The sequence below is a fragment of the Phyllobates terribilis genome, unplaced genomic scaffold (genome assembly GCF_046119375.1).
Source record: "Phyllobates terribilis strain yellow unplaced genomic scaffold, ASM4611937v1 Scaffold_1198__1_contigs__length_366261, whole genome shotgun sequence".
In the NCBI taxonomy this organism is placed as follows: Eukaryota; Metazoa; Chordata; class Amphibia; order Anura; family Dendrobatidae; genus Phyllobates; species Phyllobates terribilis.
In genome coordinates, this window is record NW_027363958.1 from 43324 (window position 1) to 115412 (window position 72089).

The 72089-nt window shown below is 52.9% G+C and overlaps 1 protein-coding gene across 1 annotated transcript; it reads right to left on the minus strand.

Annotated features, from left to right (window-relative positions):
* Positions 1 to 3873: 3873 nt before the first annotated feature.
* Positions 3874 to 43940, minus strand: LOC141243149 (histone H2B 1.1-like). Its single transcript, XM_073668899.1, has 3 exons — positions 43838 to 43940; positions 35095 to 35139; positions 3874 to 4301 (listed from the first exon to the last, which is right to left on the minus strand). Exons 1-3 carry the CDS (start codon positions 43938 to 43940, stop codon positions 3874 to 3876), a joined length of 576 nt encoding a protein of 191 aa, XP_073525000.1.
* Between the last annotated feature and the right edge of the window lie 28149 nt (positions 43941 to 72089).

The following is a 72089-nucleotide window of genomic DNA, read 5'->3' on the forward strand; positions in this document are numbered from 1 at the left end:
TATATCTCTCTGCTCCTACTATATACTAATGGTACGTGACCCAAGTTACACTACCCACCCCCCACTTTCATTTATGACCCTGCTTACTGAACCTTTGAGTATCCTACATCTGGTTCAGCCTTAATCAGCTGATCAAGATGAGCACAGACCACTCCCCTCTGGTTCACAGCTGAATGCATTCTGTTACAAATATATTGAGAGCCAGGAGTTTGTGTCAGACTTCAGTCTGTGTCCCTCAGCTTAAATGTCCATTAGCTGAAGTGTCTGAAATTTGAATTAATTCTGAATTGAATCTGAAGTGAACTGAAGGTAACTGGATACTAAGTCACAGTAAACAATGTTTGTCTTTGTTCTCACTCTCACCCCCTTAATGCTTCACTTCTTTCAACCACCCCTAATCCCTACACCTGGAAAGGAACTCTTCATCTCTCCCTCCATTCTCCCCACCCATCTCACCTCCTCCTTAGAGCTATTCCACAACATACAATCCTTTGTCTTCAAACACAGACAGCCACCTCATGCCCTCTCCTGCTCCCACCTAATAACACTTTCTCTACTCCTCCTTACTGCTGGCGACATCTCTCCAAATCCTGGCCCTCCTCACCACATCCTTACATTCACTTCCACCTCCTACCCCCGATCTATCCCAAACTCTCATAACCCTTATACCCATCCGCCCAGCCCCCGCTTCCCCAGTTCCACTAACAGGAGCTCTATGGAACGCTCGCTCTGTCTGCAATAAACTTTCCTACATTCACGATCTCTTCATCACTAACAAGCTTTCCTTCCTCGGCATCACTGAAACCTGGCTCACCCCCTCCGACACAGCCTCTCCTGCTGCACTTTCGTATGGCGGATTACACCTCTCCCATACCCCCCGCCCCACCAGCAAGCACGGTGGAGGAATAGGTTTCCTCCTCTCAGAAAACTGCCCCTTCACCCAGATCCCACTGCCGCCCGCAATTACTCTCCCGTCTTTTGAAGTGCACTGCGTGCGCGTCTACTCCCCATCCAACCTCCAACTGGCTGTCATCTACCGCCCCCCCAGGATCAACCACCACTTTCTTTGAACACTTCACTTGGCTGCTTCATTTCCTCTCCGTTGACATCCCCACTATCCTCATGGGCGACTTTAACATCCCCATTGACACTTCCCTCTCAGCTGCCTCTAAGCTTCTATCCCTCACTTCCTCCTTTGGTCTTACTCAGTGGTCTTCCACACCCACCCACAAAGATAGCCACACACTGGACCTCATCTTCACCCGCCTCTGTTCCCTATCTAACCTCTCTAACTCACCTCTCCCTCTTTCTGACCACAACCTACTCACGTTCTCTTCTCTCTCCTCCCCGGGGCAACAATCCCCACTCCACAAACTTGCATACCCTCGCAGAAATCTCTAACACCTTGACCTACACTCACTCTCTGAATCCCTCCTCCCTCTTACAGACATTAGTTCCTTACATGATGCAGATGCTGCTGCCACTTTATACAACACCACAACAGCTGCAGCTCTCGATTCGGTCGCCCCCCTCACGCATACCAAAGCTCGCACAATCAACAGACAACCCTGGCACACCAGCCTAACTAAAGAACTGCGACGGGCCTCCAGGGTTGCTGAACGTAGATGGAAAAGATCCCACTCCCATGAGCACTTCATCGCATTCAAACTGTCCCTCACTACCTTCAAGTCCACACTCACTGCAGCAAAACAAACATACTTTGCATCTCTCATATCCTCCCTGTCTCACAACCCTAAACAACTATTCAACACCTTAAATTCTCTCCTCCGTCCCCTAGTGTCTCCTTCCTTTCCTCTCCTCTCATCTCAGTCGAAGACTTTGCCTCATTCTTCAAGCAGAAGATTGACACCATCAGACAAAGCTTTTGCCTAAAGCTCCCACAGCCCCTCCCCACACCTACTCAACCCTCTTCCTCCAAAACCACCTTCTCCACCATTTCTGAAGATCAACTTTCCTCTTTACTCTCCAAATCACACCTCACCACCTGTAAACTTGACCCAATCCCGTCCCACCTCATCCCAAACCTTACCACTATCTTCATCCCAGCTCTAGCCCACCTCTTCAACCTGTCATCAACAACTGGTGTTTTCCCCTCATGCTTCAAACATGCCTCAATCACACCCATCCTCAAAAAGCCCTCCCTTGACCCATCCTCTGTGTCTAGCTATCGCCCCATATCACTTCTCCCCTATGCCTCAAAACTACTGGAACAACATGTCCATTCTGAGCTGTCCTCCCACCTCTCCTCCTGCTCCCTCTTTGACCGCCTACAATCTGGTTTCCGACCGCACCATTCTACTGAAACTGCACTGACTAAAGTCACAAACGACCTACTAGCCGCCAAATCTAAGCGGCACTACTCTGTCCTCCTCCTCCTAGACCTGTCATCTGCCTTTGACACAGTGGACCATTCCCTCTTACTACAGACTCTCTCATCTGTTGGCATCACAGACTTGGCCCTATCCTGGATCTCCTCATACCTAACAGAACGGACATTGTGTCTCCCACTCACACACCACCTCCTCATCTCACCCCCTATCTGTCGGTGTCCCCCAAGGTTCAGTTCTAGGACCCCTGCTCTTCTCCATCTACACCTTAGGCCTGGGACAGCTCATAGTCTCATGGCTTTCATTATCACCTCTATGCTGATGACACACAGATCTACCTCTCTGGACCCGATATCACCTCCTTATTAACCAAAATCCCACAATGTCTGTCCGCTATTTCATCCTTCTTCTCTGCCAGATTTCTAAAACTTAACATGGACAAAACAGAATTCATCATCTTTCCGCCATCTCATTCAACTCTCCCAACTGACCTATCTATCAACGTCAATGGCTGCCCACCCTCCCCAGTCCCTCAAGCTCGCTGCCTTGGGGTAACCCTGGACTCGGAACTCTCCTTCAAACCACATAGCCAAGCCCTTTCCACTTCCTGCCGACTCCAACTCAAAAATATCTCCCGGATCCGCACATTCCTAAACCATGAATCTGCAAAAACACTAGTCCATGCCCTCATCATCTCCCGCCTTGACTACTGCAACCTCCTGCTCTGTGGCCTCCCCTCTAACACTCTTGCACCCCTCCAATCTATCATAAACTCTGCTGCTCGACTAATCAACCTGTCCCCCCGCTATTCCCCAGACTCTCCTCTCTGTCAATCTCTTCACTGGCTCCCCATTGCTCAGAGACCCCAGTTCAAAACCCTAACCATGACATACAAAGCCATTCACAACCTGTCTCCTCCATATATCTCCAACCTAGTCTCCCGTTACATACCTGCACGCAACCTCCGATCCTCACAAGATCTCCTGCTCTACTCCCCTCTTATCTCCTCCTCCCACAACCGTATACAAGATTTCTCTCGTGCTTCCGCCCTACTCTGGAACTCTCTACCCCAACGTATCAGACTCTCGCCTACCGTGGAAACCTTCAAAAGGAACCTGAAGACCCACCTCTTCCGACAAGCCTACACCCTGCAGTAACCACCGCTCCATCATACCGCTGCACGACCAGCTCTACCCTCACCTACTATATCCTCACCCATCCCTCGTAGATTGTGAGCCCTCGCGGGCAGGGTCCTCGCTCCTCCTGTACCAGTCGCTGTCACATTGTGTTCAAGATTATTGTAATTGTTCTTGTATTATACCCCTTTTTCACAAGTAAAGCGCCATGGAATAAATGGCGCTATAATAATAAATAATAACCAATCTGTTAACACGTTATCTGTCAGTGCAGCCACATATTTCCTGGAGAGAACAGTGGAATACAGAAGCAGCCACAGCTCTGATATAGACGGGGTGGGTGGCTCTTAGAAGAGCCTTTGGGTTGTGGGTGTAGAGCTTGGAGCAGATCACTTGGCGCTGGTGTACTTGGTGACGGCCTTGGTGCCCTCGGACACGGCGTGCTTGGCCAGCTCTCCGGGCAGCAGCAGGCGCACAGCGGTCTGGATCTCCCGGGAGGTGATGGTGGAGCGCTTGTTGTAGTGAGCCAGGCGGGAGGCTTCCCCTGCAATGCGCTCAAAGATGTCATTGACAAAGGAGTTCATGATGCCCTTGGCCTTGGAGGAGATGCCAGTGTCAGGGTGGACCCGCTTCAGCACCTTGTACACATAGATGGCATAGCTCTCCTTCCTGGTCTTCCTCCTCTTCTTGCCATCCTTCTTCTGAGTCTTGGTCACAGCTTTCTTGGAGCCATTCTTTGCCGCTGGTGCAGACTTGGCAGTGAACTGCGTGCGGCCGTGTCTGGTGAAATGCCGGCAATCAATCTGCACCGGTGGTCCTGTACAGATGTCGGGTAAGCTACCCCGGGCCCCGACAGTGAGTGGGCCCCTCTAATGGTCCAGGGCCCCGGCACTTGCCCGGGTGCACCGAGTGCTGACGCCGGCCCTGCCTGCAATGCAGGGCTGCCAACAGGAATTTCAGGGCCCAATAGTGGCAAAATTTTCAGGCCCCCTTGACACTCCGCCTCCATCCCTCAAACCTGTCACAGTCACACCGCCCACTCTAGGAAAAACTCCACTTCTGCACCACCTCCTCACCAATCACACATTAACAGTTCCTATCGAACACCATCTATCTATATATATAATTGTCTTATCCCGTCTGTCCAGGAAATCCCGCGTCGCTCATTGGTCTGGCAGCGGCCAATCAGCGCCGTGGGATTTCTGAAAAAAAGATGGCGGCTGTTAGCGGCTCATCTGCCGGACGGAGGTTTACGGCGATGCAGCGGGAAGATGAGCGGCGCAAGCAGCACAACTACCCCGACTGGCGCCGCTGACTTCCATGCGGCTAACGTCGGAAGATCAGCGGCTTGGCCCGCTGATCTCCCGACAGCAAGTGTGAACGGAGGACCGGGGAGCGGCGCCGCCGGTCGGGATGCTTCTGCTGCGAGTAGCCGCTCATCTCCCGGCTTCTCGCAGCAGAAGGAGCCGCACAGGCAGCGCCGCTCCCCGGTCCTCGCTAATACGGAGCCGCACAAGTAGCGCCGCTCCCGGGCCCACACTAATACGACGCTGGTTGGTCGCGGTGGCCGGCCGCGACCAATCAGCGAGATGTCCGGCAAATTTAAACGCCGCTCTGCTGATTAATCGCGGCCGGCCACCGCGACCAATGAGCGAGATGGGCGGCAAATTTAAACGCCGCTGTGCTGATTGGTCGCGCCCAGCGTCGGCAGCCAATCATCGATTTTGGCGCCACATTTAAATAGCCTCCGCGACCAATCAGTACAGCGGTGTTTAAATGTGGAGCCAAGATCGGTGATTGGTCGCGGCCGATATTTAAATTTGGCGCCTAAATCGGTGATTGGTCGCGGGCCAAGACCGCGACCAATCACCGATTTGTGCGGCACATTTATATAGCGGCCGCGACGAATTGGATGTCAGCGCCGCTCCCCGGTCCTCCCTTCACACCCTAGCCGCATGGATGTCAGCGGCGCTGCCTGTGCGGATACTTCCGCTGCGAGAACCCGGGACATGAGCGGGCGCTCGCAGCAGAAGTATCCCGACCTGCAGCGCGCGCTCCCCGGTCCTCCCTTGACACCCTAGCCGCTGATGTCCCCACAGTATCCGCATGGTGTTAATAAGGTCCGGACATTTGTGTTAAAAATCGCTGATTGGTCGCCGACACTATTTAAATGTGGCGCCAAAATCGGTGATTGGTCGTGCCCAGCGTCGGCGACCAATCAGCGATTTTTAACACAAATGTTCGGACCTTAGTAACACTATGCGGATACTGTGGGGACATCTGCGGCTAGGGTGTGAAGGGAGGACCGGGGAGCGGCGCTGACATCCATGCGGCTAGGGTGTGAAGGGAGGACCGGGGAGCGGCGCTGCGGGTCTGTATACTTCTGCTGCGAGCAGTCGCTCATCTCCCGGCTTCTCGCAGCGGAAGTAGCCGCACAGGCAGCTGCGCTCCCCGGTCCTCACTAATACGATTCCGCTCCCCGGTCCTCACCAATACGATTCGCTGATTGGTCGCGCTCTCCGCACGCGTCCAATCAGCGAGATTGGCGCCAAATTTAAACAATGCTCTGCTGATTGGTCGCGGCTGGAGTCCACGACCAATCAGCAGTATTGGCGCCAAATTTAAACCCCGCTCTGCTGATTGGTCGCAGTTGCCGGCCGAGATCAATCAGCAGTATTCGCGACAAATTTAAACACCGCTCTGCTGATTAGTCGCCGTCCGCGACCAATCAGCAATATTGGCGCAAAATTTAAACACCGCTCTGCTAATTGGTCGCGGCTGGAGTCCGCAACCAATCAGCAGTATTGGCGCCTAATTTAAACCCCGCTCTGCTGATTGATCACGGACGGCAACCGCGACCAATCAGCAGTGTTGGCGCCAAATTTAAACAATGCTCTGCTGATTGGTCGCGGCTGGAGTCCACGACCAATCAGCAGTATTGGCACCAAATTTAAACCCCGCTCTGCTGATTGGTCACGGACGGCAACCGCGACCAATCAGCAGTATTGGCGCCAAATTTAAACCCCGCTCTGCTGATTGGTTGCGACCGCCGGCCGCCACCAAAATTTAAACACCGCTCTGCTGAATGGTCGCGGCCGTGACCAATCAGCGATTTTGGCGCCAAATTTAAACACCGCTCTGCTGATTGGTCGCGACCGCCGGCCGTGACCAATCTGCGATATTGGCGCCAAATATAAACCCCGCTCTGCTGATGGGTCGCGTTCGCTGGCCGTGACCAATCAGCATTATTGGTGCCAAAGTTAAACCCCGCTCTGCTGATTAGTCGCGGTTACCAGTCGCAAATTATCAGCGATTTTGGCGCCAAATTTAAACCCCGCTCTGCTAATTGGTCGCGGATGCCGGCCGTGACTAATCAGCATTATTGGCGCCAAATTTAAACACCGCTCTGCTGATTGGTTGCGGCCGGCAACCGTGACCAATCAGCAGTATTGGCGCCAAATTTAAACCCCGCTCTGCTGATTGGTCGCGGTTGCCGGCCAAGATCAATCAGCAGTAATGGCGCCAAATTTAAACACCGCTCTGCTGATTAGTCGCGGTCGCCGTCCGCGACCAATCAGCAATATTAGCGCAAAATTTAAACACCGCTCTGCTTATTGGTCGCGGTCGCCGTCCGCAACCAATCAGCATTTGTGGCGCCAAATTTAAACCCTGCTCTGCTGATTGGTCGCGGTTGCTGGCCGACATCAATCAGCAGTATTGGCGCCAAATTTAAACCCCGTTCTGCTGATTGGTCGCGGTTGACGGCCATGACCAATCAGCAGTATTGGCGCCAAATTTAAACCCCGCTCTGCTGATTGGTCGCGACCGCCGGCCGCCACCAATCAGCGATTTTGGCGCCAAATTTAAACCCCGCTCTGCTGATTGGTCGTGGTTGCCGGCCGCGACTAATCAGAATTATTGGCGCCAAATTGCCGGCCGCGACTAATCAACATTATTGCCGCAAAATTTAAACACCGCTCTGCTGAATGGCCGTGACCAATCACCATTATTGCCGCAAAATTTAAACCCCGCTCCGCTGATTGGTCACGTTCGCTGACCAGCATTAGGCGCAAAATTGAAACCCCGCTCTGCTGATTAGTCGCGGTTACCAGTCGCAAATAATCAGCATTATTGGCGCCAAATTTAAACACCGCTCTGCTGATTGGTCCCAGCCGTGACCAACCACCATTATTGGCGCCAAATTTAAATAGCGCTCTGCTGATTGGTCGCGACCGCTGGCCGCAACCAATCAGCATTATTGGCGCCAAATTTAAACCCCGCTCTGCTGATTAGTCGCGACCGCCGGCCGTGACCAATCTGCGATATAGCCGCCAAATTTTAACACCGCTTTTGTGATTGGTCACTTTTGCCGGCATCAACCAATCAGCGATTTTGGTGCCAAATTTAAACACCGCTCTGCTGATTGGTCGCAGTTGCCGGCCGAGATCAATCAGCAGTATTCGCGACAAATTTAAACACCGCTCTGCTGATTAGTCGCCGTCCGCGACCAATCAGCAATATTGGCGCAAAATTTAAACACCGCTCTGCTAATTGGTCGCGGCTGGAGTCCGCAACCAATCAGCAGTATTGGCGCCTAATTTAAACCCCGCTCTGCTGATTGGTCACGGACGGCAACCGCGACCAATCAGCAGTGTTGGCGCCAAATTTAAACAATGCTCTGCTGATTGGTCGCGGCTGGAGTCCACGACCAATCAGCAGTATTGGCACCAAATTTAAACCCCGCTCTGCTGATTGGTCACGGACGGCAACCGCGACCAATCAGCAGTATTGGCGCCAAATTTAAACCCCGCTCTGCTGATTGGTTGCGACCGCCGGCCGCCACCAAAATTTAAACACCGCTCTGCTGAATGGTCGCGGCCGTGACCAATCAGCGATTTTGGCGCCAAATTTAAACACCGCTCTGCTGATTGGTCGCGACCGCCGGCCGTGACCAATCTGCGATATTGGCGCCAAATATAAACCCCGCTCTGCTGATGGGTCGCGTTCGCTGGCCGTGACCAATCAGCATTATTGGTGCCAAAGTTAAACCCCGCTCTGCTGATTAGTCGCGGTTACCAGTCGCAAATTATCAGCGATTTTGGCGCCAAATTTAAACCCCGCTCTGCTAATTGGTCGCGGATGCCGGCCGTGACTAATCAGCATTATTGGCGCCAAATTTAAACACCGCTCTGCTGATTGGTTGCGGCCGGCAACCGTGACCAATCAGCAGTATTGGCGCCAAATTTAAACCCCGCTCTGCTGATTGGTCGCGGTTGCCGGCCGAGATCAATCAGCAGTAATGGCGCCAAACTTAAACACCGCTCTGCTGATTAGTCGCGGTCGCCGTCCGCGACCAATCAGCAATATTAGCGCAAAATTTAAACACCGCTCTGCTTATTGGTCGCGGTCGCCGTCCGCAACCAATCAGCATTTGTGGCGCCAAATTTAAACCCTGCTCTGCTGATTGGTCGCGGTTGCTGGCCGACATCAATCAGCAGTATTGGCGCCAAATTTAAACCCCGCTCTGCTGATTGGTCGCGGTTGACGGCCATGACCAATCAGCAGTATTGGCGCCAAATTTAAACCCCGCTCTGCTGATTGGTCGCGACCGCCGGCCGCCACCAATCAGCGATTTTGGCGCCAAATTTAAACCCCGCTCTGCTGATTGGTCGTGGTTGCCGGCCGCGACTAATCAGAATTATTGGCGCCAAATTGCCGGCCGCGACTAATCAGCATTATTGCCGCAAAATTTAAACACCGCTCTGCTGAATGGCCGTGACCAATCACCATTATTGCCGCAAAATTTAAACCCCGCTCCGCTGATTGGTCACGTTCGCTGACCAGCATTAGGCGCAAAATTGAAACCCCGCTCTGCTGATTAGTCGCGGTTACCAGTCGCAAATAATCAGCATTATTGGCGCCAAATTTAAACACCGCTCTGCTGATTGGTCCCAGCCGTGACCAACCACCATTATTGGCGCCAAATTTAAATAGCGCTCTGCTGATTGGTCGCGACCGCTGGCCGCAACCAATCAGCATTATTGGCGCCAAATTTAAACCCCGCTCTGCTGACTAGTCGCGACCGCCGGCCGTGACCAATCTGCGATATAGCCGCCAAATTTTAACACCGCTTTTGTGATTGGTCACTTTTGCCGGCATCAACCAATCAGCGATTTTGGCGCCAAATTTAAACACCGCTCTGCTGATTGCGCCCTGTCGGCCGCATACATATTCTAGAATACCCGATGCATTAGAATCGGGCCATCATCTAGTCTATATATATATATATATATATATATATATATATATAAATATATATATATATATAATCGTCTTATCCCGTCTGTCTGTCTTTCTTTCTGTCTGTCCAGGAAATCCCGTGTCGCTCATTGGTCCGGCAGCGGCCAATCAGCGCCGTGGGATTTCTGAAAAAAGATGGCCGTTAGCGGCTCATCTGCGGGACGGAGCTCAGCGGCGCTGCAGCCGGGAGATGACCGGCGCGAGGCGCTCATCTCCCGGCCGGTACCAGCAGCAGGACCTCGACCGCCAGACCCATCTGAGGGACGGAGATGCAGCCGGGAGATGACCGGCACGAGGCGCTCATCTCCCGGCCGGTAGAAGCGGAAGGACCGCCAGCGTCGCTGACCTCCATGCGGAAGGGAGGACTGGGGAGCGGCGCTGCGGGTCGGGATACTTCTACTGCGAGCGCCCGCTCATGTCCCGGGTTCTCGCTGCGGAAGTAACCGCACAGGGAGTGCCGCTCCCCGGTCCTCACCAAGACGATTCGATGATTGGTCGTGCTCTTCGGACCCGACCAGTCTCTGATCTTACCGCAAAAGTTAAACACTACTGTGCTGATTGGTCGCGGACGCTGCCCGCGACAAATCACTGATTTGTGTGGCACATTTAAATAGCGTCGGCGACCAATCAGCGATTTTTAACACAAATGTCCGGACCTTTGTAACACCATGCGGATACTGTGGGGACATCAGCGGCTAGGGTCAAGGGAGGACCGGGGAGCGGCCCTGACATCCAATTGGTCGCGGCCGCTTTTAAATTTGGCGCCCAAATAGGTGATTGGTCGCGGGCAGCGTCCGCGACCAGTCAGCACAGTAGTGTTTAACTTTTGCGGCAAGATCAGTGATTGGTCGCGGGCAAAGACCGCGACCAATCACTGATTTGTGCGGCACATTTAAATAGCGGCCGCGACCAATTGGATGTCAGCGCCGCTCCCCGGTCCTCCCTTCACACCCTAGCCGCATGGATGTCTGAGGCGCTGCCTGTGCGGATACTTCCGCTGCGAGAACCCGGGACATGAGCGGGCGCTCGCAGCAGAAGTATCCCGACCCGCAGCGCCGCTCCCCGGTCCTCCCTTCACACCCTAGCCGCTGATGTCCCCACAGTATCCGCATGGTGTTACAAAGGTCCGGACATTTGTGTTAAAAATCGCTGATTGGTTGCCGACGCTGGGCGCGACCAATCACCGATTTTAGCGCCACATTTAAACACCGCTCTGCTGCTTGCGCCCGGTCGGCCGCATACCTATTCTAGAATACCCAATGCATTAGAATCGGGCCACCATCTAGTCTATATATATCCCGTCTGTCTGTCTGTCCAGGAAATCCCGTGTCGCTCATTGGTCCGGCCACGGACAATTAGCGACGCGGGATTTGAGAAAAAGATGGCGGCCATTAGCGGCTCATCTGCAGGACGACGGTCAGCGGCGATGCAGCCAGGAGATGACCGGCGCGAGGCGATCATCTCCCGGCCGCTAGCAGCAGAAGGACCCCGACCGGCGGCGCTGCTGACCTCCATGCGGTTAGGGTGTCAAGGGAGGAGCGGGGCGCGGCGCTGCCAGTCGGGATACTTCTGCTGTGAGCAGCCGCTCATCTCCCGGCTTCTCGCAGCGGAAGTAGCCGTTCAGGCACCGCCGCTCCCCAGTCCTCACCAATACGACTCCGCTCCCCGGTCCTCATCAATACTATACGCTGATTAGTCGCGGCCGGAGACCGCGACCAATCAGTGATCTTGGCGCAAAATTTAAAGACCGCTGTGCTGATTGGTCGCGGCCGCTGCCCACGACCAATCAGCGATTATGGCGCCACATTTAAACACTGCTGTGCTGATTGGTCACGGATGCTGCCCGCGACCAAACAGCGATTTTGGCAGAAAATTTAAACAGCGGCCGCGACCAATCAGCGATCTTGGCGCCAAATTTAAACCCCGCTAGGCTGATTGGTCGCGGCCGCTGCCCGCGACCAATCAGCTATTTTGGAGACAAATGTCCGGTCCTTAGTAACACCATGCGGCTACTGTCGGGAGATCAGCGGCTAGGATGTCAAGGGAGGACCGGGGAGCGGCGCCGCCGGTCGGGATACTTCTGCTGCGAGCAGCCGCTCATCTCCCGGCTTCTAGCAGCGGAAGTAGCCGCACAGGCAGCGCCGCTCCCCGGTCCTCACTAATACAATTCGCTGATTGGTCGCGGCAGGAAGACGAGACCAATCAGTGATCTTGGCGCAAAATTTAAACACCGCTGTGCTGATTGGTCGCGGCCGCTGCCCGCGACCAATCAGCGATTTTGGCGCCACATTTAAACACTGCTGTGCTGATTGGTCGCAGTCGCTGCCCGCGACCAATCAGCGATTTGACCGCAAAATTTAAACAGCGGCCGCGACCAATTAGTGATCTTGGCGCAAAATTTAAACACCGCTGTGCTGATTGGTCGCGGCCGCTGCCCGCGACAAATCAGCGATTTTACCGCAAAATTTAAACATGCTGTCCGGTCCTTAGTAACACGGCTCGCTGATTGGACGCGGCCCCAGGCCGCGACCAATCAGCGATATTTGCGCGAGATTTAAAACCCACTTCCATGATTGGTCGCGGACGCCGCCCGCGAGCAATCACCGATTGGCCCCAAATTTAAACATGGCTCTGCTGATTGGTCGCGGACGCCAGACGCGACCAATCAGCGAGATTGGCCCCAAATTTAAACATGGCTCTGCTGATTGGTCGCGGACGCCAGCCGCGACCAATCAGCGACATTGGCGCCAAATTTAAACGCCGCTCTGCCGATTGGTCCCGGTCGCTGGCCGCGACCAATCAGCATTATTGGCGCCAAATTTAAACACAGCTTTGCTAATTGGTCGCGGTCTCCGGCCACGACCAATCAGCGATATTGGCGCCAAATTTAAACACCGTTTTGCTGATTGGTCGCGGTCGCGACTAATCAGCAATTCTATCGCCAAATTTAAACACGCTCTCCGGTCCTCACTAACACAGTTCGCTGATTGGTCGCGGCCGCCACCCGCGACCAATCACCCATATTGCCGCCAAATTTAAACAACGTTTTGCTGCTTGGTCGTGTTTGCCGGCCAAAATATTTTAGGTTGATATTGTTTAGAAATATATTCTAGGGTCGTACTTCTTTTGTCTGATGATTTTATTAAAAATATTGATAGATATTCATGGAATAGTTTATATATTTCGATCATCTGTTTAATAATTTTGTTCAGTTGTATTAAGTTCTACAAGCAATAATCTATATATATAATAGTCTTATCCCGTCTGTCTGTCTTTCTGTCTGTCTTTCTGTCTGTCTGTCTGTCCAGGAAATCCCGCGTCGCTCATTGGTTCGGCAGCGGTCAATCAGCGTCGCGGGATTTCAGAAAAAAGATGGCGGCCTTTAGCGGCTCATCTGCGGGACGGAGCTCAGCGGCGATGCAGCCGGGAGATGACCGGCGCGAGGAGCTCATCTCCCGACCGCCGGCGCCGCTGACCTCCATGCGACTAGGGTGTGAAGGGAGGACCGGGGAGCGGCGCTGCGGGTCGGGATACTTGAGCTGCGAGCGCCCGCTCATGTCCCGGGTTCTCGCAGCGGAAGTAGCCACACAGGCAGCGGTGCTGACATCAATGCGGCTAGGGTGTCAAAGGAGGACCGGGGAGCGGCGCTGCGGGTCGGGATACTTCTGCTGCGAGCGCCCGCTCATGTCCCGGGTTCTCGCAGCGGAAGTAGCACACCAATACGATTCTCTGATTGGTCGCGATCTCTCGCCGCGACCAATCACTGATCTTGGCCTAAAAGTTAAACACCGCTGTGCTGATAGGTCGCGGCCGCTGCCCGCGACCAATCACCGATTTGGGCGCCACATTTAAATAGCGTCCGCGACCAATCAGCACAGCGGTGTTTAAATGTGTCTGCAAGATCGGTTATTGGTCGCGGCCGCTATTTAAATGTGGCGCCCAAATCGGTGATTGGTCGCTGGACGCGGACGCTGCCCGTGACCAATCACCGATTTGGGCGCCACGTTTAAACACTGCTGTGCTGATTGGTCACGGATGCTGCCCATCAGCACAGCAGTGTTTAAATGTGGCGCCCAAATCGGTGATTGGTCGCGGGCAGCGTCGGCGACCAATCAGCACAGCGGTGTTTAAATGTCTATGCAAGATCGGTGATTGGTCGCGGCCGCTATTTAAATGTGGCGCACAAATCGCTGATTGGTCGCGGTCTTCGTCCGCGACCAATCACTGATCTTGCTGCAAAAGTTAATCACCGCTGTCCGCGACCAATCACCGATTTGGGCGCCACATTTAAACACTGCTGTGCTGATTGGTCGCGGACGCTGCCCGCGACCAATCACCGATTTAGGCGCCACATTTAAATAGCGGGCGCGACCGATCACCGATCTCGCAGAGACATTTAAACACCGCTGTGCTGATTGGTCGCGGACGCTATTTAAATGTGGCGCCCAAATCGGTGATTGGTCGCGGCCGATATTTAAATGTGGCACCCAAATCGGTGATTGGTCACGGGCAGCGCCCGCGACCAATCAGCGATTTTGAACACAAATGTCCGGACCTTAGTAACACCATGCGGCTACTGTCGGGAGATCAGCAGGTAGGGTGTCAAGGGAGGATCGGGGAGCGGCGCTGCAGGTCGGGATACTTCTGCTGCGAGCGCCCGCTCATGTCCCGGCTCCTCGCAGCGGAAGTAGCCGCACAGGCAGCGCCGCTCCCCAGTCCTCACCAATACGATTCCGCTCCCCGGTCCTCACCAATACTATTCGCTGATTGGTCGCGGTCTCCGCACCCGACCAATCAGTGGTCTTGGCGCAAAATTTAAACACCGCTGTGCACGACCAATCACCAATTTGGGCGCCACATTTAAATAGCGGCCGCGACCAATCACCGATGTTGACGCCACATTTAAATCAGCGATTCTATCGCCAAATTTAAACACGCTCTCCGGTCCTCACTAACACAGTTCGCTGATTGGTCGCGGCCGCCACCCGCGACCAATCACCCATATTGCCGCCAAATTTAAACAACGTTTTGCTGCTTGGTCGTGTTTGCCAGCCGCGACCAATCAGCGATTTTGGCGGCAAATTTAAACAACGTTCTGCTGATTGCGCCCGGTCGGCCGCATACATATTCTAGAATACCCGATGCGTTAGAATCGGGTCACCATCTAGTATTTAATAACAAAGTATTATTTTACACAGAAAATTCTGTGTATTCATTGTATCATTCTTAAATCTTCATAGCGACATCTGCATCATGTGCTACTCAAGTGAATGCAGATTTGTGCCTCTCCACGCACTTAGTCCCGGCGTGGAAAGGACCGAATCTACAGACAGCAGCTAATCACAGCAGTATCTGAGAGCGCGTGCTGTGCCTCACATCCTGCGAGGAGCTGCTGAAAACAGGACAGACAGCGCTGGAGCAGAGAAAGGAAACAAGGGGAGGATTAGGGTTTAGTTTTTTAACTGTGCTGTGGAGATGGGGGAATGAGTAGGTCATACAAAACCAGGATAAGGGGGCCATACAAGCTAGGATGAGTAAGCCGTACAATCCAAGATAAGTCAGCCATACAAACCAGGATTAGGGGAATGACGGAGCCATACAAACCACAAATACAGAATGAGGAAGCCATACATACCAGCATATGGAAATTTAACAGTAGGTGCTGCATTTCCCACCCTAGGCTTATCCTCAAGTCAATAAATTGTCCCTTTTTTTTGTTGAAAAATTATGGGTCTCGGCTTATACTCGGTTGACCGCGCACAGGCAGCATGTACCCCCGCCTGAAGCTGGCTCTTGCTTCCGCTTATGTCACGACTATTTGCACCTGCAGCCAAGGAGTCTCCTGTTTCGCGTTCCACGGTGAGTGATGGGCTGTGGCCGGGGTTATCCCACATCCCGTCACAACAGGCATTCACCGAACAAGCATACATTGACAGAGCGCGCGGTGGATGCTCGGTGTGACACGATGGAGGATAAGCCCGGCCACAGCCCGTCATTCACTGTGGTACGCGGAACAGCAGACCCCTGGCTGCAGCCGTAAATAGTCGTGATGTAAGTGGAAGCAAGAGCCGGCTGCAGCCGGGGGAATTACGTGCTGGCTGTGCGTCGTCAGCGATGTTGTCACAAGTGTAGCGCCCCGAGGGTTCGGTTGCTACAGTGGTATTGCACCTCAACCAGAGGTGTGATATTCCACTCCCAGGTAAGGATGGAGTATGGACCAGGGCTCAGTTAGCTGCATACACACACTCACCCCATTTCCGGGGGACAGCTCGACGGTGCTCCCATTTATATATATGCAGGCACAACTGACCATGTCCCTGGCTGGAGTGGGGAGGGGGGAGAGAACCCAGTGATGTAGGAGCAGGAGGGGACGGTTTCTGGAGCATAGGAAGGAGCTCATTGGGTGCAGGTCACCTGAGCTCAGACACAGAGAAGCAGATAAAAGGTGGGGGCCATCTTAGGAGGCAGAGCAGTTCAGTTCAGAAGGAGAAAAGAGGGAGAGGGAGCTGACAGGCTCGCTCTGAGCTCAGCTCCATGAGGCAGGCCTAGAGAGAAGGCCGGGTCCAGAGAGGAGAAGAGAAGAAGGAGAACGAAGGAAAGAGGAAAGGCTCCAGAAACAAGAAGGCAGAAGGGACCCTAAGAGAGAGCAGAACGGACAGCAACCGTTGCAAACCCGCGTTATATCGGGTGAAGGGTCAGGCTGTGGAAGGGTACCGGATTCCCAAGTTGGTGGAGGTAAATTATCCCTCAGCCAAGAACCGGAGGTCATGATCATCTATTGGTGCGACCCCCCGCCAAACCTGCTAGGAAGGCACCATATAGGATAGCGGGAAACGGGGGCCAACGTTTGCCCGCAAAGATCCGCGACAGCTGGACAGAAGTTTGGTCACTGGTGGGGCACGAGAGGCCAGAGAAAGGACAGAAGGGGGTCCTGTGCCATACTCCTGAATTGCCTGGGGGTTGACCGAGCCCCTCACCTCGTGGACGCAGCACGGCTTCGGCAGTCATTGCTGACAGAAATTACATGGATAACAACTGTGAGTAAAACCCTGGACTGCATCATTGGACTCTGTGTTATTTATGCTGCGCCTGCACCATCACCCCCAGCATCCTATTACACTGCCCTGAGGCTATACTCTTCCCGTGGGGAGTTGTCCTATCCCTCTGCTGCGCACCAACACCAGCCTCAGCGGTCTGCCTTGCAGCGGCGGACATCCCTGACCGCAATCCACGGGTGGCGTAGTCGGACATTCAAAACCCTATAAATAGACTGCTGCCATTTGGTCTGACCACCCTGAGCCACGGGATCGGGTTGCCACTACTACCCCCATCAGCACCATACACAAGAAGGCCCGGTTCCGGGTACCCCACGGCCCAGGGGGCGAGTCACAAGCAGGATTGACAACATGACGTAATGACAAAATTCATTAGGGGCACCGAGGGGATACATTGTGAAGTTAATTTAAAGTAGTGCACAACCCATTTAAACACTGCTTCGCTGCTTAGTCGCTCCCGGTCGGCCGCATGCATATTCTAGAATACCCGATGCATTAGAATCGGGCCATCATCTAGTCTACTATATAATTGTCTTATCCCGTCTGTCTGTCTCTCTGTCTGTCCAGGAAATCCCGCGTCGCTCATTGGTCCGGCAGCGGCCAATCAGCGCCGCGGGATTTCAGAAAAAAGATGACGGCCTTTAGCGGCTCATCTGCGGGACGGAGCTCAGCAGCGTTGCAGCCGGGAGATGAGCGCCGCGAGGCGCTCATCTCCCGGCCGGTACCAGCAGAAGGACCCCGACCGCCGGACCCATCTGCGGGACGGAGATGCAGCCGGGAGATGAGCGGCGCAAGGCGCTCATGTCCCGGCCGGTAGCAGCGGAAGGACCGCCGGCGTTGCTGACATCCATGCGGAAGGGAGGACCGGGGAGCGGCGCTGCGGGTCGGGATACTTCGGCTGCGATCGCCCGCTCATGTCCCGGGTTCTCGCAGCGGAAGTAGCCGCACAGGCAGCGCCGCTCCCCGGTCCTCACCAAGACAATTCGATGATTGGTCGCGGTCTTCGGACCCGACCAATCACTGATCTTAGCGCAAAAGTTAAATACCGCTGTGCTGATTGGTCGCGGACGCTGCCCGCGACCAATCACCGATTTGGGTGCCAAATTTAAATATCGGCCGCGACCAATCAGCACAGTAGTGGTTAACTTTAGCCGCCAGATCAGTGATTGGTCGCGGGCCAAGACCGCGACCAATCACCGATTTGTGCGGCACATTTAAATAGCGGCCGTGACCAATTGGATGTCAGCGCCGCTCCCCGGTCCTCCCTTCACACCCTTGCGGCATGGATGTCAGCGGCGCTGCCTGTGCGGATACTTCCGCTGCGAGAACCCGGGACATGAGCGGGCGCTCGCAGCAGAAGTATCCCGACCCGCAGCGCCGCTCCCCGGTCCTCCCTTCACACCCTAGCCGCTGATGTCCCCACAGTATCCGCATGGTGTTACAAAAATCCGGACATTTGTGTTAAAAATCGCTGATTGGTCGCTGGCGGTGCCCGCGACCAATCACCGATTTGGGCGCCAAATTTAAATATCGGCCGCGACCAATCACCGATCTTGGCTCCACATTTAAACACCGCTGTACTCATTGGTCGCGGCCACTATTTAAATGTGGCGCCCAAATCGGTGATTGGTCGCGGGCAGCGGCCGCGACCAATCAGCAGAGCGGTGTTTAACTTTAGCGCCAAGATCACTGATTGGTCGCGTGCGGAGAGCGCGACCAATCAGCGAATCGTATTGGTGAGGAGCGGGGAGCGGAATCGTATTAGTGAGGACCGGGGAGCGCCGCTGCCTGTGCGGATACTTCCACTGCGTGAAGCCTGGAGATGAGCGACTGCTCGCAGCAGAAGTATCCCGACCCGCAGCGCCGCTCCCCGGTCCTCCCTTCACACCCTAGCCGCACAGTATCCGCATGGTGTTACAAAGATCCGGACATTTGTGTTAAAAATCGCTGATTGGTCGCTGGCGGTGCCCGCGACTTATCACCGATTTTGGCGCCACATTTAAATAGCGGCCGCGACCAATCAGTACAGCGATGTTTAAATGTGGCGCCAAGATCGGTGATTGGTCGCGGCCGATATTTAAATTTGGCGCCCAAATCGGTGATTGGTCGCGGGCAGCGCCAGCGACCAATCAGCGATTTTTAACACAAATGTCCGGACCTTTGTAACACCATGCGGATACTGTGGGGAGATCAGCGGCTAGGGTGTGAAGGGAAGACCGGGGAGCGGCGCTGCGGGTCGGGATATTTCTGCTGCGAGCAGTCGCTCATGTCCCGGGTTCTCGCAGCGGAAGTAGCCGCACAGGCAGCGGCGCTCCCCGGTCCTCACTAATACGATTCCGCTCCCCGCTCCTCACCAATACAATTCGCTGATTGGTCGCGCTTTCCGCACGCGACCAATCAGTGATCTTGGCGCTAAAGTTAAACACCGCTCTGCTGATTGGTCGCGGCCGCTGCCCGCGACCAATCACCGATTTGGGCGGCACATTTAAATAGCGGCCGCGACCAATCACCGATCTTGCCGCCACATTTAAACACTGCTGTGCTAATTGGTCGCGGACGCCAGACGCGTCCAATCAGCGAGATTGGCGCCAAATTTAAACAACGCCCTGCTGTTTGATCGCAGTCGCTGGCCGAGATCAATCAGCAGTATTGGCGCAAAATTTAAACAACGCTCTGCTGATTGGTAGCGGCCGGCGACCAATCAGCGATTTTGGCGCCAAATTTAAACCCCGCTCTGCATCGCTCTGCTGATTGGTCGCGGTCGCCGGCCTCGACCAATCAGCAGTATTGTCGCCAAATTTAAACAACGCTCTGCTGATTGGTCGCGGCCGTCAGACGCGACTAATAGGCGACTTTGGGGCCAAATTTAAACCCCGCTCTGCATCGATCTGCTGATTGGTCGTGGTCGCCAGCCTCGACCAATCAGCAGAGCGTTGTTTAAATTTGGCGCCACTCTCGCTGATTGGTCGAGGATGGCGGCCGCGACCAATCAGCAGATCGATGCAGAGCGGGGTTTAAATTTGGCCCCAAAGTCGCCTATTAGTCGCGTCTGACGGCCGCGACCAATCAGCAGAGCGTTGTTTAAATTTTGCGCCAAAATCACTGATTGGTCGAGGCCGCCGGCCGCGACCAATCAGCGATTTTGGCGCCAAATTTAAACACCGCTCTGCTGATTGATCGCGGCCGGCGACCAATCAGCGATTTTGGTGCCAAATTTAAACCCCGCTCTGTATCGCTCTGCTGATTGGTCGCGGTCGGCGGCCGCGACCAATCAGCAGTATTGGCGCCAAATTTAAACACCGCTCTGCTGGTTGGTCGCGACTAATCTGCGATTTTGGTGCCAAATTTAAACACGCTCTCCAGTCCTCACTAACATGGTTCGCAGATTGGTCGCGGCCGCCGCCCGCGACCAATCACCGATATTGCCGCCAAATTTAAACAACGCTCTGCTGTTTGATCGCGGTCGCTGGCCGAGATCAATCAGCAGTATTGGCGCAAAATTTAAACAACGCTCTGCTGATTGGTCGCGGCCGGCGACCAATCAGCGATTTTGGCGCCAAATTTAAACCCCGCTCTGCATCGCTCTGCTGATTGGTCGCGGTCGCCGGCCTCGACCAATCAGCAGTATTGTCGCCAAATTTAAACAACGCTCTGCTGATTGGTCGCGGCCGTCAGACGCGACTAATAGGCGACTTTGGGGCCAAATTTAAACCCCGCTCTGCATCGATCTGCTGATTGGTCGTGGTCGCCAGCCTCGACCAATCAGCAGAGCGTTGTTTAAATTTGGCGCCACTCTCGCTGATTGGTCGAGGATGGCGGCCGCGACCAATCAGCAGATCGATGCAGAGCGGGGTTTAAATTTGGCCCCAAAGTCGCCTATTAGTCGCGTCTGACGGCCGCGACCAATCAGCAGAGCGTTGTTTAAATTTTGCGCCAAAATCACTGATTGGTCGAGGCCGCCGGCCGCGACCAATCACCGATTTTGGCGCCAAATTTAAACACCGCTCTGCTGATTGATCGCGGCCGGCGACCAATCAGCGATTTTGGTGCCAAATTTAAACCCCGCTCTGTATCGCTCTGCTGATTGGTCGCGGTCGGCGGCCGCGACCAATCAGCAGTATTGGCGCCAAATTTAAACACCGCTCTGCTGGTTGGTCGCGACTAATCTGCGATTTTGGTGCCAAATTTAAACACGCTCTCCAGTCCTCACTAACATGGTTCGCAGATTGGTCGCGGCCGCCGCCCGCGACCAATCACCGATATTGCCGCCAAATTTAAACACCGCTTTGCTGATTGGTCGCGGTTGCCTAACGCGACCAATCAGCGATTTGGGCGCCAAATTTAAACGCCGCTCTGCTAATTGCGCCCCGTCGGCCGCATACCTATTCTAGAATACCCGATGCGTTCGAATCGGGCCACCATCTAGTCTATATATATAATTGTCTTATCCCGTCTGTCTGTCTGTCTGTCCAGGAAATCCCGCGTCGCTCATTGGTCTGGCCGCGGCCAATCAGCGACGCAGGATTTCAGAAAAAAGATGGCGGCCGTTAGCGGCTCATCTGCCGGACCGAGGTCAGCGGCGATGCAGCCGGGAGATGAGCGGCGCTAGCAGAAAAACTACCCCGACCGGCGGCGCCACTGACCTCCATGCGGCTAACGTCGGGAGATCAGCGGCTAGGACCGCTGATCTCCCGACGGCAAGTGTGAACGGAGGACCGGGGAGCGGCGCCGCCGGTCGGGATGCTTCTGCTGCGAGCAGCCGCTCATCTCCCAGCTGCTCACAGCGATTGTACCCGCTCAGGCAGCGCCGCTCCCCGGTCCTCGCTAATACGACGCTGATTGGTCGCATCCCCCGGACGCGACCAATCAGCGATATGGGCGGCAAATTTAAACGCCACTCTGCTGATTGGCGCCAAATTTAAACAACGCTCTGCTGATTGGCACCAAATTTAAACAACAATCTGCTGATTGGTCGCGGTCGGCGATATTGGCGCAGAATTTAAACAACGCTCTGCTGATTGGTCGCGGCCGCCGGCTCGACCAATCAGCGATTTTGGCGCAAAATATTTAAACAACGCTCGGCTGATTGGTCGCGGCCTCCGGCCGACCGCGACCAATCAGAGGTTGGCGCCAAATTTAAACACCGCTCTGCTGATTAGCGCCAAATTTAAACACCGCTCTGCTGATTGGTCGAGGCCGCCGGCCGCGACCAATCAGCGATTTTGGCGCAAAATATTTAAACAACGCTCGGCTGATTGGTCGCGGCCTCCGGCCGACCGCGACCAATCAGAGATTGGCGCCAAATTTAATCAACGCTCTGCTGATTGCTCGCGGCCGCCGACCGCGACCAATCAGCGATATTGGCGCCAAATTTAAACACCGCTCTGCTGATTGCGCCCGGTCGGCCCCATACATATTCTAGAATACCCGATGCGTTAGAATCGGGCCACCATCTAGTATCACATAACCAGCAACTTTTGTTTTGGCCAAAAGATTTTTTAAGCCGCCACCAGGACAAGGTAGACTCTTCTGGCCAGGTCCTATTATAATTCCTTTTGTCATGTCCTCACTCTCTCCCACTCCCACTGCATCATCATTTACTTTAACCCATCCCAATTCATTATTTGCTCTCACTATCCCCACTCCCAATTAATTTGCTCTCCCCACAGCCAATTCATCAGTTGCTCTCCCCACCCCTATTCTTCATGTGCTCCCCCCACTCCTAAATCATCATTTTCAAGTACTCTCCCCACCCCCCACTCACACTTCATCATGTGCTCTGCCTACTCCCCAGTCCCAGTTCGTCATATGCGCTGCCCACCCCCTAGTCCCAGTTCATCATATGCTCTGCCCACTCCCCAGTCCCAGTTTATCATATGCTCTGCCCACTCCCCAGTCCCAGTTTATCATATGCTCTGCCCACTCCCCAGTCACAGTTTATCATATGCTCTGCCCACCCCCCAGTCCCAGATTATCATATGCTCTGCCCAGTCCCAGTTCATCATATGCTCTGCCCACTCCCCAGTCCCAGTTCATCATATGCTTTGCCCACCCCCCAGTCCATCATATACTCTGCCCACTCCCCAGTCACAGTTCATCATATGCTCTGCCCACTCCCCAGTCCCAGTTTATCATATGCTCTGCCCACTCCCCAGTCCCAGTTCATCATATGCTCTGCCGACTCCCCAGTCCCAGTTTATCATATGCTCTGCCCACTCCCCAGTCCATGTTCATCATATGCTCTGCCCACTCCCCAGTCCCAGTTTATCATATGCTCTGCCCACCCCCCAGTCTCAGTTCGTCATATGCTCTGCCCACTCCACAGTCCTAGTTCATTATATGCTCTGCCCACTCCCCAGTCCCAGTTCATCATATGCTCTGCCCATCCCCCAGTCACAGTTCATCATCTGCTCTGCCCAGTCCCCAGTCCCAGTTCATCATCTGCTCTGCCCACTCCCCAGTCCCAGTTCATCATCTGGTCTGCCCACTCCCCAGTCCCAGTTCATTATATGCTCTGCCCACTCCCCAGTCCCAGTTCATCATATGCTCTGCCCACTCCCCAGTCCCAGTTCATCATCTGCTCTGCCCACTCCCCATTCCCAGTTCATCATCTGGTCTGCCCACTCCCCAGTCCCAGTTCATTATATGCTCTGCCCACTCCCCAGTCCCAGTCCATCATATGCTCTGCCTACTCCCCAGTCCCAGTTCATCATATGCTCTCCCGACTCCCCAGTCCCAGTTCATCATATGCTCTGCCCACTCCCCAGTCCCAGTTCATCATATGCTCTGCCCACTCCCCAGTCCCAGTTCATCATATGCTCTGCCCACTCCCCAGTCCCAGTTCATCATATGCTCTGCCCACTCCCCAGTCCCAGTTCATCATATGCTCTGCCCACTCCCCAGTCCCAGTTCATCATATGCTCTGCCCACTCCCCAGTCCCAGTTCATTATATGCTCTGCCCACTCCCCAGTCCCAGTTCATCATATGCTCTGCCCATCCCCCAGTCACAGTTCATCATCTGCTCTGCCTAGTCCCCAGTCCCAGTTCATCATCTGCTCTGCCCACTCCCCATTCCCAGTTCATCTGGTCTGCCCACTCCCCAGTCCCAGTTCATCATATGCTCTGCCCACTCCCCAGTCCCAGTCCATCATATGCTCTGCCCACTCCCCAGTCCCAGTTCATCATATGCTCTCCCGACTCCCCAGTCCCAGTTCATCATATGCTCTGCCCACTCCCCAGTCCCAGTTCATCATATGCTCTGCCCACTCCCCAGTCCCAGTTCATTATATGCTCTGCCCACTCCCCAGTCCCAGTTCATCATATGCTCTGCCCACTCCCCAGTCCCAGTTCATCATATGCTCTGCCCACCCCCCAGTCCCAGTTCATCATATGCTCTGCCCACCCCCCAGTCCCAGTTCATCATATGCTCTGCCCACTCCCCAGTCCCAGTTCATCATATGCTCTGCCCACTCCCCAGTCCCAGTTCATCATATGCTCTGCCCACTCCCCAGTCCCAGTTCATCATATGCTCTGCCCACTCCCCAGTCCCAGTTCATCATATGCTCTGCCCACTCCCCAGTCCCAGTTCATCATATGCTCTGCCCACTCCCCAGTCCCAGTTCATCATATGCTCTGCCCACTCCCCAGTCCCAGTTCATCATATGCTCTGCCCACTCCCCAGTCCCAGTTCATCATATGCTCTGCCCACTCCCCAGTCCCAGTTCATCATATGCTCTGCCCACTCCCCAGTCCCAGTTCATCATATGCTCTGCCCACCCCCCAGTCCCAGTTCATCATATGCTCTGCCTACTCCCCAGTCCCAGTTCATCATATGCTCTGCCTACTCCCCAGTCCCAGTTCATCATATGTGACGCGCCCCCTGGGACATATTCCTTTTTGAGGGGAATACCCGGCACCGGATCAGATGGGGGGTTGTAGTCTCCGAGCGGCTGTGACCCGGCCCGTGCCCAGGGCGTCAAGCTCAGTGTTATGTGGCAGTCCTACAGATGTTATTAAGAGTTCTTTTGTGTCGACTACGCCACCCGTTGTGATGCGGTCACTGTGGCCGCCGCTGCAGCAGGGTCCGCTGAGGCTGATGGTGGGTGCGCAGCTTGGTGGGATAACCCCCAACGGGAGGGGTATAGCCTCAGAGGGGACAGGCGCAGAGGATGGGGGTTGTGGTGGTGTAGTGCAGACGGCAGTGAAGACAGAGTCGGGTTGTGCAGTTAAGGGTGTTTACTTACTGCAGATGTTGTACTGGTCACTCCAGCTGCTAGTGACCACCCGAGCCGTGCTGCATCCACCAGGTCCTGGATCCAGCCAACCCCCAAACAAGTCCGGAGCGTGGCCCTGAGCTCTCCCTCTGTGCTTTCTTCAGCCGTCCCCACCAGTGATCCACCTAGGTCCAGCTCCCTCGGGCCTTCTGTTGGGACACCCTTGGCCTTGGGTTCCCTGACCCTTCATGTGGTGTGCCTTCGGGGTGGATGTGATGGGTGACCGTGGCAGACACTGCCCACGGTCTCCGGTCTCTGGCTGGGGATTGTTTTTACCCCCACCAGTTTGGGTTCCGGTACCCTTTTGCTGACTCCTCACCCGATGCTCTAATTTGGGTTCTTGGGTCCCTTCAGTCTTCCCCCTCTGGGTCTTTCTCTGCTCCACTCTCTCTCTCTCCAGGGCTGCTGTTTCCTTCTCTCTGCCGATTTGTTCTCTGCATCAGACAGGCTCCTCTCCAACTGACTTGTTCTCTACAACTGACCCTGATTCTAGTTGGTGCCCACCTTATATATCCCTCTATGTGTGAGCTCAGGTGACCAGCACCCAATGAGCTCCTATCTTTACCCAGGCTGCTCCCTCTATCTGCCCCTACACTACATGGGATGTACCACCCCCCTCCCACTCCAGCCAGGAACAGACTCGGTCGTACCTGCACATTTCTAAGTGGGAGTACCGTCGGTCTGTTCCTCGGAAATGGGATGTATGTAGTGCATGCAGCCTACCGAGCTCAGTCCCACACTCCATCCTTACCCGGGAGTGGAATATCACACCTCTGGGTTGAGGTGCAATACCCCTGTAGCAGCCGAATCCTCAGGGTGCTACATTCCCCCCTGGTAAATCACAGCACGTCCTCGGGCTGTAAGACATAAAACAACACCAAAACATACAAAATTTTCATATAAACATATAAAACATATAAAACATTATATATATAAAACTTTTCATATCAACATTCTCGTCGTCTCTTGTTTCAGGTTCCTCCTCCGGACACTGTGCAACGTGTGTCCGGGAAAAGTGCGACAGTCTCTTAGAAAACTGGTTTTCCTATAAAACCGGTAGGGGGCGCTTTAGGATGCGCAACTATATACAGGGGAAGTTGGCCGCTCTCAGTCCTCGGCCAGTTAAGGAGGGAAGGGAATGGCTGCTCACAGTCCTCAGCCTGTGGGATTAAAGGGTTAAACGGGTAACAGTTCACTCAGCTGGTCCCAACGGGGACTATATATATATGTATCAACAGTTTCTTTGGTACCCGGTCGGGTAACTATTTACATCACTTGCTCTGCCGCACTCAACGGCGTCTTCCTCCTGCTCTTTGAACTTCAGACCCGTCCGGGTCCTCTTGCTCCTCCTCCTGGCACCGCAACTCCTCCTCCGTCAGGCGGTGTACGTGGAGGGCGTAAGGTCCTTTGGCACACTTGTGCCGGGTGAAGGTGACCTCGTCTCCGATGTAGAGGTCACGACCTCTGTGCCCCTCCGGCAGATGGGACTCCACGTCTCTGCGCGTGACAAAGACGTCGCCGAGGGTGTTGTTGTCTCTGATAAAGCCCCACCCGTGCTGCTGGTTAAACTTGATTACAGTCCCGGTGGTACGGGGACTGTGCGCTGCACGGGGGTCCCTCCTGGTCCGGCTCTTTTGCTCGGCGCTCCTTATTTGGGCCTGTTGTTCCCGGACCCGCCTCTCTCTCCGCTCCCTCGCAAACTCCTCGAGCTGCTGTCGGCAACACTCAGCGCGCTCTGCTGCAGCTGCCCTAGTTTCCTGAGTGAACCCCATTAGATCTTCTCCGGTGGGGTCCCACTCAAACTGTGCTTCCGCTAGCGGGGGCGAGATCCGTGCCACGGGCTTCGGAGCCGGAATCAGGGGTTCATCCAGGGGTCTTAGTTTCTGCTGCCGTTCCAGCTCATGGTATCCTTCGGGCCAGATGAAGGGCCGCCCGTCCGGCCATGTGAGCTGGCTGAACAAGTCCTCCCCCAGGTGTGGCACCCTTGGTTTTACGGGCGCGGGCGCGGTGGTGGTGGCGCCCGGATTGCCCAGGCCTTGCGGCCAGGCCTGGGGCACCTGGAAGGTGAAGGGCACCGTTAGGACGGCGGCGCCCTGGGCTACCTGGCCTTGCGGCCAGGCCGGAGGCTCCGCGGAGGTAGGGGGCGCTGTTGGTGATGCGGCGCCCGGGGGTACTAGGCCTTGCGACCAGGCTGGTGGTATTTCCTGCTTTGTCACGCTCCGGGTCGAGGCGCGTGACGTCACAGGGGTCGCTGCGGCGGCTTCCGGTCGGGGCCTAGTCCATAGCGGTGACATGGCGGCTACGGGCACAGCAGGGGGACTTTCGGGCTCTGCGACGGGGAGCTGGGGCAGGTGGGCGGTTTCTCGGCTTGGGGTATAGGCGTCCCCTTTACCTGCCTCCATGCGTTCGGCTCCCTTCTCGGCGCCGTCTCCGGCCTTGGGTCCTCCCGCGCCATCCTCAGAGGCGGTCTGCTTCCTCTTCCAGGGTAGCGTGCTCCGTTGACTGGTCTCAGCTTGCTGGGTCATCTCCCGGCTCCACTCCGCCAGTATCTCGCGCTGTACCCGGGCCATCCTCCGTGCGAGGCCCTCCAGGGCAGTCTGTGCACACTCCCGGTCTCGGGGGAGCTGTGCAAGGACCTCCACTAGGCCTAGTGGGGTCGTGGTGTCCAGCAGGCTCCTGACCAACGGGTCGGTGCTGCTCTGCTCTTCTTCCAGCAGGCTCCTGGCCAGCGGGCCGGTGCTGCTCTGCTTTTTCTCCATATCCGGGTAAACTTCTCCGCTACTCTTCGTTAGACCTCTTGCCTCCGGGTGCGCTCGCTCCAGACTCCTCCAGGCGGCACCCATCTTTGTTCTTTTCTTTCGTCTCCTCCCCCTTCGAGGGCGGTCCCGGGGCCACTTGGTGATTGTCAGCTCCAGGGGCGGTTCTTTCACGCTGACAGACACCTCCAGCATCACAGTCTCTGTTGGTGGGGGCGGTTTCCACTTTTGGCGCCATTTTCTGTCCTGGCCCACGATGGGAGGTGGCCTCTTGCCCTCCTTTGGCACGCCCATAATGGCGTCCGCTGCTCTTCCAAGGCGGGAAATCTGCGGTTTTGGCGGGAAGCGTCGCCCAGTGGCGGGAAACTCTGCAGATGGCGGGAACAAGTTGGAAATGGCGGACAATCGGCGGGAAACGACTGGTGATGGAGTCCGATGGCGTGGACCCTCCGGAACCGGCGGGAGACTTCTTTCTGAGGTAAACTTGCACTTTTCTTCAGGCACGCAGTACCCGGGTGTTGCGGGCACGTAATCCTGCCGACTACGCCAAAGTTGACGCGCCCCCTGGGACATATTCCTTTTTGAGGGGAATACCCGGCACCGGATCAGATGGGGGGTTGTAGTCTCCGAGCGGCTGTGACCCGGCCCGTGCCCAGGGCGTCAAGCTCAGTGTTATGTGGCAGTCCTACAGATGTTATTAAGAGTTCTTTTGTGTCGACTACGCCACCCGTTGTGATGCGGTCACTGTGGCCGCCGCTGCAGCAGGGTCCGCTGAGGCTGATGGTGGGTGCGCAGCTTGGTGGGATAACCCCCAACGGGAGGGGTATAGCCTCAGAGGGGACAGGCGCAGAGGATGGGGGTTGTGGTGGTGTAGTGCAGACGGCAGTGAAGACAGAGTCGGGTTGTGCAGTTAAGGGTGTTTACTTACTGCAGATGTTGTACTGGTCACTCCAGCTGCTAGTGACCACCCGAGCCGTGCTGCGTCCACCAGGTCCTGGATCCAGCCAACCCCCAAACAAGTCCGGAGCGTGGCCCTGAGCTCTCCCTCTGTCCTTTCTTCAGCCGTCCCCACCAGTGATCCACCTAGGTCCAGCTCCCTCGGGCCTTCTGTTGGGACACCCTTGGCCTTGGGTTCCCTGACCCTTCATGTGGTGTGCCTTCGAGGTGGATGTGATGGGTGACCGTGGCAGACACTGCCCACGGTCTCCGGTCTCTGGCTGGGGATTGTTTTTACCCCCACCAGTTTGGGTTCCGGTACCCTTTTGCTGACTCCTCACCCGATGCTCTAATTTGGGTTCTTGGGTCCCTTCAGTCTTCCCCCTCTGGGTCTTTCTCTGCTCCACTCTCTCTCTCTCCAGGGCTGCTGTTTCCTTCTCTCTGCCGATTTGTTCTCTGCATCAGACAGGCTCCTCTCCAACTGACTTGTTCTCTACAACTGACCCTGATTCTAGTTGGTGCCCACCTTATATATCCCTCTATGTGTGAGCTCAGGTGACCAGCACCCAATGAGCTCCTATCTTTACCCAGGCTGCTCCCTCTATCTGCCCCTACACTACATGGGATGTACCACCCCCCTCCCACTCCAGCCAGGAACAGACTCGGTCGTACCTGCACATTTCTAAGTGGGAGTACCGTCGGTCTGTTCCTCGGAAATGGGATGTATGTAGTGCATGCAGCCTACCGAGCTCAGTCCCACACTCCATCCTTACCCGGGAGTGGAATATCACACCTCTGGGTTGAGGTGCAATACCCCTGTAGCAGCCGAATCCTCAGGGTGCTACATATGCTCTGCCCACTCCCCAGTCCCAGTTCATCATATGTTCTGCCCACCCCCCAGTCCCAGTTCATCATATGCTCTGCCCACTCCCCAGTCCCAGTTCATCATATGCTCTGCCCACTCCCCAGTCCCAGTTCATTATATGCTCTGCCCACTCCCCAGTCCCAGTTCATCATATGTTCTGCCCACTCCCCAGTCCCAGTTCATCATATGTTCTGCCCACCCCCCAGTCCCAGTTCATCATATGCTCTGCCCACTCCCCAGTCCCAGTTCATCATATGCTCTGCCCACTCCCCAGTCCCAGTTCATTATATGCTCTGCCCACTCCCCAGTCCCAGTTCATCATATGCTCTGCCCACTCCCCAGTCCCAGTTCATCATATGCTCTGCCCACTCCCCAGTCCCAGTTCATCATATGCTCTGCCCACTCCCCAGTCCCAGTTCGTCATATGCTCTGCCCACTCCCCAGTCCCAGTTTATCATATGCTCTGCCCACTCCCCAGTCCCAGTTCATCATATGCTCTGCCCACTCCCCAGTCCCAGTTTATCATATGCTCTGCCCACTCCCCAGTCCCAGTTCATCATATGCTCTGCCCACTCCCCAGTCCCAGTTCATCATATGCTCTGCCCAGTCCAAGATCATTTAGTTAATTCTATTTAAAAACAAGTTTTCATACTTACCTCTCATACGATCCCTGCAGCTCCGCTTCCAGACTGGCATCCTGGTGCTTGATGCCGGCAGGTATGTGATGACGCCATCGTGTACGCGCCGACTCCAGCGCTTCACAGAAGAGGCGGAGGGACTCTCTTCAGAGCTGCACGGCCATTCAGCCGTGAGAGCTCCAAGGCAGAAACTCCCTGCGCCGAGATATACGGCGACACGCCAGCACGCGATACCCCAGGGCCCGGTGAGTAGAAACACAAGAGGGGGGCCCCTCCTCTTTACTGCTGTTCACCGAACCCCATACAGCAGTAAGTGCAATAATGACCTGAAGGCGGCCCGGCTGCCACCTCACCACCACCGGAGCTACCGCAACCCCCTACCCGACTGTCTCCTTCCCCATTATCCTGTATACCAGGGGTGGGCAATTAATTTTCCCGAGGGGCCACATGAGAGACTGTGACTGTTGGGGAGGGCCGAACCAATAGGCTGAAATTAATTCTGCTCAATATTAATATTAACATATTAATTCTAATTATTATTATTAATGATTACATAAATATGAATTGTGTAACTTAATATTGAGCAGAATTAAGTGTGCTGACATCCCCCTATATACAGCTTGAGCCCCCACACAGCCTCTCTATATACAGCATGAGCCCTACACAGCCCCCCATGTCCATTATGAGTCCCACACAGCCCCACAAGGCCAGCATGAGCCCCACACAGCCCCCCCATGTTCAGCATGAGCCCCACACAGCCCCGCCCGTGTTCAGCATGAGCCCCACACAGCCAACCCGTGTCCTGCATGATCCCCACACAGCCCCACTGTGTCCAGCATGAGCCCCACACAGCCCCCCCATGTCCAGCATGAGCCCCACACATCCCTCCCGTGTCCAGCATGAGCCCCACACAGCCCCCTCATGTCCAGCATGAGCCTCACACAGCCCCCTCATGTCCAGTATGAGAGCCCAAGAGCCTCCCCAGTGTCCAGCATGACAGCCCTCCCCAGTGTCCAGCATGACAGCCCTCCCTAGTTTCCAGTATGACAGCCCTCCTTAGTGTCCAGCATTAAAGCCTCCCAGTGCCCAGCATTAAAGCCCCCCAGTTTCCAGTATGAGAGCACCCCTGTGTCCAGCATGACAGCCCTCCCCAGTGTCCAGCATGACAGCCCCCCCTGTGTCCAGCATGACAGCCCCTCCTGTGTCCAGCATGAGAGCCCCTCTGTGTCCAGCATGAGAGAGCCCCTCTGTGTCCAGCATGAGAGCCCCCCCCTGTGTCCAGCATGAGAGCCTCCCTGTGTCCAGCATGAGAGCCCCCCTGTGTTCAGCCTGAGAGTACCACCCCTGTGTCCAGCATTAAAGCCCCCCCTTCGTCCAGCATGAGAGTGCCCCCCCTGTGTCCATCATTAAAGCCCCCCCTATGTCCAGCATATACTTACCTCACTCCCTGTTCCCCTGGCGCTCCTGTCTGAGAAGCACTGACTCTCCGCAGTGCACAGGCTGACGCCATCGCGTCAGCTGTTTCTAATGCTGATTGATGGAAGAGCGAGGTAGCGGCCCCTCCTCCACCAATGCATTCACAGCGGATTGAGACCGCGGATTGAGACAGCGGTGACGGCGTGCGGGCGGGCAGTGACGGCATGTGTGTGAGCTGGGAAGGGCATAGTGCGGCCCGTGGGCCACTGTTATCAGCCCCTTGGCAGTCTTGGTCCACGGGCCGGACTGGAACAGCCAGAGGGCCGAATGTGGCCCGCGGGCCGCACTTTGCCCAAGTCTGCTGTATACTGTAAGCCCGCAAGGGCAGGGCCCTCTCCTTTCTGTGCCAGTTTGTCATTGTTAGTTTGTGCACCGTGTTTAATATTTGCATCCTGTATGTAACCCCTTCTCATGTACAGCACCATGGAATTAATAGTGCGCTAAACATTAATAATAATAATAGTAATATTACTTTTTATTTTTAATACAGATTGTTATATGGAAAAAAACATGAAACAAAAAAAACACAAAGATCATTCTCTGATGACGGCTTCACCGTAACCTTATTATAACGGGAATTGCTGAGTATGGCTGTGTGCCCACGTAGCGTTTTTCAAGCGTTTATGCTGCGGAATTTCTGCAGCGGAAACGCTTGTAAAACGCTAGGTAATCCGCACCCCATGGTCCCCAAGGGGATTCCGCATGTTCTATGCACATGCTGCGGATTTTTCCACAGCGTTTATGCTGCGTACAAAAATCCGCAGCATGTCATTTAATTTTGCGGAAGCGCAGCGGAACTCCCGCCATTGACTTGCATTGAGACGCACAGAAACCGCGACTGTACATTTTTACAAGCGGCTTCTGTGCGTCTCTATGTGCGGATGGTACCCAGTTCTGGAGGAGAGGAGACTCTCATCCAGACCTGGGTACCATTGTACCTGTAAAAAAAGAATAAAATAACAAATAAAGTTTATACTCACCTGTCCGGAGGCTTCTCTCTGAATGCCAGCAGCGCTGAAGGACCTGCGGTGACGTCACAGTCATGTGACCGCAGGCCCTTCACCGCTCTGTCTCGCGATATGCCGGCAGCCAGGAACCAGACAGGAAGCAGCGCTGCAGCCACACCGGGGCCTCGGGGGTGAGTATCGCTTTATTTGTTTTAATTTTTACGGTTCACATTGTATAAATCCATGCCGTTTGCATGGATTTATACAGTGTGACCTAGTTGTCAAGCACTTTCCAAGTGATGCTATCGCCTGGAAAGTGCTTGTCAATCTGCATGCGGAAACGCAAGTGAACCCGCATGTGGATCCGCATGTATTCTGCAGGAAAAACGCATGCACAATCTGCATGCGTTTTTTTCTGCCAGGTACATGCAGAAATGCTGCAGAAATTTTCTGCTTCATTTCTGCATCGTGGGCACATAGCCTATCAGTGATTCATGTTCTCTCCTAAAGGTTTAGAGCTGGAGCGGCCTCTGCTGGTAACACCCAGTACTGCACAACAGATGGAAGCATTTTCTTAGTTCTGCCAGTAGGTGTCAGTAGCGCTCAGTGTCACAGAGAGATCAGGAGACAGAAAAGCAGAATCTGGGGAAATAGTGAGAAAGTACAAATACACGGATGTATATATAAATATATAAATTGTAATATTTTGCATAGTTAATTATTTTCACCTTCAAACCAGCAATCTAATAATATTTTTCCAGATGTGACTGAGGGTTAATAATGATCTTCCGATATAAAATTCTTATTTGCTATTTGTATATAAAGTCTGTGTCACGCTGTGTTGTCCAGGCTGCTCTACACTGGCTATTCACAGGTGTGGTCCCACTACTGATCGGCACGGGGGTTTTGACCTGCTCCGTTTCCGACCTGGGCCGGTTCACCCCTCATTAGGGCAACCTGGTAGCTCCGAGCTCCCCCAGAGTCACCATATTGATGCTGAACTTAGTGCGGACACCCGATTGACATAGCACAGGGCAGCGCAGAACTCCTGGACTTAAGCGATCCACCAGCCTCAGCCTCCCAAGTAGCTGGGATTACAGGCGCGCGCCACCGCACCCGGCAATGCTGAGTGCTGCTATTAATGACTAGAGGCTGCAGGAGCGGTGACGTCACCAGGAACCACGGCGCCATCTAGTGTCTGCTGGATAAAACTCAGATCACATTTTTATATGAATGAACCTGTGTGAGAGCTTTTTCTGTGCAGAGCTTTAGTTTTTATTGATATCTTGCTGAAATCCATGAGAAGTTTTGATTACTTTTAATTGTATTTTTTTAGGACATGAAGCAACCAAATAACAGGAATTCTGCCATTTTGATGTTTTCCTTTTCAGCTTTTAATATTACAGTTACAGATGTGGCCATACAAAACATATGTAGTAAAAATGGTGATATGTTCACTGTGAAGGGGAATGTCTCTGACATTTATGACATGGATATACACGGCCATCAGTTGTCACTGAAGTAAATGGAGGACATGGTGGATCATTCTTGGTCTTGCATTCATTCTTCAAAATCCAACAGAAGAACAATCATGCTGTGCTCCACCGCATGCCGTAATCTAGCAAAGGTTCTATGGGAGAATATCACCGTACGTGCCTGGTGGAGCATTATTATAGTATGGACTCACAGGGGAATCTGTATACAGGCTTCTAATGTTCTACACAGTTTTGAATTTTTTTTCATCTGTCGTCACCACATAATTTGGGACATTCTGAGACTTTGTGCCTGTTCCAAATTAAAATGTAAAATCCAAATACGTGCACAGAAGAGCCACGCTGATACATTGAGCATCAGGGTAGATCTCTCTTTATAACATCATCGGTCACTCATATATATATTCTATGACCCTTGTGCTGCCCGGCAATTCCGAGAACAGATCCCGATTCTTCTGCAGTTACTCCCGACTCTATTACTGGGCCTTCGTTAGCGTTTCCGCTATTGTGACTCTTCCAACGTCCACAACCTTCCTGTCTTGCCACGGCTTGATGAGGTTGACGTGGTTATATCCAGGAGACCTTGCGGATGTCGGCCATAGAGAAGTTCAAATGGCGAGAACCTCGTAGATGAAAGTGGAACCTCTCGGATGGAGAATAACAGATACGGTAAGAGACAGTCCCAGTCTCTACCATCCTTTACTATGGCCTTCCTCAGCATACAATTTAGCGCTTTATTAAACCATCTTTAATAAGATGGTTTATTAAAACCATGGTGGTTTTTATTAAGGCCATCTGTCTGAGGATGGTACACTGAAGTTCTCAGTTGGGAGATTTGCAGGACCTTGCATAACTCCCCCATCACCTTACTCATAAAAGGTGTTCTCTGGTCGGTCAGGTTCTCCTTTGGTAAACCTGTTCGGGAGAAACCGTGGACAAATTCGCGGGCTAAACTCTTTGTGGAGGAATTTCTCAGGAATTGCTTCCGGATAACGTGTGGCATAGTCCAGGGTGACTAAGATATATTGATGCCCACGAGCAGATTTAACCAGGGGACCGACCAAGTCCATGGTAGCTCTCTCGAACGGCACTTCAATAATGGGCAATGGCACAAGGGGACTTCAAAAGTGAGAGGTGGGGGCAGTTAGCTGACACGTAGGGCAGGACCTGCAATACTTTAGTATTTCCCGGTGACACACAGGCCAATAGAACCTTTGCATAATCCGTTCCTGTGTTTTTTCCACCCCTAGATGTCACCCCAAGATATGCGAATGGGCCATGTCCAACACCTTCCGTCTATAGGGACCCGGCACTATTAACTGTTCCAACATCTCTTCCCTCACTTTCGTGACCCGGTACAACAACTCCCCATTCACCATAAAATAGGGAAACCTTGTGTCAGCCCCCGGTTCCTGTGCAACCCCATTTATGACGGTGACATTATTAAAGGCTTCCTTCAGAGTTAGGTCCCTATGTTGGGCAGACCCAAAATTCTCACTGGTCACCCCTAACTCTGGGATATCAGACTCAGGGGACACCACCTCCTCATCCCCCACAAGGACACAATAGGGAAACCTGTCTGACTCTCGGTGTGGTGCTACCTCATCAGGGTTAACTGGTTTCCTATCTAAACCCGGAACCCTTCCCCCACAGATCTCAAAATAATAGGTGCAACAAGTCCTGAATGACGCCAACCTCGTGGGACTCAGTACCATGGGCCATTTCAATATTCACTCTGGCCATAGGGTAGTCCTTAGCATCACCATGAATGCACGGTATGCCGACTTTTTCCCCGGGATCAATTGGAGAGGAAGGGTAACCCTCACAAGCGTCATCAGACTCCCAGAGTCTAGCAGTGCCGTTACCTGCCGCCCGTTCACCTTCACGGGACACTCTTGTGGCCCCTCACTGGGTGGACAGTTCACACTGCAGGCCGTATATGCATAGTATGAACAACGGCGTCCTATGCTGCAGTCCATCGGCTCGGAGGGCAAGGTACAACAGGTGGCTAGATGTCCTGGGCCGTGGCACCTCCAGCAAACAACATCACCCGTAGAGACCTTGGGCACCACTTCCCCCGCCCCTTTGGACCTTGGACGTCCCACCCCGTTTTGGGCCTCCGTCCCCTGCTGGGACCCCCAGTATGGGGTGGGCTGCCTTCCGAAAGAACCTTCAACCCCCTGGTATCTCTCGACCAGTCCTATCAGTTCATCTGCATTCTGGGGATCACCCTGGGTAACCCAAGTCTGTATGGGCCTCGGTAGGGAGTGCACAAATCGGTCCATCACCACCTGCTCTCTGCGCAGGCGTAGAGGACTCTGGCTGCAGCCACTTCTGGACCAGGTGCAACAGGTCAAAAATTTGGGAGTGAGGTAGTTTGTCCCGGTGATATGCCCAGCGATGAACCCGCTGCGCCTTGACAGACATTGTCACCCCAAAGCGTGCGAGAATCTCAGTTTTTAGCTTGCCATACTCATTGGCGTCCTGCAAAGCTAAATCATATTACGCCTTCTGGGGCTCTCCCGTCAAGTATGGTGCCAGTACCTCTGCTCACTGCTCTGGCGGAAGTTTCTCCCTCTCGGCGACCCTTTCAAACACGGTCAGGAAGACCTCAACGTCATCCCCCGGGGTCATTTTCTGAAAAGCCCATTTTCGTACCGCCTTCCGGACGTGGGTGTTATCAGCCGGACTTGGGGTTGGGGCGCTCGTCTTGCTCTGGATGACGGTTGCCAGAAGCTGCATCTGCTGACGTTGTTCCTGCTGATGCTGCTGGAAATGCTGTAACAACAGCCTGTTGGTCTCCTGCTGCTGCTGCTGCGACTGGACCAGGTGCTTCAGCAGGTCCTCCATTTTGTCTGACGATGCTTGCTAGCTTGTGACAGACTTGACCCAGGACATGTAGTCCTTCCTGTAGCAATCACACGTCTCTGCTGGGAACGCTGCCGCACGTCTAACACCAATTGTACTGATGGTACTCACTCAGGCGCGGTTTGAGGCAAACAGGAGGCATGTTCCTTTAAATGTCAGTAATGTTTGCTTCATAAACTGTTCAAAAGGAAAATGCAAACAAAACAGGCTTTAGTGCAGGCAAAACAAAGATAACAGTCCTTCTATCAAAGTCTCTGGATGGCCAGCGCTGTGGTAACACAGGCTGGTGTAGCATCCGGTGTCCTGGCTTGGTCTGGAGGGAAACCATACACAGGTGGCCTTCTCCCTTCAAGCATTCAGACCATGTGCCAAACAACAGCCTCGATTTTATAGGCTGTTAACCACACCCAGAGGTGAGGTATGTGTGTTGCTCGACCCGCCCATTCTCTCCTGGCATCCCGTACCCTGGCTCCCAGGTGCACCAATTAGTCCTCTTAGTGCAGGCGTGCACTCGAGAAAATACTCCGGGTTACATCACAGAAACCAGCCATCTCTGTGATACATACCTCCCATCCACTACGCAACCATTAGCCACCTTACACTATGCTTTCTCTAAGTCCATTAGACAAAGACATTCCTAAGACTCTTTATCTCACACACATATCCTGGCTCAAACTCCATCTTGGAAAGCAGGAGAGAATACATGTAGAATATCCACAATAGAGTTAAGATAGATAAAATATAACTCCTGCTATCACAATTCCCTTCTCTTGTGGCAGTGGGTGGATGTTCCAGCCGGAGTGACCTCCTACAGACTCCCCCAGATACGTTTTACTCCCCTAATAGAAGAAGCCGGCCTTCCTAGACTGCTTCACCGGATTCTCCAGATCAGTCTGTCTGTCACACCATCGTATGGACACTCACACACAAGCCACAAGCAAGGACACTATACGGGTGCCACATTCATGTGCTGGACAGAGTTGGCATCCAACAGTTGGTCATAGTAGATATAATTTATCCAGTCCACATTTTTATTTTCTGTAACGATGGGGATTAGCAATTCAAGTCCCTCTGCTACTTGATCTCCGGCTTTGAACTTGTCTGGTACTCCTCTTGGGACTTCAGTAGAGTCGAAGTACACATGAGGGTCAAAAGAAGTAGGAAAGCTGGTGTCATGCCGGTCTGTATTCGGAGTCACAAGCTGGAGTGGTATCAGGAGTTTAACAATAGCACATGTACCCTCCCATCCCACTGGCAGTACTGGATAAAAGTCACCATCTGCACACATCCACCACAAGTCAGCCCTAGCTATATTTACCAAGATGGGGCCAGGATAAGGATAATACAAGGATGAGGGACATAAATACCAGGATGGAGGACACATACATAATCAGGGTGGGGGGCTCATGCAAATCTTGCATTGGGGTCCAACAGACTCTAGTAATGCCACTGCTCCCAAGACCTCCTCCTCTTCTCCACACTCATACGTTCCTCACCCAATCACCTCCAAGACTTCTCCCGAGTGTCCCCCCATCCTCTGGAATTCTGTGCCCCAACACATCACTATCTGCCACACTCAGAACCTTCAGACGGAACTTGAAAACCCACCTCGTCAGGAAGGCTACAGCCTGCAATGACCCCGCTGCCACCTCACCACCACCGGAGCTGCCGCAACCCCCTACCCGACTGTCTCCTTCCCCACTATCCTGTATACTGTAAGCCCCCAAGGGCAGGGTCCTCTCCTTTCTGTACCAGTCTGTCATTGTTAGTTTGTTCACAAAGTTTAATACTTGCATCCTGTATGTAACCCCTTCTCATGTACAGCACCATGGAATTACTGGTGCTCTAAACATAAATAATAATAATAATATTACTTTTTATTTTTAATACAGATTGTTATATGGAAAATAAAACATTGATCAAAAAAACCTGATTTATACATAGATCATTCTCTGATGACGGCTTCACCGTAACCTTATTATAACGGGAATTGCTGAGTATCAGTTATTCATGTTCTGTCTTGAAGGTTTAGAGCCGGAGCGGCCTCTACTGGTAACACCCAGTACTGCACAACAGATGGAAGGATTTTCTTAGTTCTGCCAGTAGGTGTCAGTAGTGTTCAGTGTCACAACAATCTAATAATATTTGTTTCTCCCGATATAAAATTCTTATTTGCTATTTGTATATAAAGTCTGTGTCACGCTGTGTTGTCCAGGCTGCTCTACACTGGCTATTAAAAGGTGTGGTCCCACTACTGATTGGCACGGGGGTTTTGACCTGCTCTGTTTCAGACCTGGGCTGATTCACCCCTCATTAGAGCAACCTGGTAGCTCTGAGCTCCCCCAGAGTCAACCAATTGACATAACACAGGGAAGCGCAGAACTCCTGGACTCAAGCGATCCACCAGCCTCAGCCTCCCAAGTAGCTGGGATTACAGGCGCGCGCCACCGCACCCGGCAATGGTGAGTGCTGCTATTAATGACTAGAGGCTGCAGGAGCGGTGACGTCACCGGGAACCACAGCGCCATCTAGTGTCTGCTGGATGAAACTGCTATACACTCAGTTACGTGTGTCAGTGGACACCTGCATGTATGTGTTAGGTGTATACATACTAACAGGTATAAACTATTTGTGTGTATAACTACGATGTTAGTTTTGTGCTGCACACATCAGCGCTGTGCTCGCTGTCTGATGGACGCTGCTCACTAGAAGGGGAATTAGATCTCTAATTTGACATAATAAGTGCACTGACCTGGATATGTATTGTATATAGGCAGGCAGGGTATATAGCAGACTGCAGTGCATATAGCACATGAGGCTCCATTCCAGTTCTGCCTTCTGCTGCTGTTAGACATTCTAGAAATAGGCCCAGGTCTCAGGGGCCAGGAATAATTTTTTTGGGGATCTTAATCCTCATTATTTGCTTAAAAAGCAATCCAGAGAACACCGTTTTCTGCCGCATTTGCTTGTTAACACTGCAGAATACAGCCAGGTCCTTTCCATATTACAGTTCTAAAAATCCATCTATTTAAAACTGGTTTGTCCGTCAAAGGGATCACATATAATTGCGCTGAAAATATTGCCATTTCTGGCGTCCACTGAAATTTTGTTTCAGTGTGTCAGTGAAGCTATTGACACCAGTTTGCTGTTCAAAATAGTTACCTACAGGTCAGGTATTTAAAACTGTGGTTTGTCCGTCACACGGATCACATATAAGTTCGCTCCAAATTCAGCCATTTGTTGTGATTGTGGAAGATATTATCCTTCATTTAAAATGGGCAAGGCACGTGGCAATGGACGTGATGGTGATGGTGCATGTAGAGGCCGAGGCCGTGGACAAGCTGAAATTGTGCCACAACAAACACCCACATCTTCTCGCTCGACCTTCTTGTCCCAATTAATAGGGGATCGCAGAACACCACTATTGAACACACAGCAGTGTGAAAATGTTATTGGTTGGATAGCAGATAATGCTTCCAGTCACTTAGCCACCACCACCGTGTCTTCCACACTGTCAAGTCTCGGTAGCCGTGAGTCTGGTCCGCATATTCCTCACCCTGAACTTCTTTCCTTCCTCCATTCCGAGTGCCCAGAGACAACTGATCCCACACTTGGACACTCCGAAGAGCTGTTCACTTTTCCATTTATAGATTTGGGCCTCTCGCCCGGTCCACTTGAAGCGGGGCAAGAGGAGATCACATGTAGCGATGCCCAAATATTTGAGCAGCCACTGTCACACGAAGGTGATGGTGGGAAAGAGTCACAGGAGATGGACGATGATGAGACACAATTGCCAGAAAGTCAGGAGGTGGACCAGGGTGCGGAAGTGGAAGACGAGGTGGATGATATAGTAAATTACCCAACCTGTCAGGAGGACATGCAGAGCAAGGACAGCAGCACACAGGGGGAGGGAGGCAGAGAACTCCAACAGGCAGGAAGAATCAGTGTGGTGGCCGCAGACAAAAGGCAGACATCCGTTCCCCGTAACACTAACACGAAGGAAGTTGCCAGTACAACTGTTAGGTCTTCCCGAGTCTGGTTGTTTTTTAAAGACTCTGCCGATAACCCCAAAAAGGCAATTTGCACCACCTGCCAGGCCAGCATCAGCAGGGGTAGCAAAACTACAAGCCTGACCCCCACCAGCATGATCAAGCACATGGCAGCAAAGAACCCGACTTTGTGGGCCGAACCCCAGGGTCCAGGAACAGTGTCTGCGGGTGGCACCATTGCTTCTTCCGCTGTAGTGCATGCAAGCCAATCCCCTGTCCATGGTGCATGCGAAGATGCCTCTTGCCCTGCACCTGTTCTTGCACACTCTCAAGTAGCAGCATCAGGAATCACGTCCACATCCTTGTCCCAGCGCAGCGTTCAGTTGTCCATGCCCCAGTCCTTGGAAAGCAAGCGCAAATACGCAGCCAACGCCCCACAGGCCACACTACTAAATTCCCACATTTCGCGATTGCTTGCGCTCGAAATCTTGCCTTTTAGGCTCGTGGAGATGGAAGAATTCCGCAACCTGATGGCGGTGGCCATCCCTCGGTACTCAGTCCCCAGCTGCCACTATTTCTCCCGGTGTGCCATCCCGGCATTACACAAGTATGTGTCCCAAAACATTACCTGTGCCCTCAACAACGCAGTTACCAGGAAAGTCCACCTAACCATGGACACGTGGACAAGTGCTTGTGGGCAGGGATGATACATCTCGCTGACGGCACACTGGGTTAACATAGTGGAAGCCGGGACCCAGTCGGACCTTGGGACGGAACACGTCCTCCCGATGCTAAGGATTGCAGGCCCTAGATCAATCAGGGTTGCATCCACAGTTTACAGCTCCTACACTTCAGCCTCCTCCTCCTCTTCAGCCTCCGTCTCCGAAATGACCTCATCAGTCACAAGCTGGAAGCACTGCAGCACTGCCTCGGCCAAGCGACAACAGGCTGTGCTGAAGATATGCTTAGGTAACAAACCGCACAATGCTGAAGAGTTGTGGACAGCTCTGAAAGAGCAGTAAGATCTGTGGCTCACACCGCTGAACCTACAGCCAGGCATGGTCATGTGCGACAATGGCCGGAACCTGGAGGCGGCTCTGATGCGAGGCGAGCTCACACACGTATCATGCCTGGACCATGTGCTTAACCTCGTGGTTCAGCGGTTTTCAAATCCTACCCGGAGCTGCCGGATCTGTTTGTTAAAGTACGCCGCTTGTGTGCCCATTTTAGAAAGTCACCTACAGCTTTCGCCGCCCTTGCCATGTTACAGCAGCAATTGCAGCTTCCAGCTCACTGACTGATCTGTGATGTCCCTACGCATTGGAACTCTACACTGCAGATGTTGGGAAGGATTTGTGAGCAGAAGAGGGCAGTTGTTGAGTACAATTAAGCAAAAAATATATAGAGATGCCATAGCATAGTAAAGATCCCTCAGGACCTCTTCCAATATCCACACAAATAGCTTTGTCAGAAAATTTCAAAGTTGGGGATTTAAAACGTAACTTTTACTGAGTATTTTTCTTAAAAAGAGAATTTTTTTGGTAGACAAACATATTAAAATTGTAAGAGAGAACTGACTGATGACCCTTGTCCCTATAAGAGTACAATTATTGACAGTGGTCAAAATTATTAGGGTCTCAATACACACGAGTCCATATAGTGAACAGACTCAATACATAAAACATTTGAGTGTACAAAGGATTAAATAAGAAAGCTCTCACCCATATTCAGTTTTGTCCTCTATGTCCTTTGTACCTCCTCAGGATTCCCTGTTAGTGGTGGAGTTCTCATCGCTTATTGTCCCTGCCAGTCCCTATAACTTAAAGATGGCCCTGCGAGCCCAAGAACTCCCGCCCTTACAAGGGCAGTCCACAGCTGACCCTTTACTAGTACAGCCCTGAACTAGCCCTATTAGTGCCTCCCGACGTGTTTCTTCAGGATTCTGAGTCTTCAGGGGATTGGCACATGCATCTCCACATCGGGAATAAGGGAAAAAGACCCACCCTCCAGATTATGGATGGGATAAACAGATTATGGATCTGTTCTATATTCAGAGGGAGTCCGGCTGCAAGAGGGGTACCGGCCCCCGACACCCGACCTTGCTACTCCATGTCCTGGTCGGGAAAGCCCGGTAGGCCCTGAGGATCCCACCGGGTATCGGAAGGAGCGGAGCTGCCACCCGTGCCCTTGTTCTGAGAGGAGCTCAGAGGGAGACCCGGCCTATCTACACACACAGACAGGAAAGGATACGGTCTGTAGTTCAGGAACACTCTGGTGCGGGGTCCTGATTGAATGCTGGACTTGCTCAGAGGTAGTCGGACCCCCGTCCCTGGTGACCGCAGGACTCCGTGGGGAGCAGGGAGTCGCCTTCCTTCTGCCATCTCGAATGTGAGTAAAGCCTTGGAAGTTCACCCCTATGACCTCCGGACTGTTTATTCTGCGCCACACCGCAGGACGCGGCGCCCGTACTCCTCTACTACTACCCCTGCCATCCTGTCTCTCTGCCCTGAGGCCTTGCTCCGCCTGTGGGGAGTAGTAATAACTTTGGCCGCCATAACACCATGCCTCAGCGGACTGCAGTGGCGCTGGTGGCCTTCACCAGGTGCCACAAGTGGCGTAGTCGGAATCAGCCACTCAACCCGGATAAGCCCACACCATCCTTTTAATTGTGACGGCCCTGAGCACGGGTCGGGTCCGGGCCACGGCTGCACCCCATCTCTCCATCATAGGACCCGACTCCGAGTCCCCCATCTCACAGGGTAAAATAAATGGCTTTCGAGTAGAGGCGTCACAAACCAGTACTGGGTCAGCTGTGGACTGCTCTTGTAAGGGCGGGAGTTCTTGGGGTCTCAGGGTCATCTCTAAGTTATAGGGACTGGCAGGGACAATAAACGATGAGAACTCCACCACTAACAGGGAATCCTGAGGAGGTACAAAGGACATAGAGCACAAAACTGAATATGGGTGAGATCTTTCTTATTTAATCCTTTGTACACTCAAATGTTACATGTATTGAGTCTGTTCACTATATGGACTCGTGTGTATTGAGACCCTAATAATTTTGACCACTGTCAATAATTGTACTCTTATAGGGACAAGGGTCATCAGTCAGTTCTCTCTTACAATTTTAATACAATTGTTGAGTACCAGCATCAACAAGGCAGTCGGTATTCAGTTCAGACTCCACACATAAGACCTCTGGAGTGGACATGGATGTCAGACATATGTACCATCCTCCAAAACTTTGAGGACTCCACCAAGATGGTGAGCGGCGATGACGCCATAATTAGCTTTGCCTTCCCGCTTCTCTGTCTTCTGAAACGCTCTCTGCTCACAATCAAAGAGGATGCATTGCAGGCGGAGCACGATGAGATGGAGCAAGGAACCATACAAGGTGATTACACACAGCCCTGCCTCATCTCATCCCAACGTGGATTGGGTGACAATGAGGAGGAGGAAGAACAGTAGCTAGTTTCATGCGCTGTAGACGGTACTACCTGCACAACTGTCATACCATCTCTTCAGCGTGGATGGCCGAAGGACAGAGAGGAAGAGGATAGCATGATCAGTCCTCTTGGTGAGGACACGGAAGTCTTGCCTGTTAGCAGTCTGGCACACATGGCTGAGTTTGTTACACTGCCTTTCCCATGACCCTCGCGTTCTCAAAATTTTGGGTTACTGGTTGGTGACACTTCTAGACCCACGCTACAAGGAGAACTTTATACCTTTTATTCCTGAGGCAAACAGGTCTACAAAAATGGGGCAGTACCAGAAGGCCCTTGTTGGGGAACTATTAAAAAAATTCCCATCTGAAAACGCTGGCAGCAGAGGTCACAGTTCGTTGGACAACCAAGGACTACAGGCAAGAGAGACACAACTCCAATCCAACAGAGGCAGGGGAACACTGTCAAAGTTCTGGGAGAATTTTCTTAGCCCCTCCCATCGCACAGGCCCTGAGGCGCGGGGTACTCTCACAAGGAGTGCAAAGTTTGGGAAGATGCTGAGGGAGTACCTTGCCGACCGTACCAACGTCCTCCGTGATTCCTCTGTGCCTTATAATTATTGGGTATCCAAGCTGGACACGTGGAATGAACTGTCTCTCTATGCCTTGGAGGTCCTGGCCTGCCCTGCCGCCAGCATTTAATCAGAGCAGGTTTTTAGTGCCGCTGATGGAATTATAACTGATAAGCGCATCCGCCTGTCAACTGAAAATGCTGACAGGCTGATGTGGTGCCCTGCTACGCACAGGTGCCACAGAACCCAGTAGGGTGCATGGATGGACTTCTCCACAAGAGGCCCTCATTACATTCACACACCTCCACCCTACCACCTCAGACCACCAGAGGGAGCCCTTTAGGGATATATATATGGAGGGTGGACCCAGGCAGCTCAGTCAGAAGTTAGTACAGTTAGTTGTGAGGGAGCGTGCTGACGCTGAGAGCAGCGAAGACGCAGCTCATCTGCTGCTGCCGTAGTGAGGGCCCTGAGTGTGGCCGATGGCAAGGAGGAAAGGAGAGAGGAGTTGAGGGGGCAGAGGAGCGTACCAGGCTCACCCCGAAATATACACCGGACACCGAGTCCGCACCTACAGGGACCTTTACACCCAGTAGGGACCACTGGATACCTGGAGGACTACAAGTCTCAGGTCGACCAACGCTGACTACCGTACCAGGGCTTGGAGTAACGGAGGCCCCAGCATCCAGGGAGAGTGATCTCCAAGAGAAGGCACTACCACCAGGTCAGCAGGTGCAAGAGAGAGAGAGAGACAGTAATAAAGCCAGGCGTAGCTCCAGGCAGGTCAGAAGCTTAGCAAGTGGAAGCAACAGACCAGGAGGCCCTATACCCGCTCACTGGGGAGAGTCCAGAAGTGCACCCTGCGTACCGAGTACCCTGGACCATACCTGCATCTACACCAGTAAAGGTACCGAAGCGAATGCCCTGTGTGAGTGGCTGTCATTTCTTCCTGAACCGCCCTGGCCGTCTCTCCCCTGTACCACCATCCATTACCCCACGCTGCCCTGAGGCCCGCTCCACCTGTGGGGAGCCGTTCCATCACAAGCTGCCCTACCATCTGCCTCAGAGGACTGCTCCGCAGCAGCGGCTCCCTTTAGCCGCACTCCACAGGTGGCGCAACCATGGCCGGCGACCAGCAAGTCGCCGGAGCACCGGTTAACGTTCCTGATGCCCAACTTGCGCTGCACAGGCCGGAGCGGCCGCCCCACCAGCAGGGGTCATGACTCCGTTGATACCCATGGCCCTGCCGTATATCCCTGGAGTGAAATGGCTTCCCCAGTATGATGGCAAACCACACACCCTGTCTGGATTCAAAAGAAAAATATGCGGTGTACTGGACATGTATTCTATGACTGGTAAGCAGAGAGCCGCTGTTGTGCTGGGACAATTGACTGGTGCCGCAGAGCGGGAAGTTGAAACCTGGCCAGCCGCAGACCAGGAATCAGTATCCATTATCTTTAAGAGACTGCAAACTGTGTTTGAAAACCACACTGAGACAGGTCTCCGGATGAGGTTATACCACTGCACCCAGAAACCTGAGGACAGTATCCGGGACTATGCCTGGCTCTTACAGGAAGCCTTGTGGGCCCTGAAACAGGTTAGTCCAGCCAGCATACAAGATGAGAATAAAATGCTGACAGAACAGTTCATCTGGGGGTTGAGGTCTCAGGAGGAGAGCAGAACCGTACGGTAGTGGGCCTTAGATCATCCAGACGCCACCTTTGACACCCTCAAGGACACGGATATTAAGGGTCTACAGCCCCTGGAAACATCAGGGACTGCTATCCAGCGGTACCAGGGTGTGGCCACCCCAGTGCCCGCAGCACCCACTGCTCCTTCATTGACGGCTGAAACAAAGATGCAAACAGTGCCCCCTAGCGAGCTGGACAACCTGTAATCTGAAGTGCGTCAGCTGAGTAAAACCCTGGCCACTGTCCTGAGCACCCTGCAGCTACAGACGGAGCCCGAGCCGGAAGGAAGGATCCTACTCACCGACAGTCCTGAGGATGTCCCCTGGATAAGGAGAAGAAGGAGGACGACACCAACCCGTAGGAGGATGACACCACCCCGGAGGAGGACAACACCACCCCGTGGGAGGACCAACGACCAACGTCGCCCCCCCCAGGAGACTTCATCTGCTACCGCTGCCACAAGGCAGGCCACACAGCGCAGAACTGTCCTTTAAACGAGCAAACCCTGGGGCCAAGGGCCGACACCCAGGAGTAAGTCAACCAGGCCCATCAAGCTGGTACCACCGGTTCGTAGGAAGAAGGCCTTTCCTGTCCATCGTGCTGGACGGCATAGCAATACCCGCGTTACTGGACTCCGGCTCACAGGTAACCATCATACCTGATGTCCTCTACAAAAGGTACTGGTCCGTAGATGAACTCTGCCCACCAGCCCCGAACCTCTCTGTGTATGCCTCTAACGGCCTTCCTCTTAACCTAGTAGGGGTTAAGGACATGACAGTGAAGGTTGGGAGAGTGGAACTAAAGGACCAAGGACTAATTGTCATAGAATCTAACCCTGGTGATACAGACTTGTATATGATACTTGGTACAAATTTTGTTGGTAACTGTTTGGGAGAAGTGTTGTTTTTGCTCCAACAGAGTGCTGACACTGCCAAACCAGGGAAGAGGAAGGTGCTCCAGAGAGAGATTCGAGCCCTCCTGTACCAGCAACAGGTAAAGCTAACAGGTGTTGAGATTGGTAATGTACGGGTGACAGACCCGATACCCATTGTGATTCCCCCAATGAGTGAAATGCTGATTTGGTGTAGGGCAGCAATAGGTCTCAAGGGACAGAACTACCAGGCGGAAGATGAGCCCATTAGCTCGGAGCACAGACCTACACTCTTGACTGCTAGAGGGGTAGTTGATGTACGCAATGGGAGGGTACCCATAAGTCTCCTAAATTGTGGGGAGGAGGAAGTTAAATTACGGTGACACCCGATAGCCCTCCCTGGGAAGTGGGGTTACTCGGAGCCGGGTCAGTGTAGGTGTTACGGGGGATGCAGTCATGGCCTGGACCCGTTCCGTGCCCAGGGCAGTCACATAAAAAGATGTAATGGGCTTTCAATTAAGAGTGGTATTCGACTACACCACCTGCGGTTTCCGGTGATGGGCACCGGCGCTGCTTCAGTCCACTGAGGCCGGTGTTACGGGCAGCTAAGATGGGACGGCTCCCCACAGGCGGAGCAGGCCTCAGGGCAGTGTGAGGAAGGATGGTGGGTTCAGTGCCGCGCAGTAAATAACAGGCTGAGGCGGTGTGTGAAGTCATCCAGGGTTTTTACTCACATTCAGATGAACTTTAGCCGCAAAGCTTCTCTCTGCTACTCGCGGTGTACTGCTGCCACCGGGAAGGGGGTCCAGCACTTTCCAGGTAGATCAGGAGCACCTGTCGAGACCCCTCTGGTGTGTGTTCCTCTCCTTGGTAGGTCGTTCTCCCACTAAGTCTTCTCCTGACTATGTGTGGTTCGAACGTGGTGTAAGGCCGGGTCCCACTGGATAAACGCAGTGTAAGAGATACAGGTGGCGTAGGCCGCTCTGTCTGTATCCCCCTGGGATCCTTTTGCCTGTGGAGCCTATCTCCTCTGCTCCCCTCCAGGCCTTCTTAGGTCAGGACCTTGACCGGGTAGAGACAGTGGTTAACTCTGACCCGCTCCTCGTCTCAAGGCCAGAGTACGAGGACCGTGTATCTTCAGTCAGCTGCGGCCTTATGCTGGACTTTAGCGTATGACCGCAATCAGAGACGAAGACCACAATCACTGACGAAGATCACAATCAAAGACCTTGAACTTAAGATGGCCGTAGATTAAATACGAAACAATATGTGTTTCCTAAAAGTGTGTCCTCCACCCTCACCCACTACATGGTTCCCCCTATCTTTTGGTTCCCCCCATCTCCTCTATCCCAGGCTGGGGCAGCACCCTGGTGTATTTAGGTCCCCTTCAGGACAGGAGTGGTGTGAGTGGTGAAGTGGTGTCCTGAGAGATGCTCCATCCTAACCTGGAAGAAGAGATACCACACCTCGAACTGAGGTGCAGTACCCCTGTGGCGACTGAACCTTCAGGGGCGCCACATTACCAAGATGCGCCACTGTTGCCAGGTTGTGTACTGTGAATGATGATGCCATACACCCAGTGGAATCCTTGACCCCACCAGATACAGTGGAGGACAATGACTCCGAAGCTCAGCTGGAGGATTGGTGTCAACAGCTCCATGTTGGGACTGACGCCACTCCTGTCCATCAAAAATAAGGTGTACACAGGGTGGTCGAGGAATACGAGCAGGTATTCAGCAAACACCCACTTGATTTTGGGAGGATTAAAGGGGTACAACACCATATACTCACAGGTGACCATCCACCCATCAAAGAACGTTACAGGCCCATACCACCAGCACACTAGCAGAAAGTGAAGGAAATGTTGCATGTCATGAAGAAAGCAGGGGTAATAAGAGATAGCTGTAGCCCCTGGGCAGCTCCCCTGGTCCTGGTCAGGAAAAAGGATGGAAGCATGAGGATGTGTGTAGATTACAGACAGGTAAACCGCATAACACATAAAGATGCATACCCTTTGCCCCATATAGAGGAATCCCTGGCTGCATTAAAGTCTGCAAATTACTTCTCTACCCTTGACCTCACTAGTGGGTACTGGCAAGTAACGGTTGCTGAGGAGGACCGGGAGAAGACGGCCTTCACTACTCCGATGGGGCTCTGCGAGTTCAACAGTATGCCGTTTGGACTCTGCAAAGCCCCTGTAACGTTCCATAGATTGATGGAGTGCTGTTTGGGACACCGTAACTTCCAGACCGTGCTGCTATACCTGGATGACGTGATAGTGTACTCCAAGCCGTATGAGGACCATTTGAAGCACCTGGCGGAGGTATTTGAAGCATTGTCCCGGTATGGGATGAAATTGAAGCCTTCCAAGTGCCACCTGCTCAAACAGAAGGTTCAGTACCTGGGGCACATCGTCAGTCCAGAAGGAGTAGCACCAGACCCGGAGAAGGTCACTGCCATCCAGAAATGTCCGGAACCGTAGAATCTCAAGGAGGTACGTCAGTTCCTGGGACTGGTCGGGTATTACCGGAGATTTGTAAAGGACTACACCAAAAAGGCAGCGCCTTTGCTAAATCTCCTGGTAGGACAGTCCAACAGAGGCAAACCCCCCCCCCCTTCCAGTGGGGTAAAGAGCAGGCTGAGTCCTTTGCAGTGATGAAAGAGATCCTGACTGGAGAAGAAATCCTGACTACAGCAAACCTTTCCTACTGTACACTGATGCCAGCAACTAGGGACTAGGAGCTGTGTTAAGCCAGAAACAGTATGGCAAAGAGAACGTGATTGCCTATGCCAGCAGGAAGCTCCGTCCTACCGAGAGGAATCCAGAAAACTATAGCTCCTTCAAGTTGGAGCTCCTGGCCTTGGTCTGGGCCATCACTGAACGACTCAAGCACTACCTGGCCTCCACTAAGTTCACGGCCTATACTGACAACAACCCCCTGACACATCTAGAGACAGCCAAGTTGGGACATATGGAACAGCGTTGGATGGCCCGACTGTCAAACTATCAGTTCACCATCAAGTACCGGGCAGGCCACAAGAACGCCAACGCCGATGCCCTATCCAGAATGCCTCACTAGTCGGACACTGAAGAAGAAGTGGATGACCTGGAGGAGATTGAGCTACCTGCCTTCCATAGAAATGGGATGGTCCACGAGCAGCGTACCTCCAGGAGGTATCGTGGCAAGACGCTAAACCCTTTACCTCATCACAGTTGGAAGGAGACCCAGGACAGCGACCCAGTTGTCAGCCGTATCAAAGAACTGATAACCCAGGAAGGTTCCTCCCTGGAGAAGGACGCTTCTCCACAAGCCAAGCAACTGCGGAATGAGAGAAGCCGGCTGTTCATCTATAGAGAGAAGCTGTGCTGAACGGATATTAATCCTAGGACCCATGAGATGGTATGGCAGATCGTAGTGCCCAGGACAAACATCCAGATGGTGTTGGAGGCCTACCACGATCAAGCAGGGCACTTTGGCTGGAAGAAGCTAGAAACCCTCCTGTAGAGTCGGTTTTATTGGGTTGGAATGCGGAGCTCCATTGAGAGGTGGTGCCAGGATTGTGGACCCTGTAGCCTCAGAAGAAAAGACTACAGCAGCCAGAAAGCACCCTTGCAGTCCATCAAGACAACCCAGACCCTGGAGATCGTCGCCCTGGATCACGTCAAGCTGTCACCCAGCAGGTCGGGCTACTCTTATGCACTGACCATGGTGGATCACTACTCCCGGTTCCTGGTGGTAGCCCCCGTCAAGAAGCATACTTCTGCAGGCCCCATGGATACCCGGATAAGGTGCTGACGGATCAAGGCCCTGCCTTTGAAGCCGAGTTGTTCAAGGAGTTTTGCCATCTGTACGGGTGTAAGAAGATTCGGACTATGTCGTACCACCCTCAAACTAACGGTCTATGTGAAAAGATGAACAATATCGTCATAGACCTGCTGAAGACCTTACCTCTAGAAGAAAGGAATCAGTGGCCAGACAAACTACCTGACCTGGTAGATCTGTACAATCACATACCTGTGAGTTCCACCAATTGTACTCCAGCGTACCTCATGAGAGCAAGACCCGGAAAGTTGCCCATTGACCTGGAGCTTGGAGTGGTAGAGCCAGAAGCAGACATGTCCACTGAAGACTGGGATATGACCCGACAGGAGCAGTGCAAGAGAGTACAGGCCTGTGTCGAAGACAGTCTAAATAGGGTGAGAGATAAGCAGGAAGCACAGTACAACAAGAGTGCACCCGCAGAACCCTTGACATCTGGAGAAGTTGTGCTGAAGCGAAAGAGAAGAAGCCACAAGCTTGACGACCAGTGGGAAAGAGAACCTTACACTATGTTGGATTCCAGGTTTGACAATAGAAAAACCTGTCTAATTAGTAAAGATGGAGGTAAGACATCTTTAAGGCTATGTGCCCACCAGGGCCGGCGTCAGCACCCGGCGCACCCGGGCAAATGCCGGGGCTCTGAGCAGGCAGAGGGGCCCACTGGCGGTCGCGCACCCCGCTGGGCTATGGGCGGAGGAGAGCGGTGTCAGCGCCCTCCCTTCTCCGCCGCTTGCTCAGGGCCCCGGCAGCCCGATACTTACCTCTCGCCGTGCTTCCGCAGATCCGCTGTCTTCCTGCTCTGCGCTCCCTGTGACGTCTCAGGTCAGAGGGCGCGGTGACGTCTTTTCACCGCGCCCTCCCCTGAGCCGTCACAGGGAGCGCTGAGCGGGAAGACGCCGACAACGCTAGAGTTCGGAGCCGAGCAGCGAGCGGCGGGCAGCGGGCAGCAGGCAGCGGGCAGCAGGCAGCAGGTGAGGAGAAGGGAGGTGAGTATTTGATTTTTTTTTTTTAATGTATGGAGGCATGGGGCATTATAAAGAGGGGGGGGGGACATCCTGCATGGGGTATTATAAAGAGGGGGGGGGGACATCCTGCATGGGGTATTATAAAGAGGGGGGGGACATCCTGCATGGGGCATTATATAGAGGGGGGGGCAGCCTGCATGGGGCATTATATAGAGGGGGGGGGCATCCTGCATGGGGCATTATATAGAGGGGGGGGCAGCCTGTATGGGGCATTATAAAGAGAAGGGGGGGGCATCCTGCATGGGGCATTATAAAGGGGGGGGCGACATCCTGCATGGGGCATTATAAAGGGGGGGGGACATCCTGCATGGGGCATTATATAGAGGGGGGAGCAGCCTGCATGGGGCATTATAAAGGGGGGGACGACATCCTGCATGGGGCATTATAAAGGGGGGGGACATCCTGCATGGGGCATTATAAAGGGGGGGGGCAGCCTGCATGGGGCATTATAAAGAGAAGGGGGGGGCATCCTGCATGGGGCATTATAAAGGGGGGGACGACATCCTGCATGGGGCATTATAAAGGGGGGGGGACATCCTGCATGGGGCATTATAAAGGGGGGGGGACATCCTGCATGGGGCATTATATAGAGGGGGGGGCAGCCTGCATGGGGCATTATATAGAGGGGGGGGGACATCCTGCATGGGGCATTATATAGAGGGGGGGGGCAGCCTGCATGGGGCATTATAAAGAGAAGGGGGGGGCATCCTGCATGGGGCATTATAAAGGGGGGGGACGACATCCTGCATGGGGCATTATAAAGGGGGGGGACATCCTGCATGGGGCATTATATAGAGGGGGGGGCAGCCTGCATGGGGCATTATAAAGGGGGGGGGCATCCTGCATGGGGCATTATATAGAGGGGGGGGCAGCCTGCATGGGGCATTATAAAGAGAAGGGGGGGCATCCTGCATGGGGCATTATAAAGGGGGGGACGACATCCTGCATGGGGCATTATAAAGGGGGGGGACATCCTGCATGGGGCATTATAAAGGGGGGGGGACATCCTGCATGGGGCATTATATAGAGGGGGGGGAACAGCCTGCATGGGGCATTATAAAGAGAAGGGGGGGGCATCCTGCATGGGGCATTATAAAGGGGGGGAACAGCCTGCATGGAGCATTATAAGGGGGGGCAGCCTGTATGGGGCATTATGTGGGGGGTAACAGCCTGCATGGAGCATTAAAAGGGGGGGGCCTGTATGGGGCATAATGTGGGGGGTAACAGCCTGCATGGAGCATTAAAAGGGGGGGGGGGCTGTATGGGGCATTATGTGGGGGGTAACAGCCTGCATGCAACATTATATGGGGGCCAGTATCCTGTATGGAGAGTTATAAGGGGACCGGTATCCTGTATGGAGCGTTATATGGGGGCCAGTATTCCGTATGGAGCCTTATATGGGGGCCAGTATTCCATATGGAGCCCTATATGGAGGCCAGTATTCCGTATGGAGCCTTATATGGGGGCCAGTATTCCGTATGAAGCGTTATATTGGGGCCAGTATTCCGTATGGAGCCTTATATGGGGGCCAGTATTCTGTGAGGAGCGATTCACCGGTTTCTGAGCTATTGTGGAATTTACAATAGATATCACTCATGTAATGTAAGAAGTGAAATCTTTGCATTGTACTATATATATATATATATATATATATATATATATATATATATATATATTCCTCCGCTGTATCTCTGCATCATGAATCGTGGTATGTGTTAAAGGGGCCCACTGAGACTCTTTCGCCCGGGGCCCAGAAAAACCTGGAGCCGGCCCTGGTGCCCACCATGCAGAAATGCTCAGGATTTTTTCCTGAGCGTTTCTGCATCTCCCTGGCAGAAAAAAATGCATGCGGATTGTACATGCGTTTTCCTGCCAGTTACATGCGGAAGTGAAGTGTTCTTCACTTGCATTTCCGCATGCGGGTTGACAAGCGCTTTCCAAGCGATTTTAGCATCACTTGGAAAGTGCTTGTCAACTAGGTCACACTATATAAATCCATGCAAACAGCATGGACTTATATAGTGTGACCGAGAGAATGTCAAAAAATAAAAAAATAAATATATACTTACCCTCCGATGGCCCGTGCTGGCTTGCTTCACCGTCCCGGCTGCCGGCAGCGGTGCATTGAAGGACCTGCCAACGTCAGCGTCGCGTGACCTGTCACATGACTCTGACGTCAGCGCAGGTCCTTCATTCCATCGCGAAGTGCCGGGAAGCAAGGAGGAGCGCAGTGCGGGCCGCCAGAAGGTAAGTATACATTTATTTTTTATTTTATTCTTTTTTTACAGCTTTTTTAATGGTACCTGGGTGTGGATGAGACTCTCCTCTCCTCTACAGCCGGATACCATCCGCACATTAGAACGTGCCAATTACGCAAGTACAGATACAGTCTTGCGGAATTGGCGCGTTCTAATGCAAGTCAATGGCGGCGAAAACGCAGCACTTCCGCAAAATAATTGGTAGTGCTGCGTTCTCTTCCGCAATGATAATCCGCAGCGGAAATTTCCGCAGCATGTGCACAGCACATGCGGATTATCATTGGGGGACATGGCAGGCCTTCTACCATGTATTTTTTAAGCGTTTCTGCAGCGTTTTTGCCGCTGCGGAAACGCTTAAAAAACGCATCGTGGCCACACAGCCTAACAGTCTCAAGAGACCACTTGAAGTTGTGCCCAGGTCTATTGAAGCCACAGGAAGAAGTACCTCTTATAGTAACTGAAGAACCCAAAGAAGATGTACTCCATACTGTCTTAGGAGATTTCCCGGCAGATTGTCCTCAACTGGATGGAGCTGTAATAATACCTGTGATGCACTTCTACCAGCAGCCAGAAGACTCTCCACTGCAAGTAAGACCTGTAAGTGCCCCAGAAGAGCCTGCTCAGGAAGAATCCCTGGAAGAAGATCACCAGTAGAAGCAGAGCCAGTAGGCCCAGTAACCAGTGTGCTTGCCAGTCCCATCGAGAGGTTAAGACAGTTCTACAATTTGCCCACACGTAGATCTGACAGAGTAGCAGACAGTGCAAACACAAACATCAACAACACCCCAGTACTACGTAGGTCAACACGCAGCACAAAAGGTCAGATCCCTGCCAGGTACCAGGAATAAGTTAGAAATGCCTGCAGTGTAAATAGTTACCCAGTTGGGTATTGCCTGTTATTGTTTATTGTATAAACTGAAATTAAATATATGTGTTTATTTAGTTACCCGTCAGGGTACAGAGACTTGTAGGCTGAGGACTGTGAGCAGCCCAAAAACTGTTCCTGTAAATAGTTGCACTCCCTGGAGTTCCCCTTAAGTGACCACAGAACAAAAACCCGTTTGGCGTGGCCGAAGACGTGGTCCAGCACCTGGATCACCTATGCCCTGTAGCCACGCCCAGGGCCTACGTTGAGGGTTTTCAGGCGGGTCCCTCATGTTCCTTCATCGGTGAAATGGACACCAGGTTACGGGACTTACTGTGACCTTATTATTGTTGTTGTTATTATTATAATTATTATAATTGTTATTTGTTAACCTGTTATAAATGCTTCAGTCCAGGAGTACTGAATTGTACTAGGGGGGAATGTGGCGCCCTGCTACGCACAGGTGCCACAGAAACCAGTAGGGTGTATGGATGGACTTCTCCACAAGAGGCCCTCACACATTCACACACCTCCACCCTACCACCTCAGACCACCAGAGGGAGCCCTGATAGGGATATATATATAGGGAGGGTGGAGCCAGGCAGCTCAGTCAGAAAAAGAGAGTGGTTCAGACAGAGTCAGTCAGAGTTGAGTGTTGAGTCTGAGAGTGTGCTGGCACTTAGACCAGCGAAGACGCAGCTCGTCTGCTGCTGTCATAGTGAGGGCCCTGAGTGTGGCCGACCGCAAGGAGGAAAGGAGAGAGGAGTTGAGGGGGCAGAGGAACGTACCAGGCTCACTCCAAAATATACACCGGACACCGGGTCTGTGCCTACGGGGCCCCTTTATACCCAGTAGGGACCACTGGATACCTGGAGGACTACAAGTACCAGGTCGACCAACGCTGACTACCGTACCAGGGCTAGTAGTCACGGAGGCCCCAGGGTCCAGGGAGAGTGATCTCCAAGAGAAGGCCCTACCACCAGGTCAGCAGGTGCAAGAGAGAAAGAGACACAGTAATAAAGCCAGGCCTAGCTCCAGGCAGGTCAGAAGCTTAGTAAGTGGAAGCAACAGATCAGGAGGCCCTATACCCGCTCACTGGGAGAGTCCAGAAGTGCACCCTGCTTACCAAGTACCCTGGACCATACCTGCATCTCCACCAGTAAAGGTACCGAAGCGAACCCCCGTGTGAGTGTCTGTCATTTCTCCCTGAACTGTCCTTGCCGTCTCTCCCCTGTACCACCAACCATTACCCCATGCTGCCCTGAGGCCCACTCCACCTGTGGGGAGCCGTTCCATCACAAGCTGCCCTACCATCTGACTCAGAGGACTGCTCCACAGGTGGCGTCACGAACACTTTACAAATCCCCTTTAAATAATTCCCCTTTTGGGTGACCGCCCTGGGCCACGGACCGGGCCAGCCACCGTGATATCCCCCACCGGCATCCAGAGGCCCAGCTGCCGAGTACCCCACGGCCCTGGGGGCGCGTCAGAGACACTATTACTGTTTTTTTTACCGTCAAAAAATGCCCAAAAAAGGTATTATACAGAGATTTGACCTGTGGAACTGCAAAACCACAGTTATACTTTTCTGGCCTACACCAGACTCTTTTAAACAGATTTATTGGTGTCTGACCAGTCAGGGAGACACTATTACAGTTTTTTTTACGGTAAAAAATGCCAAAAAAAGGATAATACAGAGATTTGACCTGTGGAACTGCAAAACCACAGTTATACTTTTCTGGCCTACACCAGACTCTTTTAAACAGATATATTGGTGTCTGACCAGTCAGGGAGACACTATTACAGTTTTTTTTACGGTAAAAAATGCCAAAAAAAGGATAATACAGAGATTTGACCTGTGGAACTGCAAAACCACAGTTATACTTTTCTGGCCTACACCAGACTCTTTTAAACAGATATATTGGTGTCTGACCAGTCAGGGAGACACTATTACAGTTTTTTTTACGGTAAAAAATGCCAAAAAAAGGATAATACAGAGATTTGACCTGTGGAACTGCAAAACCACAGTTATACTTTTCTGGCCTACACCAGACTCCTTTAAACAGATATATTGGTGTCTGACCAGTCAGGGAGACACTATTACAGTTTATTTTACGGTAAAAAATGCCAAAAAAAGGATAATACAGAGATTTGACCTGTGGAACTGCAAAACCACAGTTATACTTTTCTGGCCTACACCAGACTCCTTTAAACAGATATATTTCTGTCTGACCAGTCAGGGAGACACTATTACAGTTTTTTTTTATGGCAAAAAATGCCAAAAAAGGATAATACAGAGATTTGACCCGTGGAACTGCAAAACCACAGTTATACTTTTCTGGCCTACACCAGAATCTTTCAAACAGATATATTGGTGTCTGAACAGTCACAGACACACTAAAATTTTTTTTTTTGGGGGGGGGGGTGGGGGGAATACCAAAAGGTTAATAAGACGCGTATTTGGACAGTCTGACTGAGGAAAAAAAATACAGGATTTAGATTAAAAAAAAAAGGATTTTTCCTGGCCCCTGAGACCGGGGAATAAGTCTAGCAATTTGACCAGCAGGAGCACACAGGACTGTAATGCAGTGTTTGTTGGTATAACCTCTGCTTCTCCTATACAGCCTGCTTGCCTGCCTGATATCTGGTATGGATATTAGTCCTGAGAAGGACTGTTTGTTTGATTTTGCAGGCTTTAGAGACCCTACACTACCTATTTCACAGTATAAATCTCTCCCTAGGTCAGCAGCACTCTCCCTGTACTGTCTGATCCGGAGCGACTGTGTCCAAGATGGCGGCGCCCGGTTTTAAATACTCAAGGTGACGCTGTGCGGCCAGCCAATCACTGTAATGCCCACAAACAACATGGCTGCGGCATTACAGTGACTGGCTGGCAATCCCTGCATGTTCATTGGCTCTGTAAAGAGCGCCAAACATGCAGGGCGGAGACCTGAGCTCCCGCCCGAGTAAACCGGAAATGCTCGGTGCTCGCCGAACATCCCGAGTAGTGTGATGCTCGGGCGAGTACTGAACAGTGTCGAGCATGCTCGCTCAACACTAGCTTTTATATATACAGATTGACAACAATTTGTTGTCATCTATAATACCATACTGAGAATTTTGTGCAATAAATGTGGCAATTCAAGTATGCCATTGAGTTTATATAATAGATAACTTCAGCAACCTATTTTTTTAATTTTATTAGGTAATTAAAGTTATATTTTTATTCACATCCTTTTTTTCCCCTTTACCTTCCCTCACTATATATGGGGCATATACATACCAAGATGGGGCCAGGATGAGGGACATATATACCAGGATGGAGGACGTATACATAATCAGGGTGTGACAGCACCATCAGGAGGTCGTCCTTCATATCCTTGATAGGTACAAGAACACACAAGAGGTTTCCTGTCCCTATCAGGGACAGATGCAGAAGAGGTGAACTTATAGTTTCCAGTCAAGCAGGTGCTCCTGATGTTGGACACGGGAGGATCAGGATGGGATCATCGCATCTCTCTCCTTCTGTGGCGCCCCTGAGGGTTCAGTCGCCACAGAGGTACTGCACCTCACCCAGAGGTGTGGTGTCTCCTTCTCTCAGGTAACGAGGGAGTGCTGCCCGGAACCCCAACACCTGCGTTCAACACTACACTGCTCCAGGCCGGCTGGAAGGGCAAGATGCATGTGCGCAGCTGCTGAGCCCTGTTCCCTGGCTGGAGTGGGGGGAACCAAAGGGTAGGGGGAGCCAGTAGTGGGTGTGGGTGGAGGAAGCAGTAAAGGGGAGGAGAAGAGAGTGTTAGTCAGTCAGGGAGCAGAGTCTCTTTAGGAGCACTGCTCCACAAGCAGAGCCCAGTCCTAGAGGCCCAGGAGGGGAGCAGAGGAGTAGGCTTCGTTCTAGTAAAAGGGATCCCAGGGGTACGGCGAGTGCAGGACGGCACCTGTACGCCCCGAATCTGTCAGAAGACAAGATGGATCGTAGGCCGCAAGAAGGGAACCGGCCCCTGGACCAGTCGTGTTACTCCAAGTCTCGGCTGGAAAAACCGGAGGCTTCTGGCTTATATAGTTCAGTTGCCAAATCCTCATTCTAATCCCCGTGAGGGTCAAGCAGGTCCGGGAACTCCAGTGAGACAGGAGGGACTTCAGAGCACCCGAGCGGGTCTGTGAGTGGGGAAGTGCAGGGCAGGAGGCAGAAGACCCAGCGTGAAGTCGATCTAGAGAGGAACATTAGGAAAGCGGGGTTCCGTCAGGTGCTTCTAACCTACCTGAGGAACAGCTGAACCCCCGGTCTGGTGAACGCAGCGCGACGTGGGAGGCTGGCTCCCGCGCAGTGTATCAGTGGAACGTACATGAGAACTGTGAGTAAAGACTCGGATGACTGCACCGCACTGCCTCTGTCCATTATTTCAGCTGCGCCATCTTTCCCCCTGCACTACAACGCCCAGCACAACCAACAATATCTACACTGCCCTGGAGCTAGCTCTTCCTGTGGAGAGCCACACCATCCCTGCTGCAGTAACATCAGCTTCAGAGGACTGCTCCGCAGTGGCGGCTCCCTTTGGCCGCATTGCACAGGTGGCGTCACGAACTTTATAAATCCCCTATAAATAGAAAACCCCTTTTTATTGACCGCCCTGGGTCACGGACCGGGCCAGCCACTGTGATATCCCCCACCAGCATCCATAGAGGCCCGGCTGTCGAGTACCCCACGGTCCAGGGGGTGCGTCACTTCTTCCTGCCGTGGGTCCGGAGGCCGACACCGCACTGATCGAGGGGTCCCTCATACTGTCCATTTGAGCTATGGCTCCTGAGGTGTACCACTTCCCCCTTAGGGGGTTCTCGGTTCGCACTGCTCTGTCCCTGCACATCTCCCGTGCGCAGTGAAGATTGAATGCAGGAGCACTTCCGGTTACAGAGGTGATGACGCACAGACCTCCAGTACCCGGCGTGCGTTCCACCGCACTTTGGAAATTTGAAAAAAAGAGCGCCAAATCTTAATTAAAGTGGAAATTCTTTTTGACGATTACGATAGAAGACAGGTGAAATAATACTATTTAGGGTGTTTTCAGAGGGGAGCTGAGGTTACCAATGCATCCAGACTGCCAGCTATAGAAGGACAAACCACAGGTCATTCTGATACCCCTGCTGATCCCCCGGTAAAAGTCAGTTATCTGGATGTTCCCTTTTTTCTCACACACTGATTCCATCTGTCATCTGTAGTATTTTATACGATCTTGATTCTGATTTGTTCCTTATAGGATAAGGAGATTCCCAAAACATCTATGACACCTTCTGCACCTAAGAAAAAGGGGAAAAATGTGCCATATGTAACACAAAACTACCGGACACATATGGGAAACAATTATGCCCGGAGTGTGTTGCCAAGGTGGTTAAAGAGGAATATTCGTCCTTTATAACTGACCTAAGGGCCAGAATTAGAGAAAAGGTCCAGAATTCAGTAACGGAATTAGTGCCCCCATAATCCTCACAGATTGCTCTCAGGCAAGTGACGCGCCTCCTGGGCCGTGGGGTACTCGGCAGCCGGGCCTCTGGTTGCTGGGGGATCTCACGGTGGCTGGTCTGGTCCATGACTCAGGGCGGTCAGTGAAAAAGGGGGATAGATATGGGAGATTTGGACAGTTCGTGAATGCGGCTAAGGGGTGCAACCGCTGCAGAGCAGTCCTCTGGAGCTGGTGTTATGGCAGCAGGGATGGTGTGGCTCTCCACATGTAGAGCTAGCTCCAGGGCAGTGTGGGGTGTAATGGATGGTGGTGCAGGGGAGAGACGGCAGGACGGTACCGGAGGAAAGATGGACACTCACACGGGGGTAAGCTTCAGTTCCTTGATGCTGGTGATGCTGCAGGCACGGTGATGCTGCAGGCACGGTCCAGGGTACTCCAGGTGAAGGACACACTTTTGGACTCTCTCCAGTGAGCGGGTATAGGGCCTCCTGATCCATTGCTTTCTTCTCTAAGCTTCTGACCTGCCTGGAGCTAGGCCTAGCTTGGTTACTGTCTCTCTTGGCACCTGCTGACCTAGTGGTAGGGCCTTCTCTTTGGAGATCACTCTCCCTGGACGCTGGGACCTCCGTGACTCCTAGCCCTGGTACTGTAGCCAGCATTTGGTGAACTTTTAGTCCTCCGGGGTTCCAGTGGTTCCTACTGAGTATAAATGTCCCTGTAGGCTCGGACCCGGTGTCCGGTATATATATCGGGGTGAGCCTGGTATGCTCCTCTGCCCCCTTGCTACTTCTTCCTTCTCCTCTCGCCTTCGACCCACTCAAGGCCCTCACTAGGCCTTCACACGTGCTGTAGGCCTTGGCTCGCCTAAGCACAGCAGCCAGCTCGCTGCCTCTTCACTGCTCTCCGATCGTCAGCACACTCTCTGCTCACTCTGAGCTGTGTTCCTCTGTCTCTGAACACTGACTGAACTCTAACCCTGCTGCCTAGCTCCACCCTCTCTTTATATATCCCTAATGGGCTCCCTCTGCTGGTCTGAGGTGGTAGGGTGGAGGTGTGTGAATGTGTGAGGGCCTCTTGTGGAGAAGTCCATCCATGCAGCTTTTTGGGTTCTGTGGCCCCAATGCACAGCAGGGCGCCACATTCCCCCCTAGTAAAACTCAGTACTCCTGGACTGAAGCATTTTTTCAAAACAGGTTAACAATTAACATTTCTTCCCTTTAAGGGAGCCACTTTTCTTAAACGTTACAGGTAACATTATAATACAATAATTACAATTATAAATAACAATAAAGTTACAGCACGTTCCGTAACTTGATGTCCATTTCACCGATGGACGAACATGAGGGACCCGCCTGAAAACCCTCAACGTAGGCCCTGGGAGTGGCTACAGGGCATAGGTGATCCAGGTGCTGGACCACGTCTTCCGCCACGCCAAACGGGTTTTTGTTCTGTGGTCGCTTAAAAGGCACTCCAGGGAGTGCAACTATATACATGACAGTTTTTGGGCTGCTCACAGTCCTCAGCCACCGAGTCCTTGTACCCTTACGGGTAATTAAATGCAACAAGAAAAGTGTCCATGTCACCTAAATTGTCCATTGTAAGGCAAAAATACGTTAATACATACATGAAAATTACACAAGAACAATCAGACCCCAAGGGGCAACTATTTATACTTTCAGAGTTTCTCTTCCTACTCTCTGTATCTGACAGGGGTCTGACCCTGCGTGCTTCGTGTTGACCTACGTAGTACTGGGATGCGTGTGGTACTGGTGTTTGTACTACCTCCCATTCTGTCAGTTCTAGGTGTGGAGGGACTGCAAGACTGCCTTAACCTCTCTACGGGACTGGTAAGTGTACCATTGGCTGGGCCTTCTTGCTCTGCTCCAACCGGGGATCCTTCTTCTGGGGATTCTTCCTGAGCAGGCTCTTCTGTGGCACCTACAGCTTCTACTTGCTGTGGAGGGTCTTCTGGCTGTTGGTAGAAGTGTAGCACAGGTATTATTACCGCTCCCCCTAGTTGGGGCCAATCTGCCGGGAAATCTCCTAATTCAAAAGGTATTACTGCTTCTTTAGGCTCCTCCGGTACGATGGGAGGCTCTTCTTCCTGGGGCTTTAGCGGTCCTGGACACAACTTCAGATGGTCTCTAGATACCGTTGCAGTCGTTCTTCCTCCGTCCTTGGTAATTAAACAGGTCTTCCTGTTATCAAATCTTGAATTTAACACAGTGTAGGGTTCCCTCTCCCACTGGTCATCAAGTATGTGGTTTCTTCTTTTTCTCTTTACTACAACTTCTCCAGGTGAAAAGGGTTCTGCTGGTGCACTCTTGTTGTACTGTGCTTCCTGCTTGTCTCTTACCCTATTCAGACTGTCTTCGACACAGGCTTGTACTCTCCTGTACTGTTCCTGTCGCGTCGTGTCCCAGTCTTCAGTGGACATATCTGCTTCGCGTTCTACTACACCAAGCTCCGGGTCCATGGGCAACTTTCCGGGTTTTGCTCGCATGAGATATGCTGGAGTACAATTGGTGGAACTCACAGGTATGTGGCTGTACAGATCTACCAGGTCAGGTAGCTTGTCTGGCCACTGGTTTCCTTCTTCTAGCGGTAAGGTCTTCAACAGGTCGATGACTATGTTATTCATCTTTTCACATCACCCATTGATTTGGGGGTGGTACGGTGTAGTCCGGATCTTCTTACACCCGTACAGATGGCAAAACTCCTTGAACAATTTGGCTTCGAAGGCAGTGCCTTGATCTATCAGCACCTGCTCCGGGTATCCATGGGGCCTGCAGAAGTACGCCTGAAACATCTTCGCCGCAGTTTCTGCTGTCAGATCCTTGACGGGGGCGACCACCAGGAACCGGGAGTAGTGATCCACCATGGTCAGGGCATAGGAATATCCTGACCTGCTGGGTGACAGCTTCACATGATCCAGGGCCACGATCTCCAAGGGTCGAGTTGTCTTGATGGGTTGCAGGGGTACCTTCAGGCTGCTGTAGCCTTTTCTTCTGGGGCTACAGGGTCCACAATCCCTGCACCATCTCTCTATGGAACTGCGCATTCTAACCCAATAAAACCAACCTTTCAGCAGGGTTTCTAGCTTCTTCCAGCCAAAGTGTCCTGCTTGATCGTGGTAGGCCTCCAACACCATCTGGATGTCCGTCCTGGGCACTAAGATCTGCCATACCATCTCATGAGTCCTGGGGTTAACGTACCTTCGGAACAGCTTCTCTCTATAGATGAACAGCCGGCTTCTCTCATTCCACAGCTGCTTGGCTTGTGAAGACGCGTCCTTCTCCAGGAAGGAACCTTCCTGGGTTATCAGTCCTTTAATATGGCTGACAACCGGGTCCCTGTCCTGGGTCTCCTTCCAGCTGTTGTGAGGCAAAGGGTTTAACGTCTTACCGCGAGGCCTCCTGGAGGCTCGTTGCTCGTGGACCATTCCATTACGGTGGAAGGCAGGTAGCTCAATCTCCTCCAGGTCATCCACTTCTTCTTTGGTGTCCGATTGGTGAGGCATCCTGGACAGGGCATCGGCGTTGGCATTCTTGCGGCCTGCCCGGTACTTAATGGTGAACTGGTAGTTTGACAGCCGAGCCATCCATCGTTGTTCCATGGCTCCTAACTTGGCTGTTTCCAGATGAATCAAGGGGTTATTATCAGTGTAGGCAGTGAACTTACTGGAGGCTAGGTAGTGCTTGAACCGCTCGGTGATGGCCCAGACCAGGGCCAGGAACTCCAACGTGAAGTTGCTAAAGTTCTCTGGGTTCCTCTCGGTCGGGCGGAGCTTCCTGCTTCCATAGGCGATCACCTTCTCTCGGCCATTCTGCTTCTGACTTAACACAGTTCCTAATCCCTCGTTGCTGGCATCAGTGTACAGCAGGAACGGTTGGCTGTAGTCAGGGTAGGCTAGGATCTCTTCGCCGGTCAGGATCTCCTTCATCACCTCAAAGGATTCAGCTTGCTCCTTACCCACTGGAACGGGGGGTTTCTGCCTCTCCCGGACTGTCCTACCAGGAGATCTTGCAAAGGCGCCGCTTTCTTGGTATAGTCCTTCACAAACCTCCGGTAATACCCGACTAGTCCCAGGAACTGACGTACCTCCTTGAGGCTCTTTGGCTCCGGCCATTTCTGGATGGCAGTGACCTTCTCCGGGTCTGGTGCTACTCCTTCTGAACTGACGATGTGCCCCAGGTACTGTACCTTTCGCTTGAGCAGGTGGCACTTGGAGGGCTTCAGCTTCATCCCATACTGGGACAGCGACTCAAATACCTCTGCCAGGTGCTTCAAATGGTCCTCGTAAGTTTTGGAGTACACTATCACGTCATCCAGGTATAGCAGTAAAGTCTCGAAGTAGCGGTGTCCCAGGCAGCACTCCATCAATCTCTGGAATGTTCCGGGTGCGTTGCAGAGTCCGACCGGCATACTTTTGAACTCGCAGAGTCCCATTGGGGTAGTAAAGGCCGTCTTCTCCCGATCTTCCGCAGCAACAGCTACTTGCCAGTACCCACTAGTGAGGTCAAGGGTGGAGAAGTAATTTGCAGACTTTAATGCAGCCAGGGATTCCTCCATACGGGCAAAGGGTATGCATCTTTATGTGTTATGCGATTTTCCTGTCTGTAATCTACACACATTCTCATGCTTCCATCCTTTTTCCTGACCAGGACCAGGGGAGCTGCCCAGGGGCTACAGCTATCTCTTATTACCCCTGCCGTCCTCGTGTCGTGCAACATTTCCTTCGCCTTCTGGTAGTGTGTTGGTAGTATGGGCCTGTAACGTTCTTTGATGGGTGGATGGTCACCTGTGGGTATATGGTGTTGTACCCCTTTAATCCTCCCAAAGTCAAGTGGGTGTTTACTGAATACCTGCTCGTATTCCTGAACCACCCGGTGTACACCCTGTTTCTGATGGGCAGGAGTGGTGTCTGTCCCAACATGGAGCTGTTGACACCAATCCTCCACCTGGGTTCCCGGGTCATTATCCTCCACTTCGTCTGGTGAGGTTGAGGACTCCGCCGTGTGTATGGAGTTGTTATCTACTGTGTACAGTTTGGCAACAGTGGTGTAGCGTGGTAATCTAACCTCGTCCTCCCCATAGTTTAGTACGGGCACCCTCCCATTGCGTACATCCACTACCCCTCTGGCAGTCAAGAGTGTAGGTCTATGCTCCGAGCTAAGGGGCTCAACTACCACCTGGTAGCTCCGTCCTTTGAGACCTATTGCAGCTCTACACCAAATCAGCATCTCACTCATCGGGGGGATCACAATAGGTATTGGGTCTGTCACCCGTACATTACCAATTTCACCACCTGTTAGCTTTACCTGTTGCTGGTACATAAGGGCTCGGATCTCTCTCTGGAGCACCTTCCTCTGCCCTGGTTTGGCAGTGTCGGCCATCTGGTGGAGCAAAAACAACACTTCTCCCAAACAGTTACCGACAATATTTGTGCCAAGTGCCATATACAAGTCTGTATCATCAGGATTAGTCTCTACTACAATTAGTCCCTGGTCCTTCAGTTCCACTCTTCCCACCTTTACTGCCACATCCTTAACCCCGACTAGGTTAAGGGGAAGGCCATTGGAGGCATACACGGAAAGGTTTGGAGCTGGTGGGCGAAGTTCGTCTATGGACCAGAACCTTTTGTAGAGGACATCTGGCATGATGGTTACCTGAGATCCAGTGTCCAGCAGGGCAGGAGTCACGATGCCGTCCAGCACAATGGACAGGAAAGGTCTTCCTCTCACGGACCGATGGTACCAGTTTGATGGGCCTGCTTGATTCACTACTGGGTGTCGGCCCTCGGCCCCAGAGTTTGCTCGTTTAAAGGACAGTTCCGCACTGTGTGTCCTGCCTACTGGCAGCGGTAGCAGATGAATTCTCCTGGAGGGTGACGTTGGTCGTTGGTCCTCCCACGGGGTGGCGTTGTCCTCCTCCGGGGTGGCGTTGTCCTCCTACGGGGTGGCGTTGTCTTCCTTCTTCTTCTCATCCAGGGGACATCCTCAGGGCTGTCGGCTCGGGCTCCTCCTGTAGCTGCAGGGTGCTCAGGACAGTGGCCAGGGTTTAACTTAACTGGCGCACTTCAGAGCGTAGGCTGTCCAGCTCGCTAGGGGGCACTGTTTGCATCTTTGTTTCAGCCGTTAATGAAGGAGCAGTGGGTGCTGCAGGCACTGGGGTGTCCCCACCCTGGTAACGCTGGATAGCAGTCCCTGATGTTTCCAGGGGTTGCAGACCCTTTATAGCCATGTCCTTAAGGGTGTCAAAGGTGGCATCTGGATGATCTAGGGCCCACCACCGTGCAGTTCTGCTCTCTTCTTGGGACCTCAAACCCCGGATGAACTGTTCCGTCAGCATTTTATTTTCATTCTGTATGCTGGCTGGACTAACCTGTTTCAGGGCCCGCAGTGCTACCTGTAAGCGCCAGGCGTAGTCCCGGACATTGTCCTCGGGTTTCTGGACACAGTGGTAGAACCTCATCTGGAGATATGTCTCAGTGCGGTTTTCAAACACAGTTTGCAGCCTCTTAAAGATGATGGATACCGATTCCTTGTCTGCGGCTAGCCAGGTTTCAACTTCCCGCTCTGCGGCACCAGTCAATTGTCCCAACACGACTGCAGCTCTCTGTTTGCCAGTCAAAGAATACATATCTAGCACACTGCATATTCTTCTCTTGAATCCAGACAGGGTGTCTGGTTTGCCGTTATACTGGGGGAGCCACTTCGCTCCAGGGATATACGGCAGGGCCATAGGTAATAACGGGGTCTCGACCTATGCTGGTGGAGCGGCCGCTCCGGCCTGTGCAGCGCCGGGCGCAGGTTGGGCATCAGGAGCGTTAACCGGTGCTCCGGCGGCTTGCTGGTCGTCGGCCATTGTTGCGCCCCCCTAGTGAACCGGAGCCTACCTTCTTCACTTTCTTTACCAGGTAGGCCGCAGCTCCGCGGGTGACGGTCTTCTTCCAGGACCTTGCGTCGCTTGCGTCTGACATCAGAGCGCCCTCTGGCTCCTTCCAGGACCTGACGCTTCCTGGTTCGACGTCAGGGGCGGGGCGTGTCCTTGGCTTCGCATTCTTTAGCAATTACGCCTCCCAGGTTCCCGCGGTTACGCCCCTCTCCTTCCCGCGCTGCAGCGCGATAATGGCGGCGATCCTCACCGCAGTTTAACACACACTTCAGTTCAATAAAGGCGCACAGTACCCGGTGGCAACGGGCACGAAATCCTGTTTGTGATGCCAAGGCTGACGCGCGCCCTAGGCCGTGGGGTGCTCGGCAGCCGGGCCTCTGGTTGCTGGGGGATATCACGGTGGCTGACCCGGTCCGTGACCCAGGGCAGTCAGTGAAAAAGGGGTATAGATATGGGGGATTTGGACAGTTCGTGACGCCACCTGTAGAATGCGGCTAAGGGGTGCAACCGTTGCGGAGCAGTCCTCTGGAGCTGGTGTTATGGCAGCAGGGATGGTGTGGCTCTCCACAGGTAGAGCTAGCTCCAGGGTAGCGTGGGGTGTAATGGATGGTGGTGCAGGGGAGAGAGGGCAGGACGGTACCGGAGGAAAGACGGACACTCACATGGGGGTAAGCTTCAGTTCCTTTACTGGTGATGCTGCAGGCACGGTCCAGGGAACTCCAGGTGAAGGGCGCACTTTTGGACTCTCCCCAGTGAGCGGGTATAGGGCCTCCTGATCCGTTGCTTTCTTCTCTAAGCTTCTGACCTGCCTGGAGCTAGGCCTAGCTTGGTTACTGTCTCTCTTGGCACCTGCTGACCTGGTGGTAGGGCCTTCTCTTTGGAAATCACTCTCCCTGGACACTGGGACCTCCGTGACTCCTAGTCCTGGTACTGTAGCCAGCGTTTGGTGAACCTGGGACCTGTAGTCCTCCAGGGGTTCCGGTGGTTCCTACTGAGTATAAATGTCCCTGTAGGCGTGGACTCGGTGTCCGGTATATATATCGGGGTGAGCCTGGTATGCTCCTCTGCCCCCTTGCTACTTCTTCCTTCTCCTCTCGCCTTCAGCCCAGTCAAGGCCCTCACTAGGCCTTCACACGTGCTGTAGGCCTTGGCTCGCCTAAGCACAGCAGCCAGCTCGCTGCCTCTTCACTGCTCTCCGAGCGTCAGCACGCTCTCTGCTCACTCTGAGCTGTGTTCCTCTCTGTCTCTGAGGTGGTAGGGTGGAGGTGTGTGAATGTATGAGGGCCTCTTGTGGAGAAGTCCATCTATGCACCCTTCTGGGTTCTGTGGCATCAATGCACAGCAGGGCGCCACACAAGAAAGAGATGGAATCCAGTTCAGAGGAGGAAGAATTCTCAGGTTACATGGACCCTGAACAGAAGGAATGGATTTATCGCAGTCCCCCCAAATATCTTTTCTCTGGGGAAGACACTGACACACTTTAATTAGCCGTGAGAAATACAATGAAGGTTGGGGATACTCACCAGCCCTCCTCGGTACAGGATGAAATATTTGAAGGTTTAAGAAGAATATTTGGAGGTTTAGGAAACTGTATGAACAGAGTATTTCCAGTTAATAAACACATAAAAGCCATGATCCTAGAAGAGTGGGAAGAAGTGGAAAAGAGACTAATCATCCCAAGAAATTTCAAATCACATCTACCGTTTGAGCCAGAGGAGATAAATTTACTGGAAGAGGTCCCTAAATTTGATATCCCTACAGACAGGGTAGCAAATAAAACATCCATCCTATTTGAGGACTCATCATGCTTGAAGGACCCTATGGACAGAAAAGCAGACGGTCTTCTCAAAAAAACTTGGGAAACCTCTGTTGCAATAATTAATGCTAACATAGATGGTACCACTGTAGCAAGATCCATGAATATATGGATAAGGGACTTAGAAGGTCATCTAAGGAAGAAGACTGTAACGGGTCTGGGAGGCGGAACCTCAGAGCTACTATACAAGGGGGCGGTCCTTGTAAGGGAGCGGGTGGCGACCAGGGAAGACGGGCAGGCAGTCACAGCAGGTGACCGGGACAGTCTCTGGGTGAACGGGCAGGAGGTCACGGCAAATGACCGGGGCAGTCTCTGGATGAACGGGCTGGAGGTCACGGCAAGTGACCGGGGCAGTCTCTGGAAGAACGGGCTGGAGGTCACGGCAAGTGACCGGGGCAGTCTCTGGGTAAAGGGTAGGTACGACCTGTGATGGCTGAACCTCCAGGTAGGCTAGCAGGCAGATGGAAGATGTATGCTCCCAGGTGAGCAAGCGAGAGTCTCTGGATGAACGGGTGGTCACAGCATGTGACGGCGGATCTTCCAGGTAGGCAAACAGGCAGGTAGCGGAGGAGCGCTAACAGGTGAGCGGGCAAGAGTCTCTGGAATAGCAGGTGGTCACAGCACGTGACGGCAGAGCCTCCAGGTAGGCAAGCAGGCAGGTAGCGGAGGAGCGCTCCCAGGTGAGCGGGCAGGAGTCTCTGGAATAGCAGGTGGTCACAGCACGTGACGGCGGAGCCTCCAGGTAGGCTAGCAGGCAGGTAGCAGATGTGCGCTCCCAGGTGAGCGGCCAAGCTGGTCCATAGACAGACTGACAGGAGTAGGAAGGCAGACCGTCGGACCTCAGGCTAGCAAGCAGGTAGCAGGAATATCAGGCAGGAAACAGACAGCAAACTGGCAGGACTCTGGCAGGAATCAGGCAGGTAACTGACAGGTAACTGGCAACGGGACCTGAGGGCTGAAGCAGAGTAGTGAACAGTGCAACAACATTGCTCGGGCACCTCCATTTTGGAGGAGGTGCCTTATATATGGTGAAGTCCTCCGGCCATTGGCCGGGGACTCCTTAGGACGGCGCGCGCGGCCCCTTTAAGAGGGAGGGAGCGCGCGCGTGCGCACCCTAAGCACAGTGGCCGGAAAGGAGCGCGCGCTGCCAGCAGAGCGGGAGGAGGACGCCGGGCTCGGAGCAGAGAGGTGAGGGGAACAGCGTCCCTGCCTAGCAGAGGGCAGGGACGCTGACGCTACAGTACCCCCCCCTTTAGGCCCCCCCTTTTTTAGGCCAGACAGAAATTTAGCAAGGATGAGAGGGGCATGGATGTTCTCCCGGGGCTCCCACGTTCTCTCTTCAGGACCAAACCCCTTCCAATCTACTAGAAAAAAGGTCTTCCCTCTTACCCTTTTGGTGGCCAGAATGTTCTCTACCTCAAATTCGTTTTCAGCGGAAACCGGAGCAGGAGGCGTGCCTGTAGACTTGGAAAAAGAGTTAAGTACCACAGGTTTGAGGAGAGATACATGGAAGGAGTTAGGGATCCGCAAGTTGGCCGGGAGTTTCAATTTATAGGCCACCGGGTTGATCTGACTGATGACCTCCAGAGGACCGATGAACCGAGGCCCTAACTTATAGGAAGGAATCTTGAGCCGGACATACTTGGACGAGAGCCAGACCTTATCCCCTGGACGGAATTGAGGAGGATCCAGACGTTTTTTGTCAGCATGTCTTTTCATACGCTCGGATGACAGAAGGAATCATAGAATCATAGAATCATAGAATCATAGAATGGTAGAGTTGGAAGGGACCTCCTGGGTCATCTGGTCCAACCCCCTGCTCAAAGCAGGATTCACTAGATCATCTCAGACAGATGTCTGTCCAGCCTCTGTTTGAAGACGTCCATTGAAGGGGAACTCACCACCTCTCGTGGCAGCCTGTTCCACTCATTAATCACCCTAACTGTCAAAAAGTTTTTTCTAACATCTAATCTGTGTCTCCTCCCATTTAGTTTCATCCCATTGCTTCTAGTCTTTCCTTGTGCAAATGAGAATAAAGATGATCCTTCTACAATGTGACAGCCCTTGACATATTTGTAGACAGCTATTAAGTCTCCTCTCAGTCTTCTTTTTTGCAAGCTAAACATTCCCAAATCCTGCAACCGTTCCTCATAGGACATGGTTTGCAGACCAGTCACCATTCTGGTTGCTCTTCTCTGAACTTGCTCCAGTTTGTCTATGTCTTTTTTAAAATGTGGTGCCCAAAACTGTACACAGTATTCCAGATGAGGTCTGACCAAAGAGGAGTAAAG

Excerpts from the sequence above, each read along its gene's own strand:
- LOC141243149 (XM_073668899.1), bottom strand. The coding sequence starts at position 43,940 with ATGACCCTGAGACCCCAAGAACTCCCGCCCTTACAAGAGCAGTCCACA. Across the intron at positions 35,140-43,837 it reads AAAGCCATTTATTTTACCCT|GTTTACCAAAGGAGAACCTG; the intron begins GTGAGATGGGGG and ends TCTCCCGAACAG. Across the intron at positions 4,302-35,094 it reads CCAGAGAACACCTTTTATGA|GACCACCGGTGCAGATTGAT; the intron begins GTAAGGTGATGG and ends ACATCTGTACAG.